The sequence below is a fragment of the Thermobia domestica genome, chromosome 9 (assembly GCF_964235325.1).
Source record: "Thermobia domestica chromosome 9, izTheDome1.hap1.1, whole genome shotgun sequence".
NCBI classification, from domain to species: Eukaryota; Metazoa; Arthropoda; class Insecta; order Zygentoma; family Lepismatidae; genus Thermobia; species Thermobia domestica.
The window spans coordinates 77,780,520-77,852,608 of NC_137462.1; the positions used below are offsets into that span (position 1 = coordinate 77,780,520).

The 72,089-nt window shown below is 35.6% G+C and overlaps 1 protein-coding gene across 1 annotated transcript; it reads right to left on the reverse strand.

Annotated features, from left to right (window-relative positions):
* Positions 1–7,834: 7,834 nt before the first annotated feature.
* LOC145694769 (cytochrome c oxidase subunit 6A1, mitochondrial-like) lies at positions 7,835–51,907 on the reverse strand. The gene is made up of 3 exons (XM_081771391.1): positions 51,386–51,907; positions 25,323–25,474; positions 7,835–8,105 (listed from the first exon to the last, which is right to left on the reverse strand). The coding sequence occupies exons 1-3, from the start codon at positions 51,486–51,488 to the stop codon at positions 8,019–8,021; spliced, it is 342 nt and encodes a 113-aa protein (XP_081627517.1). The 5' UTR covers positions 51,489–51,907; the 3' UTR covers positions 7,835–8,018.
* Positions 51,908–72,089: the final 20,182 nt, after the last annotated feature.

Sequence of the window (72,089 nt, forward strand, 5' to 3'; positions counted from 1 at the left end):
CAAATTAATTAATTTTAGTTTTCAAAAATCGCATTTCTTTGTTCTTAAAGTTTTGGAAGTTTTCCGCCAGATGACAGCAACATTTTATGTAGTTATTTCGCTCGGATTTTGTGGCCAACGCTGTTTCTACTGTTTTCTCTTCTCTGCTACTTTAGTGCATTCCTGGCTGAACCATGCTTTGTTTCTACGTATTTCTGCCTGTCCCAATATTTCTTTTGCTGAAATCTTAATGTTATATCTAATTTCAACCAAGTATCCTGAACACTTGTGCACTCCGAACCTTCTAAAGCCGAGAATCTATTCGACATTTCAATCTGACTTCCCTCTCACCTGACTCTCCTCTAATTTCTTTAAATTAAACCGCTCCGTTTTCAGATATTGAATATTTCCTTTATTCAACGATAGTCTCTCTCTTATTATCATAATCAACTCCAATGAACGATCGAACATCAGTTGTACTAGACTGTTTTCTTCTATCGACTAAAACGTGATCGATTTGATTATGTGTTTTTCCGTCTGGTGAGGTCCAAGTATATTTATGAACGTCGCGATGTGGGAATTTTGTAATCATTACGATAAGGTTTCTGGATTTGCAAAGTTCACGAATCTAACGCCGTTGTCACAACTTTCCTTATGCAGAAATTTATTCCTTATAATCGGTTTGAAAATACCCTCTCGTCCTACCTTCGCATTGAAACCGCCTAACAGAATTTTCATATTGTATTGCGGGAGATGATCAAATACCCGTTCTATTCTTTCGTAAAAACTTTTTTTATTGTCATCCTTATTTTCTGTTGTGGTATGTAGATTTAAAACAATAATATTACACTACCGACCCTTAAGAGAAGTAAAAGAAAATCTATCATTAACAAACTCAACCCATGTAATTGCTGATATTACGTATTCGTTTGTGAACGAAAAGCCCTTATCCTAGTTGGTAATTTTTAATACGTTCTCCGTAAAAGAACGTAAAATTTCCCGACTTGACTCCTCCATTTCCTTCTCATCTAATTTCCTGATATCCCAATAGGTCCATCTTCTATTTCTAAACTCATTCGTTACCCATTTTCACGCGCCTGCCCTATAGAGATTTCTTATCTTCCACGTTCAAATTCTCATGTCCATTTTACTTTGCTGAGTTCGTGCCAAGTTATCAGTTCTGATCCGAGGATTCTGCGAATATATCTGAACAAGCCTTTTTTTTTTTTTTTTTTTTTTTACAGAATGAGTTGTTAGCCCCACACCAAATCCCCAAGCTGGAGGATCTCCCCTTATCTGTCCGCGACTGCTTATTCAGCTAACCTCTATATCCCAGAAGCCTTCTCCTCGATCTACAACCTGAGGGCGCGCCGTGCCGTGGTGACAGGAAGACAACACATTACGGAAATTAATGTAGCTATATTTTAGAGTTATAATAGATACTGTTTATCCGAACACTGATTTAAAACATACAGGAGGAATCAATATGCTCGGATATATGGATGCATATTAAGACTGAATGCTTCGATGCCGTAAAGATCGTAAATTAGAGACTAGTGTCAGTGTAGTATTTCATGATTGCATCGTACGTTTGACTATCCGAACTATTCTTGATATATTACATTGTTTCCTTTTATAGCTACATAACTTTATAATATTTTTGTAAGTGATTATACTCTTTACCTGTTCTCTGCCAATAGCAACTCTATGAATTTATAATACAAAACTGAAATACAGAAGAATAATTAAAAAAAAAAAAATGTAATATTTCGCAGGGCATCTCATGTAAAGGGCGCCTTGTATTCTTTACAGCTTCTTTATTAACAATCATTATTCTAATTTATTATACAAAGCTGGCACACAGGATAACTAAAACCACTTATCTATAATGTGATGTTTCATAGGGCGCCTTATGTAGAAGGCGCACTGTACCTTTCACGGATTCTTTATCAATAGTTACTGTATATATTTATTGTGCAGAACTGTGGTATACTGAACAGTAAAGAAATTGTTCATCTTTGATGTGGACTCGCAAGGGCGCCTATGTAAGGGGCGCACTGCACCTTTCACGGATTCTTTACCAATAAAACTGTAAGAATTTATTACTAAATCTTGTACCTTTATTTATATTGTGATGTTTCGGAGGGCGCACCGGGACACGCCCCGGTGTCCCGGTGGGCCAGCACGGGCCTGCTATATATATAAATTTATTTACACATACGATCAACTTAAACTAATTCATAATGATCATAAGCTCTTAACAGAATTAATAGAAAAACAAATACTATCAAGATAAGACGAAATTATGGCAAAATAACAAGAAATGCTAAAAGAACAAGAAATTATGGTAAAAGAAAGATATATATTAGAATCAAATTGTGATAGTAAACGTGAAAATGAAAACGTATCTTTCAATCACGATGACAGTTATGATGAGATAAATTCTTAAGTGCATATTGTTTAAAATATCTTTCCATCGTTGGTACTCAGAAACCAAAACCAAGTCGTTATTTTCTTCCTTATAAGAAAGATCTCCTCTGACACGTTCCCACGTTGAACTGTGACACTGATCCGTTGAATAAGGAAAGATTTAGATCGTTTATCTCCCGATATAAGTGAAATACGATGGCCGATTTCCTTGATAAAATTAGCTCCTTTTTGACCCCAAGTACCACTTGATTCGATGGCAATTGGAACAAACCAATATTTATCAACGAGATTAGGGGAAAGTGGGGGAATACCACGCACTTAAGGTACATTTTCCAATATCTCGCTACAAATCAAACAAATTAACATGAGGAAAATGTATGTTGTAACTTAATCATTCTAGTTTCATATTCGGTCGTCGGTAGTGCTCCTTGATTTTCATAGATTCTGTAAAAATAAAGTTTGTGGAAAACGAGAAACGCGTGGTATTCCCCACCACATCGGGTAATGACACGCATTACATCGGGTATTGGCACGCACTAATTCCTTAACGTGAAGCATCAGAATATCTTTCCATAAACTTAGGTCGTTTGTTGACTGTACGTTTAGATCAACTGCTAGTTTGTCTATACTATGAATATACCTGTTTCGTCAACGTTAAAAATCTAATCTTCGCAGAAATGATATTTTCGGTAACTCTGTCAGGTTATTAAAATACTCTTTCACCTCTTCTTCATTGAATTCGTCGACCCTGTTAATACTAATTGCTTCAGATTTCCTTAACCTTATCGTGGAATTTTTCTTTAAAAGCAATTCCAACCAATCATTCCCAGCAAGTCGACCTTTTTTTATTCAAATTGTGTTTGATATTATTAGCTTCTGCGTATTCACAAGCTTTTCTGCGAAGTTGAATTAAAGACATTTCGTAAAACAACTTGGCTAAATGTAAAGCGTGACCAGAAAGTTCCGCTTTTTGTGTAGAGCTCAATACAGCTTTTCTTCCCATTTTCTTAGAACAGACAGTCCCAGCTTTCACTTTTGTTCTTAATGTAGCCTCATGTATCCCAAAATCATTTACTACCTCTCTAATTTTTCTTCCGCCATTTATTGCTCCTATGGCGTTTGGTAGTTGTTTTAATGTCCATTTGCACTTCTCTGTATGCCTAATATAGTGTCATGGCATCTGCAATATACATAAAAAAAAGGAAAAGAAACGCAGCATAAACTTTTTTGATAACTGCTTCGTGAAGGGGCAATACCACGCACAATGGACGACATGCGTGCAATTACCCCATTCCAAGCCGAGAAAGAAAAATTGAACCTTCAGAAGTTTCACGTCGTTTCATATAAACAGATTTAGCATGAACTTAATACTAACACACTACGCTAAAATATTGTATACACATTATAAAAATCAACTAAGTATTTCAATACATATCTCTAAATCTGCAAACGAAGTAAATTAGAAGAAATTACAACAAAACAACATTTCGCCATGCCATAAACCACACCTAGCAGCAACTGGCGCCTCGTTCATGCAATATGTCTTTCATAGTCTAAGCTAGATAATAGCACTAATCTGAATCAGTTTCGAAGCATTAGAACTGAGAAAATAGGGTGCGTGGTATTCCCTCGTCGCGTGGTATTCCTCCACTTTCCCCTAATATATTTATTCCTCTTGTCGGTCTCCTTACGAGCAGCTACGAGACCTGCGCGTGATGATGAATGTGGAAGATTGGAGGGAGCATAAGTATCTGTGCAGATGAAGTCCCAAACTAGAGCTTTCCCTTTTTCCAGGGCACTAAAGTTATTCCATCTGGTCTTTTCCCGTCTGAACGACTGCATCCGTTTGGTTCTCATACTGATGGGACACCTGGAGATATGAGAGCTCTCAAAATATCGTTCACATAGTGCCGTTATTGTCTACCTGCTCTGCTCTTGCATGATAAGCCATGTAAGCCTCTCTTATCGACGAGAGAATTACAAGCACGACAGCGGTGTGGTTCGCAAATATCTGCTCCTAACCGCAGAGCTGTAGCTACACGAAAACTTTCGTTGCTGAAATATAGACCAATAGAAGATGACGGTAGAGCTTGAGGCCATGCACCGTTTTCAGGGGACGAAACAGCGAGGAATCTGGCCTTGTCTTTGATATTATGAGTTGATTGTATTAATGAGGAAATATGATGTTTTACTATGGGTTCGTCCCAGGCTGATTGAAGATTTCTTTTCTCGTTAGTCGGAGGAGCAGACCCCACTAAATTAGACCAATCGTCGATGCAGTTTTGTACCTCTGAATCGGTGTCCAATTCGACTTCTCTCTGTAGCAGAGTTCCAGTTAATTGACTTGAGCCATAAAAGGAAGCAAGAAATGACGGCTTAGCAATATCTGTGGCCCGACGGATTCCGGGACCTCCATTTCGGACTGGTAATGATGCTTGTAACCATGATTCATTGCTTAGGGTGCAGTTGAGGATAGATTCCATTCGTGTTCGTATAGTATCGTAAATTTCTCGAATAAGTCCTCTTCACGCCAGGAAGGAGAACATCGGAGGAAATATTGTAATCTTGGTATTGACAAAGAGACTCTCAATGAATGAGCTGAGATGTTTGATAAGCGTGACAAGAATAACTTTAATTCGAAATCTTCTGTACCAATATTTTCCTCCGGGCTTCTGGTGATAGAGCTGCGCCTAGGAGTTCAGCATTAGTTGATTGCAGTGAATTTTCTCTTCCTTAGCACCTAGAAAACTCACTTCGCATTTTGAGTGGTTGAGATGTAAACCGATGGATGTTGCCTATGAGCGAATGTTGTCTAAACTATGTAGTACTGCATCAGTATTTCCGGCTATGGTCCCATCGTCGAGATACCACACATTCAACTCTGTGTTTATATTATTGACAACTGATTGGAGGGTCAAATCAAACAGTACTGGACCTAGGGGTCGCCCTGGTGAACGCCTCGTTGAGAAAAGATAATATTGTCTCCTACAAAAAGGTTGCTAGGTTCAGAATAGCACTGAAAACATAGGGATAGAAATTTTGAAAGTGATTTTTTACTGCCGCCAGCATGGAATCTCGATTAACTTCATTGAATGCATTTCGGAAGTCCATTTCCAAAAATGCCTTCACTTGTGAGTGTGGAAACGAGTAAAACATTCTAGCAGCATGTACGGCAGCTTCAGCTCCAGAAGGTGTGCATACGCCTACTTGGTGTGAGGACAATATATCTATTAATGATTCACGCATTCGGAAACAAATGATCTTGGCTGCCAAACGTTTCCAACTGCTACTAGGCGTATCCCTCCACTTTTCTTCCTGAGCGCTATCAATGATGCACCGAAGAAGATAGGTCTTAAAAAGATTGGTACATTTCCAGATATTATGTGTAATAAATCACAAATAGAGTTGACTAGACGATCCTTTGATTCACATTTCTGACTAAGAATAAGGTCTTTCAATATCGATGGCCTGTTATCCATTCCTCCAGTTGATCCGAACGGGAAAGATTTTAGTGCCTTAATGAATTCATCAGTCGAGACTCTTGGTTACTGAAGTATTGATCTCTGGGGGGCTCCGGTGTAGCTAATGAATGTGAATGAGCAGGATGCTTCTCTCTGAGAGCTTCCAACACTGATGAATCTGGAATTGTCATGACGTCTTCCAAAGTTAATAGCCTCACTGCCCCACGTATGTCTCCATCCAATAATTTGTGCTCAATACTCTTGAAGTTGAAAGATTTATTTGTTGGTAATTGTTTTTGTGTGAAGGTCTAATAGAGCTTCTCGGCGATATCCCGACCAATTTCTAACTTTGCTTAACCCATGTTGTCAGTAACTTTTTCGGAATGTGGAGGGACACAGAACTCCGTAGGGGAAAAGCAAAAGGTTCATCCAGGAATCCAAGTCATTACTAACTGTTATCTTATGAACCAGTTCATATAAGGAATCTGCCACCGACAATCTTGCTCCTCTCGGAACTCGACGAGAGATTGGAATTTTGGCTTTTAAATGTACTAGCAGATCATATATTTTAGTCTGTGATTCCTCGGAATTTTTATCGTTAAAATTATATAATAAGTAATTAAAAACATTGTGTTTCAATTTAACGGCCGATTGTTTGCTCTTGGATACTTCATGGTATCCATGTTTTATTATCCTCCGTTATCGACGAAACGAACTGTAGGAAGGAAGTTGAGGTATAGGGATACTCCTTTAAGTACTAATGATGCGTTCGTTTCATTAGTACCGGTGAATTCTGAAACATGGATATTTAAATAGGGCGCATATTAGCTCCTGTATAATTCTTTAAATCGCTTGTAATAGGTCCTAGTTTCTACGTTAGGGCGTTTTGAAACGTGATTTTTCGAGTTTTCGACGGTTCATAACTGAAAGGAAACTTTTTTCGACCCATATTTATTAGAACTTTTTTCTTTCATTTCATATAAGGAATCACCTCCGAAAGTTTTTAGGTGGAGTTACTTTCCACCCTATCTCTCACATTTAATTTCTAATAAATATGCTAAAAATCTTGAGTAAATGTTAATAAGTAATTCTGACTATGTTAATAGGAAACAATTTATCTCAAAGTGTGTACACTCATGTCCAAAATTATTGTCGCATGTCTATAAATGTGTTGTTGTAGGAATATAATTTGATAACGAATTCGCCCGGTATTTCTTATAACGTTAGTATGTGTATAATCAGCAAAGACATGTATGTGGCAAATTTCATGTCAAAAGAGCAGTATATAAGAACAATAAAACGAAAATAAAACTTTGTCCATTTAGCATCATTTTGTTTTACTCATTCTAATTTTCGTATTTATAATTCTTTTCCTATGAAATTGACCACAAATATACATTTCTCGGTTATACACATAGTATCAGTATTAAAAGTACCCTGTAAAATCATTATCAAATTATATTCTTACTAGAAGACAGTTATAGATATGCGACATCATTTTGGGCATGAGTGTACGTTTTGATAAATTGCCTATATTGTGTTTCATGTGAATCTACAAAGAGATTACTATTTTACTTATGTAATATTTTAAGACTATCAAAAACAGCAGAATCCACTATATTGGACACCTATTTCCCTTCATGATGTGTCTGGGAACATAAGTAACAGGTTAACGAGTTTTTAAAAAAATAAATTAAAGAAATTACATCCATTCGAAGCTTAAAAAAAAGATACATGAGCTTTCATTTGGGTGATATGTGCTATAAATACAATGATGTGATTGTTACAGCGTCACGTGATGGGCAATTTTAACTCAGTGTTAACTCAGCAGTCTGACTTAACAGGTACTAATATTTGATCTAGATGAATGTGTACCGTCTAAGCTGCAACGCCAAAGAATACTCTAAATTATATACACATCGTGGTTACAATTATAATAAAACAGTTATATCTTTATAAAGATATAAAGCATAAATTTTATTTAAAACATGAAGTGTAGCTCTTATTCAAACAAAAAAGAGTAGCCTAATGATGTCATAATATGATCATGAAAGAAATTATCACTTGTTCCATTTAAAAACCATTCTCATATTTTTTTTAAAGAAAAATATCAGTAGTTAAAGAAAGCAAAAAAGTTTTTAATGCAATTTACTCTTCTTCATCTTCATAACCATCGGGCAAAGCATTTAGGTGAGGATTGTGGAATAAGCTTTTGTCACTTCCCCATGGAAATTTCTGAAACCAAGTATAACAGATAAGATTTAACACAATTCTGATCCAATTTTTCGTATAAGTAACACTTCCGAAGTATTACACTCCGATTTTGATAAAATTTGCCAGAAGGATACTACACATGAAATATACGAATACGTGTTTTTTTTATTTTCTGCGGAAAACTGTTTTAGGAGGCAAAAGCCCGCACCCAGAATTTTGAAAGTTGACGTCCGGAAGGAAAAAAAGTCAACGAAATTGTACACACATATTGTAGACATTAAATGAGGGAATAAGTGTTTCGTATTTCCATGAAAAAAAAAAAAAAAAAAAAACGGTTAGGTAGGGCACGGACCCATCCAAAACTTTTATCACGAAATATCAAAAGTGATAGTAACAGTATGTCAGATGCGTGTAAAGGACATGAAGAATTGCAACGAAACTTTGTGTATGAACAATACGCTAAAAATAAACGAATATGTTTTTTTTATTTTCTGCAGAAAAACGGTTTTAGGGGGAAAAGCCCCCACCCAAATAGCCTCGAAAGCCAAAAACAAGTGAACCGAAGTCATCGAAATTGTACACACATATTGTTGACATAAAATGAGAGAATACGTGTTTCTTATTTTCCTGAAAAAACGGTTGGGTTGGGCACGGACCCCTCCAAAACTTTTATCACAATATATCAAAAGTGCTAGTAACAGTATGTCAGAAACTTTGTGTATGGAAAATACGCAAAAAATAAACGAATATGTTTTATTATTTTCTGTGGAAAAACGGTTTTAGGGGACAAGTCATCCAAAATTTTGAAAGTTGAGGCCCGAAAGGCCAGATGAAGTAAACCGAAGTGAATGAAATTGTGCACAGATATTATAGACATGAAATGAGGGAATACGGGTTTCGTATTTCCCTGAATAAAAAACGGCTGGGTTTGGCACGGACCGCTCCAAACCTTTGATCACGAAATATCACAAGTGCTAGCAACAGCATGTCAGATGTGTGTAAAGAACATGAAGAATTGCAACGAAACTTTGTGTATGAACAATACGCTAAAAATAAACGAATACCGTTTTTTATTTTCTGCGGAACTACGGTTTTGGAGGCAAAAGCCCCCACCCAAAATTTAGAAATTTGAGGCCCAAGAGGCAAGAAGAAGTGCACCGAATTGAATGATATTGTGCACAGATATTGTAGACGTAAAATGAGATAATTGGGTTTCGTATTTTCTTGGAAAAAGCGGTTGAGTGAGGCACGGACCTTCTAAACCTTGATTACGAAATATCAAAAGTGCAGATAAGCATACGTCAGAAGTTCCTAAAGAATATGAAGAATTGCAAACTTCTTATAGGGACAATTTGCAAAATAATAAATAAAACGTGTTTTAATTTGTGCGGAAAAACAGTGATGTGGCTTAGGCCCCATCCGAAAAAAGGAAATATTACCGTAATAGCGCAGGAAGGAATGGACCGAAACAAATGAAATTGTGCGTAGATATTATATAGACCCTGTGCAAAATAAGGTCTTTTGTGTTTCTTAATTGTCCCTATCCGTTTTGCTTCAAATTTGGCACATCAACAACAAACTGGAAATAAATCGACACGTGTTTTAGTTTATGCGCATAAACATTGTAAGTGTTAAAGGTGCCTCCTGAAATACTATAAAATACGCTATACTGTTTGTGCTTGTAATTGATCAGCCAAATTTGAAGAAATCGGATGGAGACACTTGTGAAACACGAAAGGCCGTATTTTACATATCCAATATCTACATACAATTTAATTCGCTTCGGTTCACTGCTCCCGCCACTCAACGCCTCGGTCCACTCAACAGTTTTTTCTTTTGAGTAAAATCCGAAACACGTATTCCCTCATCTTACCTCTACAATATTTGTGCACATTTCATTGACTTCGGTCCACTTCTTCTTGCCTTTCGGGGTCAAATTCCAAAATTTTGGTAGGGGGATTTTGCCCCGAAAACCGTTTTCCCCGAAAATAAAAAAATATACGTTTATTTTTTTGCCTATTGTTCATACACAAAGTTTCGTTGCAATTCTTCATGTCCTTTACGCACATCTGACATACTGTTACTAGCACTTTTGATATTTCATGGTCAAAGGTTTGGATTGGGGTCCATGCTCCACCCAACCCTTTTTTTAAGAAAATACGAAACCCGTATTCCCTCATTTTACGTCTACAATATGTATGCACAATTTCATTCACTTCGATTCACTTCTTACCTTTCGGGCGTCAACTTACAAAATTTTGGGTGGGAGTTTTTGCCCCTTAAAACCGTTTTTCCGCAGAAAATAAAAACTCGTATACGATTATTTTATGTGTAGTATCCACCTACCAAATTTTATCAAAATCGGAGTGTTATACTTCGGAAGCGTTACTTGTTAGTGTGAAAATTTACTAGTTTAATCTCAATTAAGTACTTTAGAAACTACTTTGATTTGGCATGACAAATCACCCAAATAGCTTCTCATTTTATCGAAATGTTGAAGAAATGAAAACGGAATTTTACAATTAGTATACACACTTTTTTATTCCTTAAAAATTATTATTTAGGAAAATTATTAGGTTTGCTAGATATTATTTGTTGTTTAGTGTTTCACTACCAAAGCATATAGGGTTTTCTTTCCTTTTCTTTTTGAAAAAGAAGACTTCTTTTCTTCTTGTATGGGATAAGCAGTTCTAAGAGGAAGGGCTCATAAAAACATAGATAAACTGTATTTCTTTTTTCCACTGTTCGAGGAAGAGGAGACGGAAAAAAAGTTGCTTCTTTTGCTTTTTCTCTTTCCATAGTAGAAAAAGAATATTTCTTCTTCGAGAAAGGAAGAAAGACAAACAGACAGGAAGGAAAAGTGGAAAAGAAAACAAGATAAAGAATAAAGTAAGAAAAAAGATATTTATTTTTCATTGTCGTTCTTTTTGTTTCCTTTTACTGGAGTATTCTTCCATTTCTTCTCCTCAAGAAAAGAAGAGAAAGAAAAAGTATTTTATTCTCTCTCGTTCTTTTCTTTTCTCTTCTTACATATACGAGGTGCTACCCAAAATATCCGAGAATGTCATTGTAAAGCTCAGAAAACTAAAATATATTTACGTCATCCGTCACCTTCAAAGTAGTCCCCTCCGGCATGTGTGCCACTATCCCAGCGTTGTTCCCATTTTTGGAAGCACTCTTGGAAGCCCGCTGGGTGAAAGGTGTTCAGGATCCGTTGCGATTCCACTTGGACGTCTTCAATGGTAGCTCAGGGGAGTAGGATATAGGATATTTAAATTTTTCCGGGCTACGACCGTCGTTACGCAGTGCTTTCTTCGTGTTTTTACCATGTCTTCAATTTTTCTCCATGTAATATTAGTCCTAATTTTTTTTGCAATAGTTTATTCACATACAAAATTGTGGCCTAAGCAGCAATTTTTAGCACTTTGTCCTCCTGAGATATTATGTCCCAAAATGGCATCAAAATGACAAACTTCAACTTTCGGATCCCATACATCTATGGTGCCATTAGCATCGTAGCTATGGATATTTCTGCAGGCTTTTCACATCAATACTATTCAGCACAAAACTTGTGAACTCTCCAATTTATGCCAGTCCAAAATACAGCACTTTAAAAGTGTAATTTTCTTTACTTTTTCTGGTGACTTCATGTATTGGTTTGCAACCCTGCATATTAATTTAGAAGCAAGAATGTATATTCTCCGTGTACTTTCGTCTCCTCTGTAAACATTCGTTTTTATTTGGTGTTCGTATGATTCGTATGTCCTGAGCAACTCTAGTTTTCGTACATCCTTACAAATGGATGAAATAACACGCCATCGACAAGATGGCCGCCATTCAGTAGCATTTGTACATACGACAACGTGAATATTGTTGTTGACCTGTTGACCTTCTCATACGCAAGGTTCATCACAATCCAATTTGTATAATTTTCGATGTTCGAGCAACCACTTCCACTATCTTTTGACCACTTCATATGGACTGATCCTTTCTTTAATATACTGTACAGGGTGTTTGAAAAAGAACTCCCTTGTTTTAAGTATAAATTTAATTGGGAAATGAATGAAAACTTACATCAATGAGTACATATCATGAAAGAGAATCCTTCAAGTTTTGTTTAATGTTGGTTGACCAACGTGGGATCCATTTGTGGCACCTGGGATCCCTGCACACCTCGAGACGATATTCCACTTCTCGCTGCGTATTCACCAACATTGAAAGACTTTAGCCAATGACGAATAGTTTTTGCTGTAGGTGGTTCACCAACATACTGACGTCTAAAATTACGTTGCACTGTTATAACTGACTCAGTTTTCACAAGCCAAATAACACACTGCGCTTTCTGTTGCGGAGTACATTGTTGCTGAGTAGCTCTGCACTGCACGCATGCCTGGACTGAACTGAGGAAACAGAGGAAAAAACAGCACTGGTCCGTCTCAAGGTCAAGCAGACCTGCCAACTGCAGGGAAGCCAAACTTGGAGAGTTGATGAATCAAACATCACAAACTAGAATAGTGTATGTTACTTTGTACAGATTCTAAGACACATTAAAATTAGGGAGTTCTTTTTCAAACACATTGTATAAGCACGACCTTGATAGCCTTTCTTACATTCGTTGATCCCCCTATACATGTTCTGAATATTTTTTTATTTTTACTATTATTTTCAAGTTCCTTAATTGAAGCTTTCAAAAAATCGCGTTTCTTTGTTTTAAAAGTTTTGGAAGTTTCCCGCCCGATGTCTATGAAATTTTGTGTAGTTATTTCATTCGGAATCTGTAGCAAACGCAATTTTGCCTCCTCTGCTAGTCTCATCATTCCTGGTCGAACCATGGTTTATTCTTACGTATTTCCGCGTGTCGCATTTTTTCTTTTGCTGAAACTTTAATGCTATCTCTAATTTCAATCCAAGTACCTCAACAGTAGTACTCTCCAAATCTTCTAAAACTGAGAATCTATTCGAAACTTCAATCTGGTGTTCCTCCTTTACTTGGCTTTCTTCTAATTTCTTTAAATTGAATATTCCCGTTTTCTGACATTGAATATTTTCTTTATTCAACGATACCCTCTCTTTTATTATTACTGCTACCAGTGTCGCAATTAACCCATCTAAACGACCAAACATCAATTATACTAGATTGTCTTCTATCTGCTTAAACGTGATCAATTTGAGTAGTAGTAGGAAAATAAGCGAACTACGCCACTGAGCGCACACCCATTTCGTTAGTCCCGACTGATGCAGAGAAGGATTTTCCCTGTGCCGCCTGATACGCGATGTCAGACGACTCAGGTATGAGTCGAGAAATTGAGTCCTCCGTTACAAGGGTGTATTCGTTCCCTTTTACGGCCCTTTTTAGGAGGTTTACTCGTTCCCTTTTATGTCCACTTTCTTCAATCCCTATTTTAACAGCAGAAATTACACAAGACTATGAACACATTACAGAAAATAATGGGGGTGTACTCGTTCTCTTGTAAGACCACTTTTTTCAACTCCTATTTTAACATAGCAGAAATTACATAAGACTATGAACACATGTTTCAACCTCTATTTAACATAGCAGAGATTACACAAGAAAGGCAACAAGCATTTTTAACATAGCAGAGCTGATAAAAGAGTATGGCCTATTTTTAATCACTATTTAACACAGATTACATAAGACTAGTAACATATATTGCACACCCCTATTTAATACAGCAGAGAATGTGTATTCGTTCCCTTTTATCAACCCCTATGTAACATAGCAGAAATTACACAAGCATTCATGTAGTACTACATGTCCCAAAAGTGTTGACCATCGAGGTTAACTCAAATATTTAAACCCGAATAACTCGTAAACGGAGCCACATATTAAGGTGCTGTTTCCACATTTAGGAATAGGTCATCAACTACTACATGTCCCAAAAGTACTAACCATCCAGGTCAAAGATCAAATATTTAAACCCGAATAATTCGTAAACAGAGCAACACATTGAGGTGCTGTTTCCACATTTAGTAATACATCTAGTACACCATGTTCAAAAAGCACTAACCATCGAGGTCAAAGGTCAAATATTTAAACCCAAATAACTCGTAAATGGAGCCACATATTGAGGTGCTGTTTCCACATTTAGTAATGGGTCATAAACTACTACATGTCCCAAAAGTGCTGACCATCGAGGTCAAAGGTCAAATATTTAAACCCGAATAACTCGTAAATGGAACGACGGATAAATTTGTGTGACCTATTCATTTTTGTACCAAGCAGAAAAAAGTGAAGAAGAAATAAGTTTGAGGATTCTATTTACTTCTGTACCAAACAGGAAAAATAGTAAAGAAACGCTATTTTAAATAACTAAAAATTTTGTATTTTTCGTACTATTTAAATAAACGAAAGAATACATTTTAGGGCTTATTTACATTTGTATTAACTAGAAAAAAGAAATGCAATTTTAAATAGTTCAACGGTTTATACCTTCTTGGACTATTCAAATAAACGAAAAATAAATTTGTACTAAGGAGGAAAGAAAAAGCAAAGATATGCCATTTTACCTAACTGAGAATTTTATATCATCTTGTACTATTCAAATAAACGAAGGAATAAATTTGAGTGGAGTATTTAGTTTTGTAATAACGAGAAATGCCATTTTTAACTGGCTCAGAATTTATATATTTTTGGGGTTATTCAAATAAACGAAGGAATCAGTTTGAGTGGTCTAATTAGTTTTCTACTAACATAAAAAGAAGCGTAGAAGAACCATTTCAGCTAACTCAGCATTTCTGTATCATTTTGGAGTATTCAAATAAACGAAGGGATAAATTTGAGTGACCTATTCAATTTTGCACCACCCAGAAATGCCATTTTTAACTCTCTCAGAATTTTGTACCTTTTGTACTATTTAAACAAACGAAGGGATAATTTTGGGAGACCTATTCAATTTTGTACCAACGACAAATGCTATTTTAACTAACTCAGAATTGTACATTTTGTGCCATTCAAATATACGAAGAAATAAATTTGAATGGAGTATTTAAATTTGTACTAACCTAAAAAGAGGAAGATGGATCATTTTAACTAGCAGAGTATTTTATATCATTTTGTACTACTCAAATAAACGAAGGAATAAATTTGTATCAACCAGAAAAGGCGAAAAAGGAGCATTTTAACTAGCTCAGAATTTGTTTCTTTTGTAGTACTCAAATAAATGAAAGAATAAATTTAGGTGTCCTACTTTTTTACAAACGAGAAATGCCATTTTAACGAACTCAGAATTTCTGTACCTTTTTATGCCGTTCAAACAAACGAAAAAATAAATTTGGAGTATTTAGTTTTGTACTAAATTAAAAAAGAGAAAGAAGGATCGTTTTAACTGAGTATTTTATATCATTTTGTACTACTCAAACAAACAAAAGAACAAATTTAAATGTTCTGTTTTTGTATCAACCAGAAAAAAACGAAGGACCATTTTAACTAGTTTAGTATTTTGTGTACCTTTTCGTGCTATTCAAATGAGCGAAAGAAATAATTTGGGTGTTCTACTTTTTATACCAACGAGAAAAAATGAACGTCTAATTTAACTAGCTGAGAATTTTATATCATCTTGTACTCATGGACATCATTTGGGAATGGCACGAGGGGTCAATTGTCCCCCAAGAGGTTAAGGAATTCATACACTTTAGTCGATGCCTACTAATATACTAGTACAAAAGGTGAAATTTTTATGTTGGGGGTGTTCTTGCCCCCTCAAGCAGTCGGAAATGGCGCCCCTGCTTGTACTATTTAAATATACAAAGGAATAAATTTGAGTGACCTATTCAATTTTGTACCAACGACAAATGCCATTTTAGCTGGCTCAGAATTTTATTACTTTTGTACTATTTAAACAAACGAAAGTATAAATTTGAGTGGTCTATTTAGTTTTGTACTAACCTTAAAAAGGCAAAGAAGGACCATTTTAACTAGCTGAGTGTTTTATATCAATTTGCAATACTCAAATAAACGAAAGAATAAATTTGGTTGGAGTATTTCGTTTTGTACCACCGAGAAAAAGCAGAAACTAAAAATATTGTACCATTTTGAGATTATTCGAATAAACGAAGAATAAATTTGAGTGACCTATTCTTTGCGTCTAGGACTATTTGGACTAACTCAGAATTTTATATCATTTTGAACTACTCAAATAAACGAAAGAATGCATTTGAGTGAGCTATTTAATTTTGTAACAAGAGGAAAAACCGAAGAAAGATCATGTTAACTAACTGAGTATTTTATACCATTTTGTACTATTTAAACAAACTAAGGGATAAATTTGGGTGGCCTATTTTTGTACTAACCGGAAAAAGCAAAATGGACAATTTTAACTAGCTGAGAATTTTACATTATCTTGTACTATTTAAATAAACGAAGGTATAAATTTGAGTGGCTTATTTACTTTTGTATTAACGAGAAAAAAGGAGCGTCCATTCTAACTAGCTCAGAATTTCTATATCATTTTGTAGTATTCAAATAAACGAAAAAAACTGAAGAAGGACCATTTTAACTAGCTGAGTATTTTATACCATTTTGTACTATTTAAATAAACAAAGAAATAAATTTGTACTAACCAGAGAAAGCGAAAAAGGATCATTTTAACTAGCTCAGAATTTATATACATTTTGTTTAGATGTCCTACTTTTTGTACCAACGAGAAATACCATTTTAACTAGCTCAGAATTTCTGTACTTTTTGCGGCATTCAAACAAATGAAGAAATAAATTTGGATGGAGTATTTAAGTTTGTGCCAACCAGAAAAAGTGAAGAATGAATAAAATTTGGGTGGATTATTTCCTTTGGTACCAACTGGAAAAAGTGAAGGGCCTTTATAGCTTTTGTACTATTCAAATAAACGAAGGAATAAATGTGAGTGGCCTATTCAATTTTGTACCAAGCAGAAAAAAGTGAAGAAGGTTCATTTTAACTAACTCAGAATTTCTGGATCATTTTGGAGTATTCAAATAAACGAAGGGATAAATTTGAGTGCTCTATTTAGTTTTGTACCATCGAGAAAAGCAAAGGAATACCATTTTAGCTCTCAGAATTACCTTTTTATACCTTTTTGTACTACTTAAATATATGAACGAATTTGAGTGTACTTTTCGATTTTCTACCAACCAGGAAAAAAAGAAATAAGGCCCATTTTAAATATTCAGAATTCTATACCATTTAGTACCATTCAAATAAGCGAAGAAAAAATTCGTTGCTGTTTAGTTTTGTACCAACCAGAAAAAGTGAAGAATAAATAAAATTTGGGTGAACTATTTCCTTTTGTACCAAGTGGAAAAAGTGAAGGGCCATTATAGCTTTTGCACCATTCAAATAAACAAAAAATAAATTTGAGTGGTCTATTTAGTTTTGTACCAACCAGAAAGAAACCGAAGAAGGACCATTTTAACTAGCTCAGAATTTATGTGCCGTTTGTACTACTCTAATAAACGAAAGAATGAATTTACTTGTTCTACTTCTTATACAACGAGAAATGTCATTTTAATTAGCTCATCATTTCTCTACCTTTTTGATGCTATTTAAATAAACGAAAAAATAAATTTGAGTTGTCTATTTAGTTTTGTACTAACCTAAAAAAGGCGAAGAAGGGCCATTTAAACCAGCTGAGTATTTTACACCATTTTGTACTATTTAAACAAAGAAAGGAATAATTTTTTAAAAATCAAAAAGGCGAAAAAGGACCATTTTAACTAGTCCATAACTTCTATACTATTTTCTACTATTTAAACCAACGAAGGGATAGATTTGAGTGACCTATTCAATTTTGTACAACCGAGAATTGCCATTTTTAATTCTCTCAGAATTTTGTATCTTTTGTACTACTTAAACAAACGAAGGGATAAATCTGAGTGACGTATTCAATTTTCTACCAACGAGAAATGCCATTTTAACTAACTCAGAAATTCTGTACCTATTTGTCTTCAAATAAAGGAAGAAATAAATTTGAATTGAGTATTTAGTTTTGTACTAACGTAAAAAAGAGGAAGAAGGATCATTTAACTAGCAGAGTATTTTATATCATTTTGTACTACTCAAATAAACGAAGGATAAATTTGTATTAACCAGAAAATTCGACAAAGGACAATTTTAACTAGCTCAGAATTTGTTCCTTTTGTAGTACACAAATAAATGAAAGAATAAATTTAAGTGTCCTACTTTTTATAGCAACGGGAAATGCCATTTGAACTAACCCAGAATTTCTGTACCTTTTTATGCTATTCAAATAAACGAAGGAATACATTTGAGTGCTCTATTTTTTGTGTCAAACAGAAGGTTCATTTTAACTAACAAAATTTTTATAACATTTGGTACTATTTAAATGAACAAAGGAATAAATTTGTACTAACCAGAAAAAGCAAAAAGCACCATTTTAACTAGCTCAGAATTTATGTTCTGTTGTACTTCTCAAGTAAACGAAAGAAAATTTGGATGTTCTACTTTTTGTACCAACCAGAAAGAAACCGAAGAAGGACCATTTTAACTAGCTGAGCATTTTATACCATTTTGTACTATTTAAATAAACAAAGGAATTTATTTGTACTAACCAGAAAAAAGAAAAAAGGACCATTTTAACTAGCTAAGAATTTATGTTCCTTTTGTACTACTCCAATAAACGAAAGAATAAATTTCGGTATTCTACTTTCTATACCAATGAGAAAGAAATCGAAGAAGGAACATTTTAACTAGCTCAAAATTTTATACCTTTTGTGCTATTTAAACAAACGAGGGATAAATTTGAGTGGCCTATTTTTGTGTTAACCAGAAGAAATGATGGTCCATTTTAACTAGCTCAGAATTTCTGTACCTTTTTGTACTATTCAAATAAACTGAGGAATGAATTTGAGTGGTCTATTTAGTTTTGTATTAAATTTTAAAAAAGGCAAAGAGGGATCATTTTAACTAACTCAGAATTTCTGTACCTTTCGGGGTTATTCAAATAAACGAAGGAATCAATTTTAGTGGTCTATTTAGTTTTGTACTAAGCAGAAAAAAGCGAAGAAGGATCATTATAACTAACCAAGAATTTCTATACCATTTTGTACCATTGAAATAAACGAAGAAATAAATTTGGATGTGTATTTATTTTTGTACCAACCAGAAAAAGTGAAGAATGAATAAAATTTGAGTGGACTATTTCCTTTTGTACCAACTGGAAAAAGGTGGAGGTCCATTATAGCTTTTGTATTATTCAAATAAACGACGGAATAAATTTAAATGGTGTATTTAGTTGTGGTGCTAGATTTTGTACTAATTGGTATATTTTTGTCACTCAGAAAAAGGACCATTTTAAAGTTTTTGTGATGCAGACCAATTTTTTTGTGATGCAAATTTGGAATTGAGCATTTTATAGTATTTTTGTACAAGGAGAGCCATATTACTATGTTGGTGCACATTTTGTATATCATTCAAAATGAACGATGAAGGGCCATTAAATTAACTACGTTTTTTAAAATTCAAATCTTTTGTACCAACAGAAAAATATTCCGTTAAAGTAAACAACAAATATTTTGATACTCCTGTGTGGTAAAACTCTAGGGTCATATACCAAAATGCTAAACAAGTTGCATTGCTAAATAAACTTTGTCTCTCTCGTCACTAAGTAAGGCTCAGAGTCATATAGTTAACAGACGTGCGTTTAGCGAATTAAGTCTTACGTTTAGTTATAGGTTGACAAACTACTAACGGAGACACTAAAGTCCAAAGTTTCTCGGCCACTAACTAAATATTTTGTACGCAAGATTTAACCCACATGAGCTGCCATTTATTACAGACGAAAAAATATTCAAGTAGAAGGGAGTAATGTCATACATTCAATTTTAACTTAATTCTGTAGAACAGACTCCATAGCAAGTAGCGTTACTAAGGGATGAAGACGTACTAAAGAAAAACGAAGAAACAGCATGCTTGGCCATTTTGCATCACCGTGCTGAAAGGGGATAAGGCAGAAGGAAAACCAGGATAGAATAATTAGATGCAGTTACGAAGAAATCATTTCAAAGTAAAAATCAGCTTATCAAGGAAGAGAAAAGTTTTCAAAGTTTAATGTGCCCACCATCTATAAAAAGTGTTGAATTATTAGCTCTAAACAGTTTCATTCAAACTCTTATTCTTTATGTTACTTTGTGTATGTTAAAAATTTAATTGCTACAGATATTTAAGCTTCTCAATCTTAATGCACTTTATATAAAATAATAAAAAATGAACGTTACAAATGCGTTATCTAACATTTGTATTCTTAGTATAGTGAGGGTCGTAAGGTATACTCTATTCACCGCAAATTTGTTTTTTATATAACGTAGGGCACCTTACTAGTGTGGAAGGCAAACGGGTATTAAAATTATTTTTAATGTAATTTCATTAGTAGTTGATGATTTATTACTAAATGTGAAAACAGCACCTCAATACATCGCTCCGTTTACAAGTTATTCGGGCTTAAATACTGACTTTGACGTCGATGGTTAGTACTTTTGAGGCATGTAGTAGTTGATGACCTATTACTAAATGTGGATACAGCACCTCAATATGTGCCTCCGTTTACGAGTTTTTCGAGTTTAAATATTTAATCTTTGACCTCGATGGTCAGTACTTTTGGAACATGTAGTAGTTGATGAATGCTTGTGTAGTTTCTGCTATGTTACATAGGGGTGGATAAAAGGAAACGAATACACTCCTGCTATTGGTTCATATTCTCTGCTATATTAAATAGGGGTGTGTAATATATGTTCATAGTCTTATGTAATCTGTGCTATGTTAAATAGTGATTAAAAATAGGCCATACTCTTTTATCAGCTCTGCTATGTTAAAAATGCTTGTAGCATTTCTTGTGTAATCTCTGCTGTGTTACATAGGGTTTGAAAAATATATTCATTGTCTTAAGTAATTTCTGCTATATTAAAATAGGGGTTGAAAAAGTGTTCATAAAAGGGAACGAGTACATCCCCATTATTCTCTGTTATGTTAGTAGCCTTTGCTATGTTACATAGGAATGCTGTTAAAATATGCGATCCTAGTCTCTGTGTTCATTGTCTTACGTAATTTTTGGGTGGAATAGGATGGAAAAATAAGCCAAACTCTTTTATTAGCTCTGCTACCTGTTCGTAGTCTTATATAATTTCTGCTAAGTTACATAGGGGTTGGAAAATGCGTTCATAGTATTTTATTAGTTCTGCTATGTTAAAGTAGGGTTGAAAAAGTGGTCATAAAAAACGGATACAACCAAATTATTCTCTGCTATGTGTTCATAGTCTTATGTATTCTCTGCTATGTTATATAGGGGTTGTAAAATAAGTCATACTCTTTTATCAGCTCTGCTATGTTAAAAAATGCTTGTAGCCTTTTCTTGTGTAATCTCTAGTATGTTATAAAGGGCTTGAAGAAGTGGTCATAAAAGAGAATGAATACAGCCCTAAAAGGGGTTTAAAAGAGAACGAATACACCCCCTTAAAAGGTCATAAAAGAGAACGAATACACCCCTATAACGGAAGACTCAATTTCTCGACTCATACCTGTGTCACCCTGGATCGCGTACCAGACGGCACTGGGAAATTCGTTCTCTGCATCAGTCGGGGCTGATGAAATAGATGTGAGCTCAGTGGCGTAAAACTCTTATTTTTCTATTACTCATTTGATTATGTGTTTCCCGTCTGGTGAGGTCCAATAAGATTCGCGATGTAAATATGCAGAGGAATGGAAAAATCAACGGAAAAGAGGAAATAAGAAAAAAAATTCTACCCGAATGAGAACAAATACTAAAGTTGACAGCAAACAGAAAAAGAAATTGATTAGGACATCAACTAAGGTTGGATTGCCTTATAAGAGATACTTTGGAAGAATTAGTTTCTAGAAGGAGAAAGAAGGGAAGAAGAAGGTGTCAGCTCCTGAATGATATGAAGATTTAAAAAAATCTGATGTCTTAACAGAAACTAAGGTTGAGAATAGAAATGAATCGGGAATGATTGATTTGCTGTAAAGACCTGTCAATGTGGCAGAACACTGATGATAGTAAGGTTATAGTCATACTCATAACAAAATGCGTAGGATTTTGTTATCTTCATCACGATACATAGTAACACTCGGTCGGTTCGGTTTGAAAACAGACAGTAGATTGAGACTTTTCAGAATATTTTTACATATTTTGAAAAAAGTTCCGAAAGATATGTAATGCTTTCTTTTATATCGAATACTCGAAATATCCACACACACACACACACTACCCTGCCGTTCTCGACAGTGAAACACGAAAAACTATCAATTATGTATGTTGATTTGTGTAAGCAACAAATCAAAAGGCTTATTTTATTACCTTACCTATTTTTCTTTTTTAACAGTTCTCAACATGTATTCGAAGACGTGACGAAAACTAAAAGACATCTGAATCCATCTGGACTGAACCAGGAAATAGAGTTACAATAAAGAATAAGGGTGGGAAGTCTTCAAGACTATTGACACACCTGCCAATAATAGTCATAAAACCAATGAAGGGTATCACTGCTTGCTATATTTTTGGAGAAGTTATTTTTGACAACTTGTATCATGTTCATTACAGCTGTGCAAATATTCCACAATATTAACAACAAAACAAAACTGGCTAAAGCATCAAATATATATTAATAATACTTGTGTAACAGTTTGGGCAAAGTAACATCGCCTTCGTCAGACAATCCATGAATAACCAGAAGAACGCTTGAAAAATTTTTCCTTTCTTTCCCTTAGGTTTACCGACCTCCTAGAACACACATCAGTAAACTATGTTTTGAAATTGTTTCTAACAAATACGTTTTACATAGGTGTCTAATATACAGAGATGAATTTAACATTAACAGCATAGGAGCAATGTGACTTCAACGCGACCAAGTTCCAAGATAGACAGATGGCCAACTTAAAAAGTTAACAGGTTTTACTATTAGGGGAGAATTTCCCCTGCCCTCTCCCAGCTGACATCCTTGTAAGGAACTTCAAAGCAAATAAAAGTAACCAGCTTTAGGATTGATATAAGACAATATACTGAAATACTAATTACGACTACAACTACTGATAATCTATATTATAAAATTGAAAATGACTATGTTTGTGACTTTTAATCTCTTGAACCGCCCGACCGATTTCGATCAAATTTTTGACAGTTGCGGTTTTGGCCTGGGAGAGTTTTCAGCTATTTATTTTGACGTTAGAACTTAGGGGAGGGGTGATAGAAAAAATAAATAAAACTTAATAACTCTTGAACCACCAGACCGATCTCGACCAAATTTTCAATATAGATGAGGTTCGGGCGTGGGACGCTTTTTACCATTTCACTCTTACGGAATAACGTAGGATTGGGAGGAGAGGAAGATATATAAAAATTAATATAATTGAAATAAAAGTGACTAGATTTGTGACTTAATAACTTGAACCAGCCGACCAATCTCAATCAAATTTTCAACATAGATGAGGCTAGGGACTGGAGAGTTTTTTTTAATTATTATTTCGCTTCGACGGAAGATCTTAGGGTAGGGGGAAGAAAGAAGGGGAAATATATGAAGATAAATAAAACTTAATAACTCTTGAACCACATAACCGATCTCGGTCAAATTTTCAACATATATGAAGTTCGTACCTGGAACTATTTTTATTATTTTACTTTGATGATGCAACGTACGGGTATATGTAAAAAAATAAAAATAAAAGTTTTTGTGACTTCATCACTCTTGAACCACCCGACCGATCTTAATCAAATTTTCAACATAGATGAGGTTCAGACCTACGATGGTTTTCATCATACCACTTTGACGCTATAACTTAGGGGAGGAGAGAAAGGGGTATATATATATATATATATATATATATATATATATATATATATATATATATATATATATATATATATATATATATATATATACTAGCAGCGTTCACCCCGCTTCGCTGCGGTCACCCCGGAACGCAATAAACTTTGTTACTTAGATAATTTTTACTTTTTCGCTTTCAAGTGATATGATAAAAACCATAGAAGATTGCAGTAAATGTTAACATTATATCGCCTGTCATTTATGTTAACCCGCCCCGCTTCGCTGCGGTCACCCCGGAACGCAATAAACTTTGTTACTTAGATAATTTTTACTTTTTCGCTTTCAAGTGATTGCAGTAAATGTTAACATTATAGCGCCTGTCATTTATGTTAACCCGCCGAGTGACACGGTCATGCGGGTTGCATATAAATACGTTTATTTTTACCTATGATGAATAACTAACAAAGGATTTGTACGTTATGGACACTTGAATGGTCAATTATCTCAAGACACTGGTAATTAAAAATTAAAGTGATATGATAAAAACCATCTAGGGTCCAAATCCTAATAACCCCCCAAAAATAAAAGAAATTGGTTCAGCCGTATTAGCGTGATGAGGGAACAAAGGATTTTGTACGTTCTCTTTTATATATATAGATATATATATATATATATATCGTAATAACTCTTGAACCATCCGAACGATCTCGATCAAATTTTCAACATAGATGACCTTCGGGCCTGGGATAATTTTTATAATTTAACTTTGACGGTGCAACATAAAGGAGGGGAAGGGGGAGATATATGCATAAAATAAAAATGAAAGTTACTGCCTTTGTGACTTTATCACTCTTGAACCACCCGACCGATCTCGGTCAAATTTTCAACATAGATGAGTTTCGGTCTGGGATGGTATTTATCTATACATTTTGACAGTAGAAATTGGGGCAGGGGAGTGAAAGATACATAAAAGTAAATAAAACTTAATAACTTTTGAACCACCGGACAAATCCCGATCAAAATTTCAACTTAGATGAAGTTCGAACCTGAGATTTTTTTTTTTTTTTTTTTTTTTTTTTTTGTGATATCACTTGAACGGTGTAACTTAAGGGAGGCAAAGAAGCATTTAACAATGATCGAAAATGACTGATATTAGTTCCAAATCTAGATTTCCAGGTCGCTGAGACGTACAGTGACCCTTCCGGCCGCGCAACATGGGACGGAAGGGGATATATAAAATCATCGAAAATTACCGATATCAAAGAGCGATTATTAATAGTAAAAAGTGACTGACTAACGGAACATATAACTAGTTGTTATTAATTTATCCCAGCGAAGCGTGTAGTTGATGTTAGTAATAAATAATAAAGATACAACTTGTATAAGAGTTTTCAACATGTGTAGGTCCTACAGAATAATAACTATATTTATTACAAATATCTTGTCACTCACCTTGACCCTTATTCGCATATATTCATACTTCACAAAAGGAGGGCGTTCATGAGGATGCTTCTTTATTTCGCTGAATGTGGTCATAGTTAAAAAACAAATAGTTGGCAATACTGCAAACAAAGATATACATTTCCAAAGTTTGGCGTTCCCAACTGCAAAGGAATGTTAAAGATAAGTGTTAAACTTGTTTGTAGAAGTTTATTCACATACGTTGTCGTCAATATTGAAGTAGTGAATAGAAGATTTAGTTGTAAAATAATAATTTTAAAAAATGGGTTGAATCATTAATTCGTGCCGTTCATTTTAAGAATGTTTCCTTTTTTCTTGTTTATTTTGTCAGACGCCAGGCACGTAGCCAAGGGTAGGTCCGGGGGTCCAGACCCCCCCCTTCGGACCCAAAAATGAAAAATATTAAGGAAGGATGAAACAAAAAGAAACGAGAAAAAGATGAATCAGCGCCAAAAATATAAAGCTATAGACAAGCGTTTGGTTACTCTTTCTTATGAGGAGCTTTGTGTGGAGGAAACGGAGGTGAGGGGTCAAGTTAAAAGCGGATATTATTGTAACGGAGAATTCCGAATTCCATCTAGCTCCATGTTAATCCTATGGACTACAAATGACGATCGATAAACCCTTTTGATCAGATAGACCAGCGTTTCCCAACCGGTGTGCCGCGAGGAAATCGAAACATAATTACTAATTCTATAGCAACCAAATTGCAAGACGTAGGAAAATACTATGTATTAATATTTCACATTGCTATTAACTTCCACAACGTAAAAAAATTACTGTAACTGTAACACATTATTGTGTAGCAGATATATCGGAAACAGAATTTTAATTGTCGGAGCCTCATACACACCAATGTTGATGCTTCAGTTGACTTCATTTGACTGGGTAAGGGACCCTTTTGCGCCTTCTGTCCTACAGTAGCAGAATTAAATGTCCAGGAAGAAAGTGAATTGGTCGATGTGAGGAACGACCGAGGTTTGAAGCTCAAGTACTCACAGCAAGACATGGCTTTATTCTACTGTATATTTCTCTCCGGAGAGAATATCCAGCTATTTCTACAAAGGCTGTGAAAGTGCTCATTCCCTTTTTTACATCCTACTTAAGTAAAGCAGGGTTTTCTGCAACGAACACAATTAAGTGTAAGAACAGGTCACAACTATTAACTCCGTAACACAATACAAGGGTGTGTTTATCAATTATCATTCCAGAATTGAACTAGATTATGAAAGAACATCAAGCTCATGTTGCACATTAATTTTGCTTCGTGCACCAACTTGTTTTACTTATTTTTGAAAAATTGTAACATTCGTACATTGTTATTAAACAATTGTTACCTTCAATAGATATTATTGAAAAATTGTTACATTACTAATATTCTTTGAAGAATTCTAACCTTCATATAATATTTAAAAAATGTAACATATATTAACCATGTTAATACATTTTAAGTTTCATACTGTGTTACTTTTCTGTACATTTTTAATGTTGAAAAAAGTATTTGTTATCGTTATGACCATTATTGCCTCTTTATTGTTGCAGACTATACCGAAACTTGAAATTTTAATATATCATTCAATCCTTTCGACGAAGCAAACATGCATACAAATTACCTACATTTGTGTTTTAAAAGTATGAGAGAATTGTTCGTTCGTTCGTTATTTAATGATCTCCCTTCTTAGTGAAAGGTTGTATAGTTTTCGAAAATGAAAGTGTATTTTTAAAAGCTGTCGTGTAATTCATTGCAATTGTTTTCTGTTTTTAAATTAGAACGAAAAATAAGCATAATGATCTACCATGGGGAAAAACAGTGATAAGCTTTCTTCTCTGTGAGGAGATGATCAGTAATCAGACACACAAAAAATATATCACGATTTTTTTATATTTACAAATAATAATAATAATAATAATAATAATAATAATAATAATAATAATAATAATAATAATAATAATAATAATAATAATAATATTTATGAGTGTGCCGCGAGAATTCAAGTTACACCCGTAGTGTGCCGCAAGTTGAAAAAGGTTGGGAAACGCTGAGATAGACTCTCAAGTAGAACTTAAGAAATGCCCACAATCACCAATAGTATGAACCATTTTGAATTTCGCGGCAGCACTAATCCATTTAATAGGATGTCTTTACTCCCGAAAGAGATCTCGTTGCTATCCTTGAAGGTATTAAACGAAGATAAGAAAAAGAAGAAGAAAGAAGAGAAGAGAACCGAGTTCGAATGACTTGGAAGACTATATCTTTTTCAATACTATTTTATATTCTTTTACTCAAGATTTCTTCATAGTTTTTTTAATTATTAAAATACTAACATATCCTCATTTTATTGGCCTAACAAACCAGTATGGGTATGTTGCCAGTAAAATAGTTTAAATTGATCGATCCTCTAGTGTGTAACCACAGTATTTCATGTCACACACACACACCCCTTCCATTACGAAATCCTGGCTAAACGAACGAATATATGTTGCCAGTATAATAGTTTAGAACGATCGAGCCTCTGGTGTGATAACCACAGTATTTTGTCACGGATAATCCCTATTACGAAATCCTGGCTACGTGCCTGCAGACGCCAATGATGATAGCAGTGCTGTGGAATTTATGAACTTGTAGCTATGTTATCAGTGATGTGTAACACTATTTTCGTTTGCTGGAGCTATTCAATATTTGTTTTTCAGGGTCTGAAGGATAGAGTGCCAAATTGAAAAGAAGGGTCATCTCCGATGTTCTCCTGTACGAGTTTAAGCTGTAGCACAGACAGTAAATTTGTTGACAGGTATCTCAGCAAAATTGTAACGGAGATCGATTCAGTGTTCCAAGAATGGGTCCCATCTCATACGTAAACCCTTATCAAAACCGAGAATGATTGAAATTAACCATATTGAATTTGAACATTAATTGCCATAGAAGGAAATGGTAACATATCGACAAGGGGTTTTTGGGATCAGTTCAGTGTCTGAAGGACAGATATCTTCAACCACAACTCTCTACTAAAACCGAGAGTGATAGAACTTTATTTCTAGCTGCGATTTCAATATTGATGTCCATAGAGTAGGAAAGTATTAATCGATTCGGCATTCCAACAATAGATTCCAACTACTCTGTTAACCATATATTCAAACCGAAATTGGTATAAAATAACATTTTTGAACTTTAACATTGATCCTCATAGAGCCAGAACGGCAAGAGATAGCGAAAAGCAGATTTTTGGAAACGATTTATCATCTCGACAATAGATTCCATCTACTCCATTTATCCTTTATTGAAACTGGAAGTGAGCTCCCTCATGGCTAAGCGATTAGCTTACGCGCCTTTGGCGTGGGAGACCCGGGTTTGATCCCCATTTGGAGTTCATGTTCTGGCTCGGATCCACTTTATTCAGTAGGTCTACGTCTCATATAGTCTCGCTGCTGAACGGGACGTTAAACTCAAAATCAACTCAACTCAAACTGGAAGTAATAAAAAATGCCATTTCCGGTTTCAACGTTGATTGTCACAGAACACGGTATCAGGAGCGGTTTCATGGAATCGATTCAGCAAGTGCCAAGATGGCGACTTACAGTAGAAGAGGAGATTTATCCGGTAGATGTAATGATGGCAAATCTGAACACAGCGTAACAGTTGGACTAGACAATGGAATAGACATGTGTTTAAGTGGTCAGAAAAATAACACGAGCAGCGTAGGTAACTATATTATTATCAATAGCCAAAAAACTGCTAAAATTACTGTGAGTGAAGTGCAAACAAATGACAATCGGGAAAACGTTCAAATCACAGAAATCTTTCCTCAAGAAATAACGAAGATTTACGAAGAAATTGCAACCCTTCGTACAATCATTGAAATTCTAAATGAGGAAGTGTCATATTGAAATTGAAATTGAAAATGCCTTTATTCATGAGGCGAGGTTCAGCCGTAGGCTGCTCTACCACCTAACCTCAACAAAAGTACAATCAGGAATGTCACATGAGAATATATATAAAAATATTATACACGTACATATATAACGACAATAAACATATAACGTTTAGTTAACTACAAACTAATATTATATATATATATATATATATATATATATATATATATATATATATATTGAAGAAAACCAATATGAAGTAAGAATACAATAGTTGTTCAGGTACAATAGGCCTAATACTGTCTTCTAAACTACAATATGCATACAAAATTGGTTTATTTGCTGCAGGCTAAGGCGTAGGTGTTCAAGCTAAGTTTCTGTTGATGTAAAAGATGATCCTTTACCCTACGTTTAAAGGTCAAGAATCCTTTGCACTCGATTATATCGGAAGGTAATGAATTCCAGGCTCTCACGGCTGAAATAGAGAAGGATTTCGCTGCTTTTGTTAATGTATGCCGCGGGATGTCAAATGTACGGGAACGTTTTGTTTCGTATGGATGGATTTCATTTCGGAACGTCAGCTTACTTTTAAGATATAGGGGGCCATTATTGTGTATGACTTTATGTATCTGGCAGTACAGATGCAACAAACGCCTCCTTGACATTGTTAGAATGTTGTTTTGATTTAGTAAGGGCAGTATATGTTCACATTTTCGCGTGTTAGTATTAGAAGGCGTGTGGAATTGCAGCCTGGTAGTGCAAAGTCGAAACAGTCCAACAGCTGGAGTGAAGTGGTGAAGGAACACAAAACCAAAATTGAACACAACAAAACCACAACAAATCCGAATCATTATAATGATACAAATAGAGAACAACCAAATATTGCTAAATATTATGATTCCCGAAGATTAAACTACACAAGAAATGTGCCTAGACAAACAATTAAAAATCAAGTACAAGGAACATCCGACACCAGCAGGGTATCAACAAGTGCAAGTTATAGGACACAATGGAAGAGAGTGCAATCAAACGGTAGAAAAGCGCAAAATATTTCCAATACGATAGATGAAACCAAAAATAAAATACGTCTCAGCAATAGGTTTGATGTTCTAGACAATTCAATAATTATAAAGATGAAAGGGAAAAAATGAAAAGACGGTAACAAAGGACAAAAAATGTAAATAAAGTAGAGAAAAGTCAAAAACGTCAAAGTAGTTTTCAGGGAAAGAAAAGGGGTAACATATATTGTAGGGGATAGCCATGCAAGAAGTGTAGCCAGAATTATTCAAGAACAGAAGGTGAACATGCAGGCTAGTGATTTCGTTAATCAGGTGCAGGTTGAGGTGAGGTAGTTAGCTGTTTGGCACAAAAAAGTGAACAAATGTCAAAGTGTGATACGGCAGTAATAATTGGGGGATCAAATGATGTGGCAAAAAACGAAGCTCACAACGTGGTTAGGAATTTGAAAAACATCTTGCTAAATCTTACACAAACAAATGTAATTGTATCTACTCTGCCTCATCGGCATGACTTAATCGGCACATCAATTGCAAACAAGGAAGTTGAAACAACAAATGCAAAATTCATTAAATTGTGCAGAAGGTTCAAAAATGTACAGGTACTAGATATAAGTATGTATCCTAGACAATACCATACCGTTCATGGTCTGCATCTAAATGGTAAGAGGAAACAATACATGTCTGATAAAATATGTGTATTAGTGGAGCAATCGGAAACCTATAACTGGTGTTATAGCTTTACCATTTAACAACAGTCTCAAAAGAAAACCACCGTTGCTGTCAGCTCATATAAACAGTACTAATGCGTATAAAGAAAGGGAATTAGACAGGATCTCCCTCGTTCAAAAAATACATGCAGATACTGAAAGTACTGTGGAAAATCTTAAAAAAAGCAGGTAATGTAACTGCACCTAGTACAACTCAGCGAAAATCAAATAGAATAAGGAAGGTTCCTACAAAGTATGATGATAATAGTTTTTTTAATGGAAGTCTCAATAATAATTCCAAGCACTTAGCCAATAGAGGTAACAGTGACTACAATGTAATAAATGTATATTACCAGAACGTGCAAGGTTTAGCTAGTAAACTTGATTTTTTTGATGTATTAGTTGAAGAGGATCTTAGAAGTATGCATGTTATGTACTTTAGTGAACATTGGTTATCTGCTAATCAAATGAATATGGTGACTTAAATAACTATCAATTAGCTACAAATTATTCACGCGCTAGTAGGCAACATTGTGGGGTATGTATATTTGTAGATGACCATTTACGTTTTAAGGAAATAGATGTAAGTCAATTTGTTGTTGAATTGCATTTTGAAATAGTTGCTATTTCAATTGATAACATGTGTATAATCTGCATCTATAGGTCATCAGCATGAAACATTAATGTATTCTTTAGGAATTTTGAAACTGCTTTTGAATCTCTGTATAAGAAATATAGTACGATAATAATTTGTGGTGATACTAAAATTGACTGGCTGGTTCAATCAAGAGGAAAAACAAAATGTCAAAATATATTAGATACGTTTGGGTTGCAGCCCCTTATCAGAGAACCAACTAGAAGGAAATCTGCGTTAGATCAAATAATAATAAGTAAACAATACACAGAGTCAGTTACTTCTTTGAATATTTTTAAGCCAGACTTTTCTGACCATGATGCAATAATAGGGCAAATACATACATCTCAAATATTCGTATCTACTCAATCAAAAATTATAACAAAAAGATGTTTCTCAAAAACTAATATTAATTACTTTCTACACTTGCTAGAACAAGAAACCTGGCACAAGATATATGAAATTGGTGAAACTGATGGTAAATTTAACTGTTTTCTAGATACATTTCTCGTTCACTTCAATATTGCGTTTCCCAGAAAGAACTACAGTAAGGTTAGGATGGGGAAACCATGGTTCACTTCTAAACTCAAACTACTTGAGTTATCAAACAAACTAAAAACGTGTAAAGATGTAACATCTCAATTTATTGAATATGTAAAATACTATAGAAAGACGTATAAAAGAGTCATAAAAACGGCAAAGCTTTTATACAGTACAAATTGCATCTTACAGCGAGAAATAAAAGTAAAGCTATGTGGAAGTTAATCAATGGTAAGATGAATAAGGTAAAAACAACAGGAATTGATGCAATAAATATAAACTCTCAAGTGGTATGTAACCCAGATAAGATTGCAAATCATTTTAATAAATATTTCTTAACTTTAGAAACATTTAACCAAATCAAAATAACTCAAGAAAATAACTGGAAGCTACAGAGCGGAATACCTAAGTCGCTTTTCCTGAAACCAGCTACACCAGAGGAAATCTTACAAATAATAACAAGCTTAAAAAGTTCCAGCTCTCCAGGTTGGGATGAAGTGCCATCCATGGTTGTAAAGGAAAGTTCTCTTCTTATTGCACATCAACTCTGTCATATAATAAATCATTCATTTTTGACAGGAATTTTTCCTACGCGGCTTAAGTAAGCGAGAGCTACACCTGTGTATAAAAAGGGAAGTAAATTGGAGTTAAATAATTATTTCAGTTTTGTCGTGCTTTTCTAAAATATTTGAAACACAAACAAACTATTTGCTTAGCAAAACAATATATTCACATAAAAAACTACATGCGTGTTACAGTTACGCCAACTAACATTTTGGCTTCATCAGACACTATGAGATACATGAGACACGTGCAGTCTTATATACACACAAGAGCTGAGACATCTTGCTTCTGATTGGCTCCTGGCAGCAGCCAATCCCCTTCAAGTATTCTAATTTGTATTGCCCTATACGGAGGCTTCCTATCTTTTGTAAATTACACATACATAGAAAGGACGATCTTAGTACAAATAATCTAAACTAACAATTAATTGACATAAATAACTAAATAATTATATAAAAAATATAAATAAATAAATAAATAATATACACATAAATAAATAAATATATATATAAACAGATAAACATACAATACGCTTAAAAAGACGACACACACATACAGTATATACACATACACTATACAACCAACTATATATCTATATATAAATATACCATTACATATATACATATACACACACACGTATATAGAGATAACTAATATGGACTAATAAATACATAAACACGTGTGAGACAATCAATATATATACAACAACCGTAATAGATATGTGTATTCAGAATCTTATACTCTAAGCTTTTTTAACAACCTATTCCACTGTTGGTCGATGATCAGTCCTGAGTTCCAGTTCATAGCTTTATTACCCTCCATTTCTATAAACCGTGCCTCCTTCCATTTCCTAACTATGCTTCTTTCTTCCTCGCTTAGAATTTTTACTTCATCCCAATTAACTGGATGTCCCGTGTCCCTTACGTGTTTGTAGACCGCATTTTTGTTCCTTTCTAGCCTAACGTCATCCTTATGTTGTCTTATACGCTCTCTTAGTCTCTTTCCAGTTTCCCCAATATAACACATATCACACTCGCCGCACTGAATTTTATAAATAACTCCTTTTTTCTCCATCATTACCCCTTGTTCTTCTTCTGTCTTCTTCCTTCTTATTTCCCTTATTACATCCAGAAGCCTCTTGCTGCCTTTTCTGTGAGTTGAGATGCCCCCCATCTTCTTAAGCATTCTTAAAATATTTGAGTTAGCAATGAGGGCGCGACTAAATATTTTTTCCTTTTAAATAATATAATATCCACAAGTCAACACGGGTTTCAAAGCCAGAAGTCAACCAACACTGCAATCTTTAATTTCATCTCTGATGTAGCAATGGATATAAATAACGGAAAGCATATAATTGGTATTTTTGTTGACTTATCTAAGGCGTTCGATTCTATAGACCATGATATTTTGCTAGAAAAATTGTATTCCTATGGCATCAGAGGTGTGGCAAACAATTGGATAAAGTCGTATTTATCTGAACGTAGTCAAACTGTTGGCATCTGTAAAAAGGTAAATGGCAGAAGAAAAAAATGTTTAAATCATCTATAATGAAAGTAACAAAAGGAGTACCACAAAGATCAATATTGGGTCCTCTTTTGTTTGTTGTATATATTAATGATTTGGTTAATAGTCTAGGCTGTGTGAAGTCAACATTGTATGCTGATGACATAAATGTTCTTGTCAGTGGAGACTCAGTAAATGAAGCAGAAAGGCTCACTACAAAGACGCTAACAAAAATTATTAGTTGGTTAAACATAAATAAATTAACTATGGATTTAGGAAAAACTAACATTGTCAAATTTCGATTTCCGGGCCAAAGAAATGAAATTGTACCAATAACTGTAGACACTGTAGAATTATGTCAAACAACATCTATTAAATTTCTAGGAGTATTTGTTAATGAAGATTTAACATGGAATACTCATGTTGAATACATTAATACTAAACTCAGTTCACTGTGCTTTGCATTCCGTACGTAGTAGGTAGTTTGTGCAAGGAAGCTGTCATGTCCTTATATTATAGCAAGGTTTTTCAACAATAAACTATTATGTTATATTTTGGGGGAATTCGAGAATGAGTGCTAGTACATTCCGAATACAGAAAAAAATATTAAAATAATGTTTAGTATGCCCGAACGATCCTAATGTAAAAATGTTTTAAAAATATAAATTATTGACATTACCGTACCTAGTTTATATATATATCGCACAATTATGTATGTAATCAAACACAAGGATCTATTTACATTAGCTAATACGATTCACTCATACAATACTAGGCAGAATTGTAATATGTATATTATCCAGCAGAACTATACAAATTTTAGCAAAACTGTATATATGAATTGTATAAAATTATACAACGAATTACCAACAAAGTATAAAGACATTAACGAAAAATGGATATTCAGAAATACTCTGTTAGAATTATTGTTAGAAAAAAGCTATTACTCTGTGGAAACATATCTTACTGATAACATATAGAGAATGTAAACCATATCTGACAACTGTAATGCTTAATTGGGGTTTGCCCTCATATTGTAAGTTATGAACAGGCAAATAAATATGATATGACATCCCATTTCCATTCAGTAGGTTTCATCTCTCACTTTAACTCCCTATTAAAACTGGTAACTTTAGAAATTAACCATTTCCGATGTTAACGTTAATCATCATACAACAAAAGCAGTAATAGATAGGAGAAACGTTTCTTGCAACGGATTAAGCCTTCCCTCTTCTTGACGAATCAAAGCGATCGTTACCGAAATTGGTCACTTTCACTCACCCACTTACTGTGCACGCTGTCTAATAGTTTCCATCAATCAACTCGTCTTGAGGAAATAAAACGGTCGGTATCGGAATTGATCACTTCCGGCACGTGGTACAATTGATTGATATAGGATGCATGTGTGCAATCGCTGGAAATACCCAACTCCAGAAACTGTTATTAGATACCGTGTACCATAAGTGGGTGATCGGAAGTAACCAATTCCGGTGCCAATACATTTCTTTCGTCAAGACGAGTTGGTTGATGTATAAGTTGTATGTATGTAATCACTGGAAATGTTCTAGCCCGGAAAGAAAAATTAAATACCATGTATGGAAATGGTGTCCCGAAGTGACCAATTCTGGTACCGATTACTTTCTTTTGTCAAGATGAGTTGATTGATAAATAAGTTGTATGTGTGCAATCACTGGGAATACTTCATTCTTGGGGGATCGTGTATCGGAAGTGATCAATTCCGATACCGATCTCTTTCTTTAGTCAAGACGATCTGGTTGATATGTAAGTTTCATGTGTACAATGACTGCAAATATTCTAGCTTAGAAAGTAAATTAGTCACTGTGTATCGAAGAGACTAATTCTGATGTCAATCTCTTTCTTTTGTCAAAACGAGTTGATTGATGTATGTTGCATGTGTGCAGTCGCTGGGAACGCTCCATCCGCGGAAAGTAAATTAGGAACCGTGTACCGAAAGCAGTGGCGGCGTAAGGGGGGCGAGCGATGCCACCGCTCTGGGCCCCAGGACGGTAAGTAAAAAATAATTACTAAAGAACGTTGTTAGCATGAGCCATACAAGGGACGTCAAGATTTATAATCCACACCTTCCCTAAAAGTAAACGCAATTAATTGTGAATCGATATTACATCAATAATGGATGAAACAACAGAAATATCTGTCTAATAAAACTAATTAGGGCCACATTTCCGTATAAATTAAGCAAGCTAGAACTTAGGACCTCACTCGTTTGGGGACCCGCAAAGAAATTCAAAGAAAAAGCTGAATGTTGATTTAAAATATATAAAATAAGAGTGACCTTATCTTGGGGCCCCCCAAAGAAATTTAAAGGAAAAAGCTGAATATAGGTGAAAAGTAGATAAAGTAAACGTGTTTCATGCTCTTGGTGAGGGGGGGGGGGAAATTTAAAGGAAAAGACTGAATGTAAGTGAAAAATAATAAATGTTTCACTCTTTTGGAGGCCCTCCAAAAAATAAAGAATGTAGGTGAAGCTGAATGTACTTGAAAAATAAATAAAATAAAAAAGTCACTCTTTTCGGGCCCCAAAGAAATTAAAGGAAAATGTATGTTGGTTAAATAAAATAAAAGTTTTACTCTGTTCAATAACTTTAGAGAAATTTAAAGAAAAAAAAGCTAATTGTAGATTATAATACCTAGGTATACTTCTGTAATAAAAGTCGAAGTATATTGGGTTTACATTCTAAAGTCTTATAATGCAAGTAGTGAGGCCCCGTCTGCTAGCCTGCTTTCTAAAATATCACTGTTTATTTATTCATTTATCAGTTCAAAGCGAAGGGCACAAAGAAGGGACCAGAGCATAATGCTTTATTAGGGTACTAGCATTCTGTTATCCTGTTGTTTTCCTTTTGTCTTTTTTCTTTTGTCCTTTACAAGTCGAATTTTCAGCAAGCGAAATCCTTTTGCTTAGCTAGTTTCCCCTATTTGCTAGTTTTCCCTATACGCCCCTGTATTTTGGCGTATGAATTTACATTTTAGTCCACAAATTTAGACTGAAGAAAATGTTCAATGAAAAAACAAGAGCTTAAATATTCAGAAGAAAAAAATAATTTACTTGAATTATATGTTACATTGCTTCCTTCTATATATTTAGATGGAAATAAAATGGAACTTTTTTTTTTACGGGGCTTAATTTGTTGGTGTGTCCCACAGTTTCTCGATAAGCTGGGTGAACTATTGCGCAATTCCATCATATGGATAGCTGATTACAATCGTGTCGCATGCACATTCTTGTGATTGTATAGTGCAATACAGTCAGTTTAATAAATTATTTTAAAAAATTAAAAAACTAAATATCAGTGCATTGTAACAACCTGACTGGTAAGGGATTCGTGAGGAGTCCATATCAATGTCTTGATTGCGAGGCAGCACTGGTATGTAAATATAGTGAAACCTGTTTGTTTGTTTGTTGTTTCAATTGTGATTATCATTCTAAACAAGCTTGGAAATGTGTAAAGAAGGACTGGTCCTAGAGTTTAGTTAAAATGAGCTCCGAGTCACTGCGTTCCATCGGACCCCATGGATTTGAAGCCACAACCGCGCGCTCCAAATGCGAGCGCTCTGACCAGTAGACCAGTCAGGTCTAGTAAAGTCTGTGAGGTTACAAGCACCAGCCGATTGGAAGTTTGTGAATTTTTGCAACAATAGAGATTGTCTAACACTGACTATTTGAGAGTTAAATGTGTATAACTATTTTCAGGTGTAAACGTTTACGAGTTTACATTTTTATGAACTAGAAATGTTTTGGTTTTATAAATTTTATCTTTCATTTGTTTCAATAGTTTTGTTTAAATTAGGGATGCTATGCATTATCATGGAATCGTCGTGTTTTGGACAAGATGAGAATCTGCTTTTAATCTGGATACTGATAAAATATTCTATGTTTTTAATTACGTATTTTAAAAGTGAGAGAAGCGTGAAATGTTATGGTGTTTGAAATCAATTTTTACCAATAGATGGCAGAACACCCTTCCTATGTTTCCATGCATATGTTTCATCTACGAAAAATCCAAAATGCTCTTACAACTTTTAAATTTTCCTTTGTGTGTGTCTCTCGCTGATACCTTCTACAGAGTGTCCAATATACAATGCAAGCTGGACTTTGGGATAGTAGAACTTTTGAACCTGAAGCGATACACAAATAATGGTTATACCAAAACAAAGCTTCGTTCAAGCATATATTTTTAAACTAGGAAGCAACAATTGAAGTACACTAGGGACTGCACCGTGTTTCCAGATGTAACCGAAGGTATCTCTCTCTCTCTCTCTCTCTCTCTTTTTTTTTTTTTAACATGTAAATTGACTCATAACTCATACGTATGGATGTTCTGTCGTTAATTTTCGGTTTGTTTAGTTGGAGTAGCTTGGAAACTATGGAGTAGAAAAATGAACTTTTTCATTTTCACCGATAACTAATCGGATGAGGCCTCTGTAAGGGGGAACTAGGGAAATCGTAGGTTTCATAAATTAACACTCTGAATTGGCAACATTGCTGATGTTTCAGTGCATCAAAAGGTATATTAAGGATCTGTCTACATTATACGATTCCTGAAAACAACGAAAAAGATACTTTGAAATTACATGATAAAACTTTTACTTATATGCACCCGGCAACACTGTTTATTCATTTCTATGGGCTACTTAAAGCAAGAGATATACAAGATATACAAGACCTGGAAACAAACATGAGCAGTGCCATTGAGAACATTAACACCTCTATTCTTCGCAAAGTTGCTGCCAATATGGTGAAACGTGTGAACCAGTGTTCGAATCAAAACAGGGACACTTCTAGCAACGCTGTAGAGCTGATAACTCGTTTCGTGATAGTAGCAGTGTTGCCGGGTGCATGTAAGTAAAAGTTTTATCATGATAATTTCAAAGTTTCTTTTTCGATATTTTCATGAATTGCATAATGTAGACAGGTTCTTAACACACCTTTTGATGCACTGAAACATCAGCAATGTTGCCAATTCAGAGTGCTAATTTATGAAAACTACGATTTCCCTAGTTCCCTCTTACAGAGGCCTTATCCGATTAATTATTAGTGGAAATGAAAAATTCTTTTTTCTGCTTCATAGTTTACAAGCTACTCCAACTAAACAAACTGAAAGGTAACAGAACATTCATACATATGAGTTATGAGTCAATTTATTTGTTTTGCAAAATAATAATAATAATAATAATAATAATAATAATAATAATAAATTGATTTACACCTTCAGTTACATCTGGCAACACTGTGTGATTCCTAGTGTATTTCAATCATTGCTTCCTACTTAAAAAATATATGCATGAACAAAGCTTCATTTTGGTATAAACATTATATATGTATCGCTTCACGTTCAAAAGTTTTACTATCCCAAAGTCCAGGTTGCATTGTATATTGAACACCCTGTAGAACATGCATACTTACACACACACACACACAAACATACACACACAAAGATTTGAAGAATTTCTAATAGTGTGTAGTAGGCAAGGCTTTTATCTCACCCTCCTGAAAAATTTTCTTGTTTTGACAAGTGCTGTTTTTTATTTTAAAAAAATCAATTTCTAGGTTATTGGTTTGGTGCAAATGAAATGAACGCCTTGACGTCTTCCTAGAGTTGACGTCTTCCATTCTTCCTATAGAAATGAAAGTACTTCCTAGAGTTAATGTTTGTTTCTTGTGGTGACTATTAGCCTTTTACTTACATTATTTCTAAAATATGTATTCGGCGTTATGATGGTGATGAGTTAGCTTAGTTAATTACGCTTTTCAACCCAATCTGATTAATCACGATGGTGAGAGTGAAGGTATGAAAATGATAGGAGCATACAGACACGCGGAAGCTGCTGTTTGCGCGGGAGTATTAAAAGTGAAGGTAAACAAGGGGAATAATAATAGTTTCGAATTTGCAGAACAGGGGCTTAAGATGACAGAACTTAACCCAACGAATTTCGTTTTTTTCAAAGCCTGATCATTAAGAGTGATTTTATTTTTATTCCATTGGCATACGAAATGCTTCCGATTTGAAGGAATTTATTGGGAACATTTCTCCATCAACTACTTGTATCACCAGGATATTTTTTCTGTGCATACGTATCTATTTGTGTTTTGTTTTTATCTATCTACATATACAGGGTGCGGCACGTAAAACCGGCCAGTAAAGTGAACACATAAAGGGAAATGTAATGTATTGAATATGATTAACTACAACACATAAATGAAATGTAATGTATTGAATATGACTACTCACCTTCACAGCAGGTGCTGAAAGTGTCCTCCGCCCACTTCAACAAACATGTGAGCACGATTGAGGAGATTCATATATACCCTTGTCAGTTCTTGTGTTGTAATGCTATTGGTGACATCCTGGATCCTGGTCTTGAGTTCTTCAATTGTGTGTGGATTTGTCTCGTATACTCTTCCCTTTAACAGTCACCATAAGTAAAAGTCACACATGGACAAGTCTGGTGACCGAGGAGGTCACAAGCCTTTGCTGATTGTCCTCTCTGGTATAAACATCTCATGCACAAGGGACAATGATGCAGCTGATGTGTGGCATGTTGCACCGTCCTGCTGAAAGTAACATAACTGACGCTCCTCTTCGGTCAAGTGTGTATAAAACTCCTCCAGGATTCCCATATACACGTCACTGTTCACTGTCGTCTCAAAGAATATGGGCCCAATAACGCGTGTGGCGGAAATGGCACACCAAACACCAATCTTCTCATCATGCAAGGGTACCTGGTGGATTGCGTGTGGATTTTCTGACGACCGATAACGGTTGTTTTGGGAATTTACGTACCCAGACAGGTGGAACCACGCCTCGTCACTCATGATGAGCATTAGTGGATCCAAGAAACCACTGGCAACATTGCTCAACAGCCATGAACACAAATGCACCCTCTTCTGCAGATCAGGCTCCTTCAGTTCTTGCACAACACTTATCCGGTACGGTTTTAACTTCAGTCCCCTTAAACACGTCTGCAACTTCTCTCACTCGCATGAACATGTTGACTCAATCTCCTCCACCTGCATCTTTAATTCAGGTGTGCAGACAGATGGTCGTCTGTTCCTGGGAGCATTTTGAACCGATCCTGTACGCCGCCATTTTTCAAACAATTCCTGAATGGTGCTTTTTGCTGGCACAGAACGTCCTGAAAATTTCTCCCGAAACAAATTCTTTGTTTCCATAAAAGATCCAGTGAGAATGAACCCTTCAACAATGACAACACGCTCGGGTATCGAATACGGCATTATCACACACTGACACTCACCCGGCTTAACTCAACGACGCCTTTTTCTCAACTGGTTTCGACAAGTTTCACTGCCTGCGGCTGCACGTGACTGCTGCAGGTCACGTAAGTCGACCCGACCTCGACACGCCATCTCTTGGTAGGAAGGTAGATTATTTAAGTGTTGCCAAAAACACAATATACCAGAATATTACGACGGGCCGGTTTTACGTGCCGCACCCTGTATATGGATCTACATATCTTCATGTATGTATCTACATAAACATATATAAGTAATTACTACAATTTCAAACATATATAGTAGATGTATTTGGATGTTAAATACAAACATTAAACATATTCTTCACCTCCATCGATCAATATTGAAAAATTCGCAAACAAGGCTCCCTCTAAATTTCCGCTATATTTCACAAAATATTTTTTACCGTAAAAAAACCTAACTAACTATATGGCCTATGGAACCCGGAGGTTCAATGCTGCGTTCAGAAAAGCCCTCCATTAACTTCTGTCCTTAGCCAACTGTATCTACTTTCTACTCCTATTTCTGCGAGATCCATCTTAATATTGTCCTTCCATCTGCGCCTAGGTCTTCCTAAAGATTGTTTTCCGATTTGAATCCCAGTTAGAACTTTGAAGCGTTCCTATTTTCTTCCATCCTGGTTACATTCTGCCCACCTGAGCTTTCTAGATTTGATGACCCTAAAAATGTTTGGTAAACGGTATAAATTACGTAGTTCCTCAAATACTTTCAGTCTACGTTCTTCCCTTAAAGTAAGCGACCGTGTTTCACAACCATACAGAACAGGCGTGATTATGGTTTTACATATTTTAACTTTCAAATTTTTAGACAGAATTCGCGACGACAAAAGATTTTGAACTGAATAATGACACGAATTCTCTGCTTTCAGTCGACATTTAATTTCTTCGTAGATATGATTTTGGTCTGTTAATATTGATCCTCGATATTTGAAAGTATCCACCTTGTCAAAAGTATTATTTGATATTTTAACGCATCCATAATTTGCCGTATTACGATCCCAGCGAACTTCCATGAATTTACTTTTTTCTGCATTTACTTCTAGGACCGGATTATGGGAGAGGCTTAGGGAGGCTATAGTCCCGGGCCTCCAGGTGGACGGGGGCCTCCACTCCGATCAAAATATCAACTGGCTGTACAAGATGCAATCATCATCATAAGGTAAAATATATAAAAAATTTCAAACATATTCCCTTAACTTTCCTATTGCACTTTTACAGAAATGTACAGAAGTCAGGAAAGGCCAATTTTTTTGTAGCCTCGGGCCTCCAGATGTGTTAATCCTGCCCTGTTTACTTCTAATCCTGCAAGCGTTTGATAAGGCCTTTGCATTTCATTCGATAGTTCTCCTATCATCTCCTATCACATTTACATTATCAGCGTACGCCATAACCATTCAAATCTAAGCCCTGTTTGCTATCTTTGGTTTTCCTTATAGCTTACTCCAGAATAAAGTTGAATAATAATGTCGAAAACGCATCTCCTTGTTTCGGACAAGAATTTTCCTACTCGGATTCAATTAAACACATTTCAATTACTATTTCAAATTCTGCAAGAATGTTGTACAATGTTACTCTCCTAACCGAGCCGTAAGCCTTTCTAAAATCAAGAAATTATTGATGTATCGGGGGTATTGTATTTCCATCTCTTTTCAAGCATTTATCAAATTGTAAATATCTGGTCTTTGGTTGGTTGATTTCGTCCAAATCCACACTGATAATCTCCAATAAACATCTGCGTATGGGATCAATCTTGCTAATAGAATGCTTCAAAGGATTTTGCAGGATGTTGACAGAAGAGAAATGCCTCAATAATTATTACAATCCACTTTGTCGCCTTCTTGCGAATTGGAACAGTGATTCATTCTTTTCAGTCTTGTGGTAAATCCTCCTTGTTCCAGACAAGGAGAATGAGTTTATGTATCTTGTTCAACAATTTTTCCCCTTCATGTAAAATTAACTCAGCTTAATTTCGTTTATACCCGGAGATTTGTGTTTCTTTATTTTCTTTATAGCGATTTCTACTTCTGTTTGATTAGGCTCTGGAATATTTGGTTCTGCAGTGTGCATTCGTTTTTTCCTGAATATTAGTTTTTGGTTACGTTTAAGCAAATCGTCAAACAAATCTTTCCATCTATTCAAGATGTTATCTGTATCAGGGAGAATTGTTCCGTCGTCTCTCTTTAATATATACGCGCGAGGTTGATATCCTTTGTTAAATTCGTTGATGTCCTTATACATGTCTCGAATATATTTACTATTGTTTTCAATTTCATTAATTATAGCTTTCAAAAATCACGTTTCTTTCTTCTAAACATTTTGAAAGTTTCCCTCTGAGGTCAACGAAATTTTGTGAAGTTATATCTTTCGGATTTTGTAGCCAACGCAATTTCGCCTGTTTTCCTTTCTCCGTTAGTTTGGTGCATTCCTGGTCGAACCATGGTTTGTTCCTATATATTTCCACTTGCCCCAGTTTTTCTCTTGCTAAAATTTTAACGCTATCCCTAATTTGAACCCAAATATTCTCAACACATGTGCTCCCAAAATCATCTAAAACCGAGAATCTGTTCGACACTTCCAATTTGGTATCCCCTTCTTGCCTGATTCTCCTCTAATTTCTTTAACCTCTCCGTTTTCAGACATTGCATATTTCCTTCATTCAACGATGATCTTTCGCTTATTATGGCTGCTTCCAAGCAGCGATCATTGTCGCAGTTAGCTCCTCTAAATGATTGAACATCAGTTATGCTAGACTGTATTCTTGTATCTACCTAAACGTTAACAATTTGATTGTGTGTTCTTCCATCTGGCGAGGTCTATGTGTGTTTATCAACGTCAAGATGTGAGAATTTTGTACTCTTTATGATGTTGCGAAGTTCACGAGTGTAACGCCGTTGTCATTACTTTAGTTATGCAGACTTTCATTCCCTATAATCGGTTTGAAAATATCCTCTTATCCTACCTTCGCATTGAAATTCCCTAATACAATTTCCATACGGTATCCAGGGGTAAAAGCGCGGGGAACGCGAGGGAAAGCCATCCCCCTACCTGCAAAAAATATGTACGGCGTCCTCCCAGTTTCTAAAAAAATTACAATGGGCAAAGATAAGCAGGGGAGGGCTTGTCATAACGCTACCTACCGTCCCCCTACTTTTTCAGATCTACTTTTAACCCTGTGGTGGAAGTTGGGCAAATACCCGTTCTACTGCTTCTTCGTAAAAAAAAAATTTTATATAGACGCACATTTATAACAATAATATCACACCACCGAGCCTTAAAAGTAATAAAAGAACGTCTATCATTAACAAATTCAACCCATTTAATTGCTGATCTTAAAAGAATCGAAATTAAAATGCCATTTGTGTGGTCGCCCCATCAGGATTCTGCCGCCTTATAACACGCACTATTTTAGGGCTGTGAAAATCTCGAAAATAAATCAAAAATCCTGGATGGTATTGCCACTTATAACACTCTCAGCCTTACGGTTATATTAGTTTTAGATTTCATAACTTTGAAATATATATGTTTATATTATCCAATAGGGCTAATCTAACCCAACAGAATCAATTTACATGCGCAACGAATTTATCAGAAGATTTCAAATTCTTGTTTAGTGGCCAACCAAGAATGAAAGAAAACTCAGCGTCGTTAGCTTAAATTGTACATTGAAAGAAAGAAAAAATACGGTTAGAATTGCATAAGCTTAAGTTTATGAACATTATTTGAAATCATAAAATCAATTTTTTGTGACTATTTTATTCGTGCCAATCGTCAAACAATTACATCATCATAACAAGTATCAGGAAAGAAAAAAAAAGAAATGTTAAATATTTGCCTACTTCGCAGTATGTCAATGACATTTACGAAATTCTGTTACATTAATCTAGTATAACACATTGTCTAGATTATCAACTTTCAACATTTTCATTAATACATATTTACTTCACGATCACTCAAGAACTAGTGGTCTATCCTCTCTATTTATTCATTTATCAAGAGTATTACTATATTGGCGTTCATTAATTATAACCTCTGTCATTCATCAAATAGCGACAACATAAACCTATATTATTGCTACTACATTTTATTTTAATTCAAAGGTAAGTAAGTAGCATATATGACACTATTTTCGCTTATGAAACAATTACATAATACATTTACTATGAAAAAACTGCTATTAATGAGATGAAATATTTACAAATGATCAATGAAAAAATCTACATTCGCATCTACGCGACAGGGTTCACATATTTAAAAAAACTGGAACGCCATTTTCAGAACTATTATCATTTTCCAGCTTATCAGAAGTTCTAAATTAACAAATCGTTTATTTTTGAGAGCGATGGATACACAGGGTACATTCTATCTAAGAACGACAAATTGAGTGACCATAACTAATTATATTTTATTCAAGAACGACAAGCTGAGTGACATTCAGCTTTATTTACTTCCGACGAGGCAAATATGTACGAACTTTCATACCGTACTAATAACACATTTAATAATCTTTTACTCAAACACAAAGTATAGCACGAATAAATATTCAAACAAAATATAGAAATTCCAAAGGCACATCCAAAATAAGGTTCATCGAATCTGCACATACCGAGTGTATACACGTATATCATAGTATCAATAGCAAAAAGGCACAGTAATTAAATTTTCCCTAACCTACCAAGACGAAATATATGTTACACGGCGATACAAAACTGGCGCATTAAGATTTAAAGACACAAAAAAATTGAAGTATGTCCTAACCTATCCAACAAAATGTATTACGAGCACATTCAAAGTACAATTTCCCTAACCTATACAAATCACCGACATAGACAGAATATATTACGAACTAATATATTTAAAGGGCACATTGATACGGAAAGGCACACTCAAAGAAAAATTTCATCATAACATTCGCAGACAAAAGGTATTACGGAGCACTATTTAAAAAAAAACCTAACCTAAACAATACCGACATAGACAGAATATATTACGAAGTAATATATCTTAAAATGCACATTGATATCTAGAGGTCCGTTCAAAGTGCAATTTTACCATAACATTCACAGATAAAGTATTCGAAGGTACGTTCAAAGTAAAAGTTTCCCTAAGCTACACAAACAAATATATATATCACGAGGCAATACGAAAAGGCACATTAGATTCTAGGGCACGGTCGAAGTAAATTTCCTAACCTAAACCATTAACAACATGGTATATTATGGGACACATTCAAAATTAAATCTTACCTAACCTATAACGAATATATTACAAGACACTATTATGGGACATAATTTAAACGTGCTTAAAGTAATCCTACCTAACCTAGACATTCAAAATCTCAAGGCACATTAACATTGAGAGGTACGTTCAAAGTAAAGGTTCACCATAATATCTACATACAAATTTCCAAGTGCACGTATCAAACATATAAAATTTAATAATTCAATCACATTATGCTTATGTCATATTGTATGAGTGGATAAACGTGATGAGTATGGAGACGCGTAACGCCTTCCGGTTTAGCTACCCATATTGATTCTAAAGAATTCCATTTGGTAAATTGTTATACTGTTTAGAGTCAGGAAAAGGAAAACAAAGGATAGATATTACCAGTCAACAGTTTCCACAGGAAAACAAAGGATAGATATTACCAGTCAACAGTTTCCACAGAAGATTATGTAAGTCCAATCTTCAAATCCACAGGGTAGGTTTCATCTACCTGCTTCCTTAAATATCGAAAATTGATGTCCCCGGAATACCAGCTCAACTTCCTACGGTTGTAGGATGTCGGTCTTGTAAACCGACGCAACCAACTTCGACTGCTATATCTCCCGCTCCATCACTATATGACTAGAGTCCATCACTATATGACTCAAACTGTGTGTAATGGCAGAGAAAATACTCGGTGGCCTTCAGCCTAACGGTATTGAGAATTAACTTCGCAGTCAGGCTCCTCGGTTCTTTTCTTTTAAATAATGACTCAAGTTGACCAAAATTACAATTTAGACAAGGTTTACTTCCGAATGGTTGTTTTAGTTACGAAATTTCCGAATTTAGAGGAGCTCCAACTCAGGCCACCTTCTATATACACTAAAACATGGTGATGAACTGCGTCATTTCTCTCACGATACCAGACCTTTATAAACGTGTTTTCAATATTAAATATTTGACTATAATTGAAATAGTTTTTATAGCCATTATATATCAGTACCGACACTTAGCCTCCTAAACAGACTAATTTATTTATTGAATTCAATTTATAATCCGAGAAATTTTAGATATAATAAAAAACTTTGACTCACCTACACAAGCCAGGCCTTGTTGATGTATCTCCCTGGTGACCTAAACTCTAACAAGTAGCCGGTCGCCATCTTTATGAATAGCGATTCAAATGCCCTCTTGTGGGAATAGCTTGCATGATCGCCATATCACTCGACAGAAGAATAACGTAAAGCAAGTTAAAATAATACAATAGAAGGACACTAGCAGACGTTCTAGAATAGCAAATTTCGGATCCACGAAAAATACATCCGTCAGGTAAAGTAAAATTTAAATTAAATTTAAATGTATATTACACTCGATTTTCTTTAAGGACGACATATGATAGGAGTGAAATTTATTACGGACAAATATCAATTATAGAGAACTCTTCAAAATTTTCGGAGTAAGATTTTTCGGTGTGTGTTTGCATGTGTATCTCATAAAAAAATTCAATACATTTATTCCTTCTGTTCCATTTCTTTCACTAACAACGAATACAAGTTATCATTAGCACGAATCTACACCAAACACTAGGGTACAGCATCACAATACGGGAACCAACTTCAACGAAATGTAAACAACCGGTAGACGGGCTGTTACAGCCTATAGTCGGACAATTTGCCCATGCCGACCAGATGGCACGGTCGGATTGCCTTACAGCGCGATTTTCGACCGCGACGAATAGTTGTCTTGCCGAGCAGTCGGCATACAGCCGTAAAGGCGCAGTAAATGCGCCGGCGCCGCCGTCGAAAAGAGGCCGACACAAGGAGTCGGCAGAGGGCCTCAACTGTTTTGCCGACTCTGACTGTAGGCAAAGGGCATTTTATTTTACAATTTTCGACCGCTTGCCGTCTCGGGAAAAGGTTGGCAACTTTGAACAAATAGATCGTCATGCCGCCGCGGACGGGTGCTGGCTGCCTCCGGCGGCAATCCCTCTTTCCGGCCGTGACTTCCTTATGGGGCACATACAAAGCAAAATTACAGAAGTTTACAATTATACGTATTACTATAAATTAATGCTGTCACCCATGTCGAATATTTTAGAGCCACATTTGAAATTTCATTTCTTATCAATATTATGAAACGTAAATAGATGTACACTCATGTCCAAAATTATTGTAGCATATCTATAACTGTCTTCTTGTAAGAATATAATGTGACAATGATTTTGCAGGGTACTTTTAATACTAATACTATGTGTATAATCGGGAAATGTATATTTGTAATAAAAATTTCATAGGAAAAGAACTATAAATACGAAAATGAGAATGAGTAAAACAAAATGTTGCTAAATGGACAAAAAAGTTTTATTTTCATTTTATTATTCTTATTTACTGCTCTTTTGACATGAAATTTTCCACATACATGTCTTTGCCAATTATACACATACTAACATTATAAGAAATACCGAGCGAATTCGTTATAAAATTATATTCCTACAACAACATATTTATAGACATGCGACAATAATTTTGGACATGAGTGTACATTTCCATAATTATTCTCCAAGTAGATTTGTATACAACCAAAATTAGTTCAACAGAAAAAGAAAAGAATACATAGTTATCGTTTTTGGCTGTTGCAATGGTCTGTCCAGGCAGCTTGATAAAAATTCAGCGTAGCGTAACAACAAAATCTGCTTTTCTTATATGCAAAAAATAAAAAGAAAGAAGAGAAAGAAAGAAAGAAAAGAAAAGAAAAGAAAAAGCTTGATATGATGATTGTAGGGGCGCCGAATTCTACTTCGCCCCGGGCGCCGGAATATCTACGGCTCTGCGTGGAAGCGGATAAAAATAGGAAAACTGTGTATTGTGAAATTAATCATGTTAAATATTAAAATAAATATTTTAATATATCCTCAAAGGTAAGACGCTATAATGTTCTTTCCGTAAGTTTCAAGTAAAAATATGGAAGATGACTCCAAGACAAACACCAGTGTATTACAATAATATTACTCTTTGAAAAATTATAATGTTTAATTTTGTAAATTTTTAAAAAATCATATATGAGTAAATGTTAACGAGATACTTATATAAATATTTTAATTAGATATGAAATTAAAGGTTAAAAGCTTTTATAAGAAGGAAAGTTTCATTTTAAATCCTATATAAGTATATTTAATAGTGATGCCATAAAAGACCCCACATCACAGTTTGCGCACAACAATGTAACAACAGAGTTTGAGGGTTAATATATTCCATATATCAACGGTAAAGGGGGGAGTAAACAGAAAAGAATGATTATGCAATTGAATGTCAAAAATAGCAGTGTATAAATCATGATCGTTGGAGGAGGGACCTCGATCTACTTCACTGGCCCCGGAACAAGGTTTGCCTTACGTCACCACTGACTGAAAGTGACCAATTCCGGTGCCAATTGCTCTCTTTCGTCTAAATGTATTTATTCATATAAAAGTTGCATGTGTACAATCGTTGAAAATATCCAATCCCGAAAACTGTATTAGATATTGCGTACCAGATGTGCCAATTCCGGTACTGGTTGCTTTCTTTCGTCAGGACGAATTAATTGATGCATAGGTTACATGTGTGCGGTCAGTGGATATAGCTCACTCCCGGAAACTGTATTAGGTACCATGTACCGGAAGTGACCAATTCCAGCACTGATCGCTTTCTTTTTTCTATGCTAGTTGATTGATATGTAGGTTACATGTACGAAATTGTTTGAAATACCCCACCCCCGGAAACTGTGTTATTCCCTCTTTGCCATAACACATTGTGGGTAGGTTTTTTGAACGTACTCTATAAGTGTGTAAATACTAAAGTAAAACTTCCTTCACATATTCATTCAACTGATTTCGTTCAGTATCATTAGATTATAACTTCTAACTATTATGACTCATAACATTCGAACAAAATTTGGTAAAAAACAAAATTGTATTAAAATTGTACCTCTTGCACTATTTAAGTATCATATCAATTTCATAACGTTAATTCTTCAAGAATGGATATCATTCATTATTAACTAACAAATTTTGAGTTTTACGTCCCACAGTTATGCCGGTTAGGCTAAAGGAAACGGTGATGATAAGAGATGAATGAAATGGTAGAATGAAGAAAGTGGGAGGAAACTGGAGAACCCCGAGGAACCCACGTACACGGTGTTTGTCCACCACAAAGTTCACTTGGCGGGAGCAGGGTTTGAACCCGGGAACCCAAATACCAGAGATGAACGATCTACCACTGAGCCACCGCGACCCCCTATTAACTAACAAATTTTGATACTAATTTCCATTATTTTGTGGGTACAATGAAAAAATTTGGATATGACTTCCTTCTATTATACCGTACTGTACTTATCGTGAAAATTACATTGATTAAGCGGGAAAACTACAACGTTTCAGTTTTTATACACACAAAAACATTGAAATACAATTGAGCCTACATCAAAATCTATGAATTTTTAGTTTATGAAACATTTCATTTGTTGGATAGAAAATGCTATTGAAAAATTGTGTAACACTTTTAATAGTACTATTTATTTAATGAAAATAAATTATAATGCCCACATAATGCCCACATTCATAATGAGTGAGGTATGATGTTCAAAATACTCTTTTTACAAAACAATATTTAGTTTAGTATCTAGAGACTGACTGAACTCAATATTTAATGTAAAGAAGTTAAATACCTCCTCCAGATGTAGCGGAAGGGCCCAGCACAGGTTCTGTCTTCTTCAAATTTCGAATAGTAGTAAATATACTTCGAGTAGCACTGACACTTCTAAACGCCATTGTTACTCTTTTACTCCAAATTTTAAAACTTCAAACGCATTGCTCTATCAAAGCATAAACACATTACTCTTACGATATATGTAACAATATGTAACATGTGCACGTTATAATCAATTTCGTTTTAAGTTCTAGTAAAATTAGTTGTGATTGGTTAGTGGTTACAACAATCAGAAATAATGTGAAACAGGATTTACGATTAGTTTCTTTGTATTTAAATTATTTTAATCCTAGCTCACAAAGTACATACTCATATTGTGAGAACACTTATCGGCAATGTTAAATCAGATGACAGTACCGGTATTTCTTTACTTTACTAATGACAAATATGCAGATGACAATACACATTTATAAGTAGTTATTTCAGGAGTGGCTCAGGGGGAATTCCCACTCGAGGCACTTAAATTCCCATCCAGAGGATATCTTCAATCGTGCTCAATGTGGGTTACCAGTATTTGCTCACCACAACTTTTAAGCTCCTGTATATTGATCCCCAGCAGGAGACAACCCTGACAAATATTAGGGGGATTGAACGTGTGGAGAGCCCGCAAAAAATTATCTTTCTTCATTTTCTTCAATCAGTTGTGCTGTTTCTAGTTTGAAATTTCAAACAGCGATAGAATAATCTAAACTTTTCTAGAGTGTAAGTTAAATAATCTAAAATATGAAACTGGGCAAAGGGGATCATGCGTAGAGGAATTTCCAAGAGGAAACAAGAAAATCATCGCAAAATTGCTTCAGAATGTTATTTTAGTTTTGAAATCTTACATTACTCTCTTTCTTCTCGGACTCTTCTTGAAAAATCCTATTGCAAGTTACCTCTGTAAGGGCAGCTTTACACCATAGGATAGGTCCTAAGAAATATCTTACAAAGACTTGTCCTAGAGTCAAAATCTCAAGATGAGAGAAGGTGAAAACAAACAACTGATGAGGTATGTTTTGTTAATATATATCTTCTAAACGTGCAGGTTTACTTTCGGCGGACCACCTGAAATAATTGTTGAAAAATTATAATTTGTTACTAATTCCTACTTATTGTTTCCTAAATGATTTGCGCGGAAGGACATGAAACTATATCACATGGCATAGATAAAATTCAAGGGGACCATCAAAAGCAATTTTTGGAAAATTAGAATTCTTTTACGATTTGTGCATAAATACGGAGTTAAGTTGTATACTATAAAAACTATAGTGCAAGAAACACAAACCACTTTGTGCTAGGTGGCCACTGAAAAGCATGAATGCTATTTAAACGAGTAAGCGCAAGGCGAAGACGGGGCTCGAGCGTTAGCGAGGTGATGCGTCCGAAGGAAGTAGAGACGGTAGTAAAAAAGAGTATTTTTTTTTAAATGATACGAGTTTGAATAGCACTGGTCATGGTATTATGGTAGCAGCGCTCTATTTCTAAACATAAATTACAGCTTCAGTAAATTGTGCAGAAATACACCGGTGGTGGAAAATATTATCACAGGTCATCTTTCTTATGGACGGTCATCTTAGGTAAATGTTTCGCAGAAGAGGTTCAGAAGTACGTAAAAAAGACAAAATTTACAGGAGAAATGGAAAATGCAAATACTTAGGTCTAACACAACCTATCAAAATCTAACCTAAGGAAACTGAACTAACTTAAACTAACCTAATATTAATAGAAATAAGCGAAATTATATCACTTTTTGAAAATTTATGCTGGACCCCTATACTAATATAATCTAACATAACATAACCTAACCTAACTGCAACTAACCTTAACTAAATTAATGTGAACAGAAACTATCGAAATTGTAACATTTCTTAGAAAAACTAGTTGACCCCTTCTGCTAAACATTGTCCCACACTTATTTTATCGGTCGTAAAACACTTATACTGATTTTATACTAGTAACTCTATACTTGTAAACATAAAATACAGGCGTATTACTTAGTGTTTAATTCTATTGCTTTCAAAAGTTTGTTCTTTCTAATAATGTATTTTCATACAAAGTATTGAATTTTGCCTGTAAATCTTCTAAAATGTGGTGCCCCGAAAGTACACCACCACCGTTCTGATTCTTGTGCTTTTTAAAAAGATGTATCCAATTTAACATCCCTAACAGCACAGGATATCCTAGGCATGTGCCATTTAGGTGTCTCAGCTACTTTTGAAGTACCCGACACTTGGCACATATGATATTCATGTGCTAAGTATGTACTTCAGCTACCTATAGTTTTAAGTAGTTGTTACACGTAATTGATATTTGCATCTATGTACCACAAATGTAGCATTTTTATACCTGGCTCAGTTTCGCACTCTAACAGTCATTTGTTTTTATGTCGTCACTTGGACATATATCTCTCATGTTCTAGGTATGTTTTTTAGGTACATACTATTTCAGATACTCTAACAGGACAAGATGTGCTAGGCATGCTACATTTAGGTGCTCTGAATTCATCTCCCACATTTGATGCATTTGTAGCTTCTTTTTCTAAGCGATTCTGTACTAGAAGCAACAAACGCATCAACTTTATTAGATGGCAACTTTCGCCGATCATTTGAAAGTGAATATGGAAGAACCATGAAATAAAGTAAATAGACACTTGTCATTTTGTTATAAAATTACATGGCGAGTAGATTTTATCTGATTCCGAACGCTTATCGTCGAATATACGCCATTAAAGGAGCACTCTGATTAGCTAAATTCAAAAGCCCGCAACAATTTATCCCTCTCCAAGCGACATTGACTGCATTGTCTCCGTAGCCAAGTCGGTAGAGCACGCCGCTAGTAATCCGAAGGTTGGTGGTTCACTGACACATGTATTTTTTTTACTTGTTTAAAGTGTTTTTTTAGACACCTTAATGTAAACACATTACGCATTAGGCGATTTAACATATTTTTGGGGAGTAATTTTGTGGTTCATTGACGCTTACGGCATGGGAAACATAACTAGAACATACTAGGCAAAGTTTCCCAGGTACATGTCAGGCATGTGCCTATAGGCGGACATAGACTGTGACTTACTTAGATTCGAGCATGTTAGTGGGGCGTCAAAAGAAAGTTAAATTCCATAACAATACTACCACTATCTGACAAGAAGACCAATTATTTTTTTTAAATGCAAGTACAATACCGATGATTCATAATGTGCAAATACTCCTTACAAATTTTAAATCAATAATGTTCCAGGAAGTGAAAGAAATATTGTAATATCGACTCTTCTAAAAGCATGTCGTTTTAGAATTTCAGTAGACTGTATTCACGTTACTCAAAGATCTTGATATTTATTGTCAGCGGTGGGGTGTTGGGGTGGGGTGGGGGGATAAAATGCTCTTCCACCAACATTTTCCACTGCCGTAATTATAATTCTATATCAAAATCGTGTCAAATTAGTTACTCGTGCTCATTCTAATCAGTTGCTACACTTTTAAGTATACCCCCCGCAGAGCGTTTCCAGACAATTTGCTGAAGCAGAGAGGGCAAAAACTACACGAGGAGGGCGGAGTGCTCTTCTTTTTTGGGGTAGGAGGCTCTAAACGGAGCCGATAACTTTCAGGTAAAGAAGAAGTTGGACTTTTATTCCTTTCACTCCCTCTTTGACCTGCCTCTCTCTCCGTAAAGTCCTCTAGAAAATTAATCATGAAGAAATTCTAATAAGGGAGAAAGTACCTCTTTATCCCGATATTTCATACCTTGAATCTTACTCAGTAACGCCAATTGGCTGTGAAAACTGGTGGTGGTGATTTCCTTATAATATAGCAGCAAAAGTGGGGACAACTGTCCCCCGAATCGCCGCCACTAATATTGCCTTATTTATTATTTAATCTGTGTCTGACAATAACTTCCTTCTATCGTAAGTAATGACAGGAAGCATTTAAGGGGGCTAGTGGTACAACCAGAGAATGGGGCATGGGCGGCGAAACCGAGGGGAGTTGAGGGGACACATTTCTTCCAATGTTATGAGCATAAGGCATTAATCCTTGTCACCATAAAACATAGCGATTTGAGAGAGTGAATGAATGGAAGAGCTAGGAAAACATCAACATACTTTTATTTCATTCAGCATAAGCTTTAGGGCGAAATTTCGGCAAGTTTTGAACAAAGTGTTCTTATATTCTGATACAAAATAATATTGTCTTCTGGGAGACTTGAGTTGGGTGTAAATTTAGAACGATAGGGCTGGAAGGGCATTCGCTAGGACTAGCTCGGGGGGGGTAATGCTTCCGGAAGTAGAAACGAGAAACACAGTAGTAGATAGGGGACATTTGGGGCTGTTTTTTTCCTACTGCGCATGCGCAAACCCAGGACGCTGATTGGCTGGCGCAGGTCACGTGACCCCGACCCGCCCCTTGACGCTGATTGGCTGGCGCAGGTCACGTGACCCCGACCCGCCCCTTGACGCTGATTGGCTGGCCACGCCCCTTGACGCTGATTGGTAGGTGCAGGTCACGCCCCTTGACGCTGATTGGTCACGCTCTTTTACGACCTCCTATCTACTGCGCTGACTGGCTGGCACCGGACCCCGCCCCGTTCACGCCGATTGGCTGGCGCGGGACCCCCGCCGATTGGCTTGCGTCGGACCTCGCCCCCTTAACGCTGATTGGTCACGCTCTTTTATGACCGCCATTTCAGGAGTATCTACTGCGCTGACTGGGTGGCGGAGGACCCCCGCCGATTGGCTGGCGCAGGACCCTCCCTCTGTACGTCGATTGGCGGACCACGCGCACGGTCTTTTAGGAGGAGTACCGCACTGATCGGTCGGCGCCGGGCACCGCGCACATGCCACATTGCAGTGGAGAATACGAACACATAGCATACACATATTACATAAGATTCGTTCCCTTTTACGACCACTTTACGAACACATAGCAGATCAGATATCACATTCTCCATTCACCTATTTAACGCAGCACATATTACATAAGACTCGTTTCCTTTTATGAGCACTCTTTTTAAACATAGCAGAGAATAATGGGGGAGTATTCGCCCTCCATTTTGAGACCAATTTTTGACCTACTGCGCATATGCGCAAAACTGTTCCGATTCCGCCGGAGCAGAACTGTCGTTCTATTTATCAATGGTACCAGAACACACACATACACACAGCAGACCGCAGACTGTTCCAGTTCAGGAGCAGATTACGGCTATGCGCAGAAACATAAAATAAGACATAACACCCCCGTTCTCTTTTACGAGCACTTTATAGCAACATAATAGAGCAGAGAATAAAAAAATAACAACACACACACACACACACACAGCAGACCGCAGACTGTTCCAGTTCAGGAGCAGATTACGGCTATGCGCAGAAACATAAAATAAGACATAACACCCCGTTCTCTTTTACAAGCACTTTATAGCAACATAATAGAGCAGACCGCAGATTGTTCCAGTTCAGGAGCAGACTACGGCTATGCGCAGAAACATAAAATAGGACATAACACCCCCGTTCTCTTTTACGAGCACTTTATAGCAACATAATGGAGCAGACCGCAGATTGTTCCAGTTCAGGAGCAGACTACGGCTATGCTCAGAAACATAAAATAAGACATAACACCCCCGTTCTCTTTTACGAGCACTTTATAGCAACATAATAGAGCAGAGAATAAAAAAATAACAACACACACACACACACACACACACTTGATTGCTTATGTGCAGTAAAATTAAATTTCCAATTAATTTCACATTGCATGCATGCGCAGAAAAATTACACTAGACTACAGACTGTCCCAGTTGCAGTTGTGGTCCCTGTTCAATAGAGCAGACTACGTGCAACAAGCAGGTCATAAAAGACTATGACCTATTTTTCATCCCCTAAATAACATAGTATACATCCACACTTGGTTGCGTATGCCAAATCCGATTTAGTACAAATAACACGCATGCGCAGAAATATTTATATTTCCGATTCGACCATGCTGGTAAAGAATACCACACTTATTTCTACCTGGGTCTTATAGTTTATGTGGGATACCCCCTTTCTATGACAATTTTAACCGATTTGGATGAAACTCGGTATACAGGGGTTTTCGGCCATGCTGATTACGAATATCATACTTATTTTTACCTGGGTCTTATGGTTCATGTGGGATACGCCCTTTCTATGATAATTTTAACCGATTTGGATGAAACTCGGCATATGGGGGTTTTCGACCATGCTGAGTAGGAACATACTTATTTTTTAACTGGGTCCTATAGTTTTTGCGGCATACGCCCTTTCTATGACAATTTTATCCAATTTGGGGTTTTCGGACATGCTGATTACCAATACCACACCTACTTTTACCTGGGTCTTATAGTTTATGAGGGATACGTCGATTGTATGACACTTAAAACCTAATAACTCAAAAACGGATCCACATATTGAGGTCGTGTTTCCACATTTAGTAACGGGTCACCAGCAACCACAAGTTCCAAAATAATGACCATCGAGGTCAAAGGTCAACATACTTAAAACCTAATAACTCGAAAACGGATCCATATATTAAGATGGTGTTTCCAAGTCTGGTAATTGGTCATCAGGTACTACAAATTCCAAAACATTGACCATCGAGGTCAAAGGTCAACCTACTTAAAACCTAATAACTCGAAAACGGATCCAGATATTGAGATGCTGTTTCCAAATCTAGTAATACGTCATCAGCTACTACAAGTTCCAAAATAGTGGCCATCGAGGTCAAAGGTCAACATACTTAAAACCTAATAACTCTTAAATGGATCCACATATTGAGGTGCTGTTTCCAAATCTAGTAACTAGTCATCAACTACTACAAGTTCCAAAATCATGACCATCGAGGTCAAAGGTCAACATACTTAAAACCTAATAACTCAAAAACGGAGCCACATATTGAGATGCTGTTTCCAAATCTAGTAATAGGTCATCAGGTACTACAAGTTCCATAATAATGACCATCGAGGTCAAAGGTCAACATACTTAAAACCTAATCACTCGAAAATGGAGCCACATATTGAGATGCTGTTTCCAAATCTAGTAATACGTCATCAGCTACTACAAGTTCCAAAATCATGACCATCGAGGTCAAAGGTCAACATACTTAAAACCTAATAACACGAAAACTGAGCCACATATTGAGATGCCGTTTCCACATTGAGTAATAGGTCATCAGGACCACAAGTCCCAAAATAGTGGCCATCGAGGTCAAAGGTCAACATACTTAAAACCTAATAACTCTTAAATGGATCCACATATTGAAATGCTGTTTCCACATTTAGTAATTGGTCATCAGGTACTACAAGTTCCAAAATCATGACCATCGAGGTCAAAGGTCAACATACTTAAAACCTAATAACACGAAAACTGAGCCAAATATCGAAATGGTGTTTCCACATCTAGTAATTGGTCATCAGGTGCTACATGTTCCAAAATAATGATCATCGAGGTCAAAGGTCAACCTACTTAAAACCTAATAACTCGTAAACGGAGGCAAATATCGAAGTGGTGTTTCCCCATTTACTAATTGGTCATCAGGTACTACACGTTCCAAAATCATGACCATCGGGGTCAAAGGTCAACATACTTAAAACCTAATAACACGAAAACTGCGCCAAATATCGAAGTGGTGTTTCCACATCTAGTAATTGGTCATCAGGTACTACATGTTCCAAAATAATGATCATCGAGGTCAAAGGTCAACCTACTTAAAACCTAATAACTCGTAAACGGAGTCACATATTGAGATGGTCTTTCCACATTTAGTAATTGGTCACCAGTAACTACATGTTCCAAAAATACTGACCATCGAGGTCAAAGGTCAAACTCGAAAACGAAGCAACATATTGAGGGGCGGTTTCCACATTTTAGTGACAGGTCATCAACTACTACATGTCCTAAAGGTACTTACCACGGAGGTCAAAAATCAGACTAGTAAACGAAGCAACATATTGAGGTGCTGTTTCCACATTTAGTAATTGGCCACCAGCAACTACATGCCCCCAAAAAGGTCAAATACTTAAACCAGAATAACTCGTAGATTGAGCGTCGGAAAATTTTTGTACGAAGGAGAAAAAGTGAAGGAGGAATAAATTTGAGTGCCCTATTGAATTTTGTACCCACGAGAAATCTCATTTGCAACTAGGTTAGAATTTCTGTACCTGTTTGGGTTATTCAAAATTTGGATAGACTAAGAAAGCAAAGATATGCCATTTTAGCTAGCTGAGAATTTAAAGAAACAAAGGGAACCTACTCAATTTTCTATCAACGGGAAATGCCATTTCATCTACCTCAGAATTTATGTGCCTTTTTGTGCTAAGGTCTGTTTTAACTCTTCTTGACTAATTAAATAAACGAAGGAATATTGTACCAATGAGAAATGCCATTTTTCTAGACCATGTTCTAATATTTAAACAAACGAAAGAGTGAATTTGATTGACCTATTCAATTTTGCACCAATGAGAAATAACGTCGTATTTTAAATCACTTTGTACTATTTAAATAAACAAACAATCGGATAAATTTAACCTGCTCAGAAGTGTACAATTTAAACAAACGAAGGTCTCTTGAGTGAGATTTCCAATTTTGTAGCAAGAAGGACTATTTTCTAACTAACTCAGAATTTCATTTCATATTGTAATACTCAAATTTGGATGGAGTGTTTAGTTTTGTTCGAACCAGAAAATTTGATTGGATTATTTCCTTATGTACCAACTGGAAAAAAGTAAAGGAATAAATTTGGGTAGAATATCTAGTTTTGTACCTAACAAAATAAGAAAAAGAAGTGAAGAACGAATAAAATTTGGATGGACTATTTTCTTATGTACCAACAAAAAAAATGGAGCACCAGCGACAAAAAAGAAACCGAAGGAGGAATAAATTTGGGTGACCTAATCAGTTTTGTACTAAGCAGAAAATTTGTTGGCTTTTTAGAAAGACCATTTTATCTTTTTGTGCTCTACAAATAAACGGAGGAAAAGCAAAGAGAGACCATTTTATGTGCCTTTTGTAACGAAGAAACAAATTTGAAGGAGGTTCATTTTAACTAATCCTGCTGCGAGTAGATCAATTAGTACATAGTAAAAAAATAAAACAATGTGGTATTATTGCGACTTTCATTTTCGAATACATACGAATTAGGCCACTATGGCAAAAAATTCTACTCTCTCCTTATGCTTTAGAAACCCGCTAGTAGGGCGTCGATTCAGTAATCCATATTGGAGTATACCTTTTATACAACAAACAAGCTTCTTAGTCCCACTCCAGAAATTAGAAAACAAATTCTTTCTTCTACGGTCTTCGGCACGCATTTTAGACCAAGGGCAGCAAGACACTATATTAAATAACACTTTTGCTGGATAGAAATTCGATTCTCTCGATCTTCTGCTTTACTTGGAAATTATCCACATCTTAGAATTTATCAGGTTACATCTAGTAAAAGAAAACGAATAGATAATTTTGAGACAGTTCCATATGGGTAAATACAGTATTACTAGAAACGATAGTTTTAATTAAGTAGAGATAAGGAGAGAGTGAAAAATGGAAAATTAAATTTTAAATCATTATTATTATTATTATTTTAGAGGTCAAAAGGAAGAATAAATGAATTTGAGTGGCATATGTACGGAATTTAGTTTTGTACCGGGTAAAAAAAAATTTGAATGGAATATTTTATTTTGTACCAGCTGGGAATTTAGTGTTGTACCATTGTATCAATTTAAGTATTTTTGTACTATTTAGTACCACCGAGAAGGTGTAGAATATTTAGTTTTGTTGGCTTCTTTATTTTGTATTAACGACTAAAACCTTTAACACATACTTGGTTGTGTGCATTACAATGGCCGAAGTTTTTCATTTCCCTGTGGTACAACATAATGGTCGCCCCGCTTATTCTAGGTCTACAGATAGATATTTTCGATTGGATAATGGTATAAAGCCACGTTTTGTTGAGCACAATGCCCACTATAACGATGTGGTAGACAATTATTTGATGGATAGATATTTGTTTAATAGTCGCTATAACAAATGGTATATGGTTGAATTTGTTAAGCATTTATCGCAGGTAGATATTAAGATAGACTTTTTGTCGTTGGTTACTCGTTTAACCGCACACAGTTCTCTTTTCCAATCAGCTACCTTTTTGCCGTGAAAACTAAGGGTAATAGTTATACTGTGACAGCTTTCTTTCGCTATGGGGGAACGCAGGACACTTTGGATGAGTTATTAAAGTTTTGGAATCATGTGTGCGAGTTCAGGCCAAGTATCCAGATTGCAGATTTACTTGGTTGCTTTACACGATGTGGTAAAACTGGCCTTTTTGCGGTATCTCCTGATTCCTATCTGTTGGACCTCGCGGTATTTGGAAACTTGGTGAAAAAGAATAACAAATGATTTTTCTCACAATAAAGCTATACATACAGAATAATCCATTATGGCAAAAAAAATACTACTTTCTCCTTATGCCTAGTTGGAGTAGACTTCGATACATTGTGTAAGAATTTCCAAATAATAGCGGTATTGCACTGTACTTATAATAGTCTGTAATAGTGCAGTTTATTGTAGTCTACCAGCAATAATGATCTCTAAGAGAGTTATTAGGTAAAGATAACAATTACACCGCCATTCTGCGAACAAATTTATAAGACCATATTCTGCTACTCAAACAAACGAAGGAATAAGCTCAGAATTTGTATACGTTTTGTGCTATTCAAATAAACCTATTCACTTTTATACCACCTTTTAGTTTTGTACCAACCACAAAAAGGGAAGAAGGACCATTATAACAAGCTCACTATTTTTATACCATTTTGTATTACTCTATTTCATTTTTGTAACAATCAGAAGAAAACAGCTCAGAATTTTATACCTTTGTGGTGTTACATTTTGTATATTTTTGTGTCATCCAGAGAACAATTTAAATTGACTCTCACTGACAATTCAGTTGCCGGTAATTCAGCATTTTAGCTCTAACTAATATTTACATGTGCTAGTCCAATGTTTGTAATATTACAATACTACAAATTGATCCATTTATAAAATAATATAGTTAACAGGTCAAGTTCTTCTATTCTTACACAATCAAATACATATGCTACAGTGGGCTCAGTGTTCATTTACAGAATTAAATAATTGTTTATCTTTTTCTAAAAACATTTCTACTATTTTGTTGATATAATAATCACACTCTGTAATGTATTCATATACCAGATTAAATTTTTTCTCCAAAGTATAAGTGTTCTTAATATTGCAACCTTTAAAATGCTTCTTTAAATAAAGTTTATAGATTTTCTCTCTCATTTCACGTTTAATTAAGATCGTCCACACCTTTTGTAATAATTCGTAATCATACTGCAGCAAACAAATGTGGTCTTTTTCATTTTCATTATGTTTAGAACATGCTTCACATAATAATACTGAATTTGGTGTATACTCATTAAATAATTGTATAACACATGTATCACTAATACTTTCACTAGTACACTCGCACTCATTAGCTTCCAGTTCAAAACAGGTAATATTTGAAATACTGTCATCATCACTTTCCGGGAGTATTTCATCATTATATCTATTATAGCGTCTAAAATAATGCACTTCTTCTATTTCCTGTGTTGGATATATGATTCTCATTTTATCACGTAATTCATCTGGCAAATCGGGGTCAGACGGGTTAATTAACAGGATAGGTTTTCCCTTTTCACGCTGAATTTCTTTTTCTCTAGGTGAAACATAACCAAGTTCCATGCTAGCCATTTTTTCTGCTCTTCAGCAAAAACAAATCAAGTGTGACACATCTACTTATATACCTACAATAAAAGCATTCTATGCATTCTCTGTGTTTAATAATATGTTTCAAGGCAATGCAAAATAATTCGTTAATATAACGCCGTGATGTATGTTCTATTATTTCCAAATATACTCCATAATCTTATATTCCATTATAATAAAATACATAAATGCAAAAATATATATTTGTCTTTTTGGACTTAGACGAGGAAAGAAAGTTTAAAAAATAATTGAATCGTTGAGCAATACAAGTGTTAGGTAACGCATTCGTAACGTTGCTTAATTATCTGCAGCACTCTTTATAGATGGTGTGGAACATGGAACATTAAAAACTTTTCTTACTTTGATATGATTTCTTCTGTTGTGATCGAAAATGGCAAAGTATGATGTCATGATTTGTCGTCCTTCATCAGTTTTCTTTAGTACGCTAATTGCTATGGATTAAGTTATAATTGAATTATGATGCAATTTAGTTAGTGACCGGGAAACTTTGGACTTTAGCGTCTCCGTTAGTATTTTGTAAACCTAATTCGCTAAACACACGTCAATTCCCATATAGTGAAGGGAGAGTCAATTTAAATTGTTCTCTGGATGACACAAAAATATACAAAATGTAACACCACAAAGGTATAAAATTCTGAGCTGTTTTCTTCTGATTGTTACAAAAATGAAATAGAGTAATACAAAATGGTATAAAAATAGTGAGCTTGTTATAATGGTCCTTCTTCCCTTTTTTGTGGTTGGTACAAAACTAAAAGGTGGTATAAAAGTGAATAGGTTTATTTGAATAGCACAAAACGTATACAAATTCTGAGCTTATTCCTTCGTTTGTTTGAGTAGCAGAATATGGTCTTATAAATTTGTTCGCAGAATGGCGGTGTAATTTCGGTGTAATTTATCTTTACCTAATAACTCTCTTAGAGATCATTATTGCTGGTAGACTACAATAAACTGCACTATTACAGACTATTATAAGTACAGTGCAATACCGCTATTATTTGGAAATTCTTACACAATGTATCGAAGTCTACTCCAACTAGGCATAAGGAGAAAGTAGTATTTTTTTTGCCATAATGGATTATTCTGTATGTATAGCTTTATTGTGAGAAAAACCATTTGTTATTCTTTTTCACCAAGTTTCCAAATACCGCGAGGTCCAACAGATAGGAATCAGGAGATACCGCAAAAAGGCCAGTTTTACCACATCGTGTAAAGCAACCAAGTAAATCTGCAATCTGGATACTTGGCCTGAACTCGCACACATGATTCCAAAACTTTAATAACTCATCCAAAGTGTCCTGCGTTCCCCCATAGCGAAAGAAAGCTGTCACAGTATAACTATTACCCTTAGTTTTCACGGCAAAAAAAGGTAGCTGATTGGAAAAGAGAACTGTGTGCGGTTAAACGAGTAACCAACGACAAAAAGTCTATCTTAATATCTACCTGCGATAAATGCTTAACAAATTCAACCATATACCATTTGTTATAGCGACTATTAAACAAATATCTATCCATCAAATAATTGTCTACCACATCGTTATAGTGGGCATTGTGCTCAACAAAACGTGGCTTTATACCATTATCCAATCGAAAATATCTAACTGTAGACCTAGAATAAGCGGGGCGACCATTACGTTGTACCACAGGGAAATGAAAAACTTCGGCCATTTTAATGCACACAACCAAGTATGTGTTAAAGGTCGTTAATACAAAATAAAGAAGCCAACAAAACTAAATATTCTACACCTTCTCGGTGGTACTAAATAGTACAAAAATACTTAAATTGATACAATGGTACAACACTAAATTCCCAGCTGGTACAAAATAAAATATTCCATTCAAATTTTTTTTTACCCGGTACAAAACTAAATTCCGTACATATGCCACTCAAATTCATTTATTCTTCCTTTTGACCTCTAAAATAATAATAATAATAATGATTTAAAATTTAATTTTCCATTTTTTTCACTCTCTCCTTATCTCTACTTAATTAAAACTATCGTTTCTAGTAATACTGTATTTACCCATATGGAACTGTCTCAAAATTATCTATTCGTTTTCTTTTACTAGATGTAACCTGATAAATTCTAAGATGTGGATAATTTCCAAGTAAAGCAGAAGATCGAGAGAATCGAATTTCTATCCAGCAAAAGTGTTATTTAATATAGTGTCTTGCTGCCCTTGGTCTAAAATGCGTGCCGAAGACCGTAGAAGAAAGAATTTGTTTTCTAATTTCTGGAGTGGGACTAAGAAGCTTGTTTGTTGTATAAAAGGTATACTCCAATATGGATTACTGAATCGACGCCCTACTAGCGGGTTTCTAAAGCATAAGGAGAGAGTAGAATTTTTTGCCATAGTGGCCTAATTCGTATGTATTCGAAAATGAAAGTCGCAATAATACCACATTGTTTTATTTTTTTACTATGTACTAATTGATCTACTCGCAGCAGGATTAGTTAAAATGAACCTCCTTCAAATTTGTTTCTTCGTTACAAAAGGCACATAAAATGGTCTCTCTTTGCTTTTCCTCCGTTTATTTGTAGAGCACAAAAAGATAAAATGGTCTTTCTAAAAAGCCAACAAATTTTCTGCTTAGTACAAAACTGATTAGGTCACCCAAATTTATTCCTCCTTCGGTTTCTTTTTTGTCGCTGGTGCTCCATTTTTTTGTTGGTACATAAGAAAATAGTCCATCCAAATTTTATTCGTTCTTCACTTCTTTTTCTTATTTTGTTAGGTACAAAACTAGATATTCTACCCAAATTTATTCCTTCACTTTTTTCCAGTTGGTACATAAGGAAATAATCCAATCAAATTTTCTGGTTCGAACAAAACTAAACACTCCATCCAAATTTGAGTATTACAATATGAAATGAAATTCTGAGTTAGTTAGAAAATAGTCCTTCTTGCTACAAAATTGGAAATCTCACTCAAGAGACCTTCGTTTGTTTAAATAGTACACTTCTGAGCCGGTTAAATTTATCCGATTGTTTGTTTATTTAAATAGTACAAAGTGATTTAAAATACGACGTTATTTCTCATTGGTGCAAAATTGAATAGGTCAATCAAATTCATTCTTTCGTTTGTTTAAATATTAGAACATGGTCTAGAAAAATGGCATTTCTCATTGGTACAATATTCCTTCGTTTATTTAATTAGTCAAGAAGAGTTAAAACAGACCTTAGCACAAAAAGGCACATAAATTCTGAGGTAGATGAAATGGCATTTCTCGTTGATAGAAAATTGAGTAGGTTCCCTTTGTTTCTTTAAATTCTCAGCTAGCTAAAATGGCATATCTTTGCTTTCTTAGTCTATCCAAATTTTGAATAACCCAAACAGGTACAGAAATTCTAACCTAGTTGCAAATGAGATTTCTCGTTGGTACAAAATTCAATAGGGCACTCAAATTTATTCCTCCTTCACTTTTTCTCCTTCGTACAAAAATTTTCCGACGCTCAATCTACGAGTTATTCTGGTTTAAATATTTGACCTTTTTGGGGCATGTAGTTGCTGGTGACCAATTACTAAATGTGGAAACAGCACCTCAATATGTTGCTTCGTTTACTAGTCTGATTTTTGACCTCCGTGGTAAGTACCTTTAGGACATGTAGTAGTTGATGACCTGTCACTAAAATGTGGAAACCGCCCCTCAATATGTTGCTTCGTTTTCGAGTTTGACCTTTGACCTCGATGGTCAGTATTTTTGGAACATGTAGTTACTGGTGACCAATTACTAAATGTGGAAAGACCATCTCAATATGTGACTCCGTTTACGAGTTATTAGGTTTTAAGTAGGTTGACCTTTGACCTCGATGATCATTATTTTGGAACATGTAGTACCTGATGACCAATTACTAGATGTGGAAACACCACTTCGATATTTGGCGCAGTTTTCGTGTTATTAGGTTTTAAGTATGTTGACCTTTGACCCCGATGGTCATGATTTTGGAACGTGTAGTACCTGATGACCAATTAGTAAATGGGGAAACACCACTTCGATATTTGCCTCCGTTTACGAGTTATTAGGTTTTAAGTAGGTTGACCTTTGACCTCGATGATCATTATTTTGGAACATGTAGCACCTGATGACCAATTACTAGATGTGGAAACACCACTTCGATATTTGGCTCAGTTTTCGTGTTATTAGGTTTTAAGTATGTTGACCTTTGACCTCGATGGTCATGATTTTGGAACTTGTAGTACCTGATGACCAATTACTAAATGTGGAAACAGCATTTCAATATTTGGATCCATTTAAGAGTTATTAGGTTTTAAGTATGTTGACCTTTGACCTCGATGGCCACTATTTTGGGACTTGTAGTACCTGATGACCTATTACTCAATGTGGAAACGGCATCTCAATATGTGGCTCAGTTTTTGTGTTATTAGGTTTTAAGTATGTTGACCTTTGACCTCGATGGTCATGATTTTGGAACTTGTAGTAGCTGATGACGTATTACTAGATTTGGAAACAGCATCTCAATATGTGGCTCCATTTTCGAGTGATTAGGTTTTAAGTATGTTGACCTTTGACCTCGATGGTCATTATTATGGAACTTGTAGTACCTGATGACCTATTACTAGATTTGGAAACAGCATCTCAATATGTGGCTCCGTTTTTGAGTTATTAGGTTTTAAGTATGTTGACCTTTGACCTCGATGGTCATGATTTTGGAACTTGTAGTAGTTGATGACTAGTTACTAGATTTGGAAACAGCACCTCAATATGTGGATTCATTTAAGAGTTATTAGGTTTTAAGTATGTTGACCTTTGACCTCGATGGCCACTATTTTGGAACTTGTAGTAGCTGATGACGTATTACTAGATTTGGAAACAGCATCTCAATATCTGGATCCGTTTTCGAGTTATTAGGTTTTAAGTAGGTTGACCTTTGACCTCGATGGTCAATGTTTTGGAATTTGTAGTACCTGATGACCAATTACCAGACTTGGAAACACCATCTTAATATATGGATCCGTTTTCGAGTTATTAGGTTTTAAGTATGTTGACCTTTGACCTCGATGGTCATTATTTTGGAACTTGTGGTTGCTGGTGACCCGTTACTAAATGTGGAAACACGACCTCAATATGTGGATCCGTTTTTGAGTTATTAGGTTTTAAGTGTCATACAATCGACGTATCCCTCATAAACTATAAGACCCAGGTAAAAGTAGGTGTGGTATTGGTAATCAGCATGTCCGAAAACCCCAAATTGGATAAAATTGTCATAGAAAGGGCGTATGCCGCAAAAACTATAGGACCCAGTTAAAAAATAAGTATGTTCCTACTCAGCATGGTCGAAAACCCCCATATGCCGAGTTTCATCCAAATCGGTTAAAATTATCATAGAAAGGGCGTATCCCACATGAACCATAAGACCCAGGTAAAAATAAGTATGATATTCGTAATCAGCATGGCCGAAAACCCCTGTATACCGAGTTTCATCCAAATCGGTTAAAATTGTCATAGAAAGGGGGTATCCCACATAAACTATAAGACCCAGGTAGAAATAAGTGTGGTATTCTTTACCAGCATGGTCGAATCGGAAATATAAATATTTCTGCGCATGCGTGTTATTTGTACTAAATCGGATTTGGCATACGCAACCAAGTGTGGATGTATACTATGTTATTTAGGGGATGAAAAATAGGTCATAGTCTTTTATGACCTGCTTGTTGCACGTAGTCTGCTCTATTGAACAGGGACCACAACTGCAACTGGGACAGTCTGTAGTCTAGTGTAATTTTTCTGCGCATGCATGCAATGTGAAATTAATTGGAAATTTAATTTTACTGCACATAAGCAATCAAGTGTGTGTGTGTGTGTTGTTATTTTTTTATTCTCTGCTCTATTATGTTGCTACAAAGTGCTCGTAAAAGAGAACGGGGGTGTTATGTCTTATTTTATGTTTCTGAGCATAGCCGTAGTCTGCTCCTGAACTGGAACAATCTGCGGTCTGCTCCATTATGTTGCTATAAAGTGCTCGTAAAAGAGAACGGGGGTGTTATGTCCTATTTTATGTTTCTGCGCATAGCCGTAGTCTGCTCCTGAACTGGAACAATCTGCGGTCTGCTCTATTATGTTGCTATAAAGTGCTTGTAAAAGAGAACGGGGTGTTATGTCTTATTTTATGTTTCTGCGCATAGCCGTAATCTGCTCCTGAACTGGAACAGTCTGCGGTCTGCTGTGTGTGTGTGTGTGTGTGTTGTTATTTTTTTATTCTCTGCTCTATTATGTTGCTATAAAGTGCTCGTAAAAGAGAACGGGGGTGTTATGTCTTATTTTATGTTTCTGCGCATAGCCGTAATCTGCTCCTGAACTGGAACAGTCTGCGGTCTGCTGTGTGTATGTGTGTGTTCTGGTACCATTGATAAATAGAACGACAGTTCTGCTCCGGCGGAATCGGAACAGTTTTGCGCATATGCGCAGTAGGTCAAAAATTGGTCTCAAAATGGAGGGCGAATACTCCCCCATTATTCTCTGCTATGTTTAAAAAGAGTGCTCATAAATGGAAACGAGTCTTATGTAATATGTGCTGCGTTAAATAGGTGAATGGAGAATGTGATATCTGATCTGCTATGTGTTCGTAAAGTGGTCGTAAAAGGGAACGAATCTTATGTAATATGTGTATGCTATGTGTTCGTATTCTCCACTGCAATGTGGCATGTGCGCGGTGCCCGGCGCCGACCGATCAGTGTGGTACTCCTCCTAAAAGACCGTGCGCGTGGTCCGCCAATCGGCGTACAGAGGGAGGGTCCTGCGCCAGCCAATCGGCGGGGGTCCTCCGCCACCCAGTCAGCGCAGTAGATACTCCTGAAATGGCGGTCATAAAAGAGCGTGACCAATCAGCGTTAAGGGGGCGAGGTCCGACGCAAGCCAATCGGCGGGGGTCCCGCGCCAGCCAATCGGCGTGAACGGGGCGGGGTCCGGTGCCAGCCAGTCAGCGCAGTAGATAGGAGGTCGTAAAAGAGCGTGACCAATCAGCGTCAAGGGGCGTGACCTGCACCTACCAATCAGCGTCAAGGGGCGTGGCCAGCCAGTCAGCGTCAAGGGGCGGGTCGGGGTCACGTGACCTGCGCCAGCCAATCAGCGTCCAGGGTTTGCGCATGCGCAGTAGGAAAAAACAGCCCCAAGTGTCCCCTATCTACTCACAGTTCTGATTGGTTGGCGTTATCCACTTCTTGCCACGTTGCATTAAAATAACAGAGATCATATACGTGCTGCCGTTGGTCTTAGTGGCCGAGTGGGCTAGCGATTTATGCTAGTAATAAAACTCTCTTTTGGCGTGAGTTCAAACCCGGCCCGAGGAAAGTTTTTTAAACATTTTTTAAAATTTTTATAACACTTATTAAATTAAAATAATATGAAAATAATACTTAAAAAAGTAATTTATTTACTTTTGTGCAGATAAGTAGTTGTAGTACTCCATGATAGAGGGTTTGTTTTGTTCCCCTTGTACATCATGATATAAATTTTGTGACCAACTTAAAACAACTGGCTAGGATAGCGCGTAAAACAGCTGGCTAGAGTAGCGCGCGGAAAAACGTACTTCCGGGAGTATTACTCTCCCGAGCGGGTCGTCATTCGCTTTGCAGGAAACCCTTCTTTTTGCAATTGGAAAATGAAGGGTTGGCAGTACTGATTTTCAGAACGAAATAGTGCAGTAATTATCCTGCGATTTTCAATGTGGTTGTGTAACAGACCGATTAACGGTTGCTTACATTCTATTTGAGTTGGCTCCCGGATTGTAATGTTTACCCGTATTGTAATGTCTACCGGTTGTTTATACAGCGTTAAAGTTGGTTCGTGTATTGTAATACTGCACCCTAGTGCTTCCAAAGATTCGTTTTGATGTTAATGTGTCTCGTTGCCAATGAAATAAATGGCACAAAAGGTTATTAGTTTTATATGCGATATGCAAAACACATATGAGATACGCAAATACACCCATAATTTACCACGAAAATTTCGAATTGTTTCTTTCTACAATTGTTTCGCGTTACTGTAATAATTCCACTCATAGCTTAATATAGTGAAATTTAATTTACACTTTTATTCTACCTCAATTTACTCTACCTTATAGAAATATCAATCCGGAACTACGATTGGAAGAAAATTTAACTTTTCATGCTATTTCGTTGCTTTCCGTCGTTCTTTTGTTAAGAACGTAGCGATCATTTCTGGTTATTCCCGCAAGAGGGCATTCGGATCACTATTAGAGACAACGAAATGCAGATAAACATGGCGGATCGAAACGCAGCCAAAATTCTTCGTTACCGGGGTGACTGGTAAATAATGACCGGAAAGGAGTAAGTGCATATTTCTAAATTATTAAATATAGTTCTCGGTAAAGTTAGAAATTAGAAATATATATAGATATTCATGATCTTTAAGGTTAGATTCTTGTATCGATATGTATTTATGGTAAAACTGTGTTAATTACAGTCGAAGATATAATATTTAAAAGCGCGTTTATTAAGGTCTGGTGACGCGAGAAAGATGACGCAGTGAAACGCCGTTTTACAGTGTAAGAAGAACGATGGCTTAGGTCGGCTCCTCGAAACTTAGAAATTTCGTAACCAAAAGTGTAGAATTTTGGAAGTTAACCTAGTATAAATTATTAATTGGAATAACCTGACTTATTTTGGAAGAAAAGGAACACTGAGGAGTCTGACCGAAGTAAAAATTCATTGAAACAAGTTTTGGCCAAAAGCCATCGAGTGTTACTTCCGCCATTGCGAGTGATATGAAGTAATGGGGCAGGAAGTATAGTTGTCGAAGTTCATTTCATCGGATACCGGAACCAGACTCCCATATTTAATAGGACGTGGGACTAATACCCGAGGAAATCAGTTTCGACGTGTGAATACATAGGTTTGCTAACCTATTCTGTCC

What these genes read in the sequence shown, in the direction of transcription:
- LOC145694769 (XM_081771391.1), bottom strand. Translation starts at nt 51,488, where the DNA reads ATGGCGTTTAGAAGTGTCAGTGCTACTCGAAGTATATTTACTACTATT. An exon ending in TTCCGCTACATCTGGAGGAG is followed by an intron (nt 25,475 to 51,385) that starts GTATTTAACTTC and finishes ATTCCTTTGCAG; the next exon opens with TTGGGAACGCCAAACTTTGG. An exon ending in ATATGCGAATAAGGGTCAAG is followed by an intron (nt 8,106 to 25,322) that starts GTGAGTGACAAG and finishes ACTTGGTTTCAG; the next exon opens with AAATTTCCATGGGGAAGTGA.